Raw genomic sequence first — 72,089 nt, 5'->3', positions numbered from 1 at the left:
TCGGCTCCTACATCTGGCCCCAAGACATTAACCATACATTCATATAATCACCTAGACACTACTACTCCATTCAAACATTTACTCAGCCAGTAGCTATGTACTCATGTATTCACTGAGACACTACTGATACACTTATGCAATGGTCCAAGCTTTAACATAATACTCATAATTTCTAAGAGGTATTTCACATACATTCATAAATTCATCCAGGTAGTACCCCTGCAGTGATAGAATCACGCAAGCAGTATGCGTGCACTCATGCATTATCTCTAGCTATACTGATACCCTCATGCAATAAACCTTGCTTTCTGCTTGTACTTATAGTTTCTCTCAGGTATTTTTCATGCACTGATGCAATCACCCAGGCAGTATCGCTGAAATCATTCAATTATCCAAGCACTACTCTAGCACTGAACTATTGACTTAGGCAGTAGCTATTTGGTGATCCATTTAGTTAGGCACTACATATGCACTGATCCAATGATATCGCCATTACTCTTACATTCATCCTTTTACTCAGGTACTTCCATGTAGTCAAACAGTTAAGGCGAAACTACCTATACTCATACCACCCCTTTTCCCTCTTTCAGCACCTCTCTTGCCTCTTTCTACACTTCTCTTGTCTCTTTCTACAACTTTCTTGCTTTTTATGCACTTCTCTTGCCTCTTTATGCACCTCTGTTGCTACTTTCTGCACTTCTCTTGCCTGTTTCTGCACCCCTTTTGCTCTTTCTGCACCTCGGTTGCCTCTTTCTGCACCTCACTTGCTTCTTTCTGCACCCCTCTTCCATCTTTCAGCACCTCAGCTGCCTGTTTCTTCAACTCTCTTGCCTCTTTCTGCAGTTCTCTTGCCTCTTTGTACATCTCTGTTGTTTCTTTCTACACTTCTCTGGCTTCTTTCTGCACCCTTCTAACCTCCTTTTGCACCCCTCTTGCCTCTTTCTGCACCCCTGTTCCCTTTTTCTGCACCTCTCCTGGCTGTTTCTGCACCCTCTTGCCTCTTTCTGCAGTTCTCTTACCTCTTTCTGCACCTCTGTTGCTTCTTTCTGCACCTCTCTTGCCTCTTTTTGTACCTCGCTTGCTTCTTTCTGCACTTCTTTTGCTTCTTTCTGCACTCCTTTTCCCTCTTTCTGCACTCCTTTTCCATTTTTCTTGCCTCTTTCTACACTTCTGTTGCTTCTTTCTGCACTTTTCTTTCTGCAGCCCTATTGCATGTTTTTGCACCTTACTTGCCTCTTTCTGCCCCTACCTTTCTTCAACTGTCTTGCCTCTTTCTGCACCTTACTTGCCTCTTTCTGCACCTCTCTTGCCTCTTTCTGGACCTCTCCTGCCTCTTTCGGTACCTCTCTTGCTTCTTTCTGCAGTTCTCTTGCCTCTTTCTACATCCCTGGTCCCTCTTTCTGCATCTCTCCTGTCTGTTCCTGCACCTCTCTTGCTTCTTTCTGTACTTCTGTTGCCTTTTTATGTACTTCTCTTGCCTCTCTCTGCACCCCTCTTGTCTCATTGTGCACGTCTTTTGCTTCTTTCTGCAATTTTCTTGCTTCTTTCTGCACTTCCCTTGCTTCTTTCTGCTCCTCTCTTGCCTCTTTCCGAACCTCTCTTGCCTCTTTCTGCATTCCTTTTCCCTCTTTCTGTACCTCTCTAATCTCTTTCTGCACCTCTCTTGCCTCTTTCTGCACCTGTCTTGCCTTTTCTGTACTTCTTATGCCTGTTTCTGCATTTTCTTTGCTTCTTTCTGCGTTTCTCTAGTTTCATTCTGCACTACTCTTGCCCATTTCTGCAGTTCTCTTGCCTCTTTCTATATTTCTCTTGCTTCTTTCTGGACTGGTCTTGTCTCTTTCTGCAACCATCTTGCCTCTTTCTGCATCTTTGTTGCTTCTTTCTGTATCTTTGCTGCTTCTTTCTGCTCCTCTCTTGCCTCTTTCCGAACCTCTCTTGCCTCTTTCTGCATTCCTTTTTCCTCTTTCTGTACCTCTATACCCTCTTTCTGCACCTCTCTTGCCTCTTTCTGCACCTGTCTTGCCTTTTCTGTACTTCTTATGTCTCTTTCTGCATTTCATTTGCTTCTTTCGGCATTTCTCTTGTTTCTCTCTGCACTTCTCTTGCCCGTTTTCTGCAGTTCTCTTGCCTCTTTCTATATTTCTCTTGCTTCTTTCTGGACTTCTCTTGTCTCTTTCTGCAACCATCTTGCCTCTTTCTGCATCTTTGTTGCTTCTTTCTGTACTTCTCTTGCTTCTTTCTGTTCCTCTCTTGCACTTTTCTATTCCCCTGTTGCTTCTTTCTGTACCCATCTTCCCTGTTTCTGCACCTCTTTTGTCTCTTTGTGCACCTCTGATTTCTCTTTCTGTACCTCTTTGACTCTCCCTGCACTTCTCTTGCCTCTTTCTGCACCTCTGCACCTCTGTTGCTTCTTTCTGCACTTCTCTTCCTTCTTTCAGTACCTCGCTTACTTCATTTTATCTCATTTTGCCTCTTTCTGCACCCCTTTTATTTGATTCTGTACCTTATCTGCGTTTTTTCTACAATATTTTCCTCCTTCTGTACTTCTTTAGCTATTTTCTGTACTTCTCTTGCCTGTTTCTGCACCCCTGTTCCCTTTTTCTGCACCTCTCCTGGCTGTTTCTGCACCTCTCTTGCCTCTTTTTGTACCTCTGTTGCTTCTTTCTGCAATTCTTTTGCTTCTTTCTGCACTCCTTTTCCCTCTTTCCGCACTCCTTTTCCATCTTTCTTACCTCTTTCTACACTTCTGTTGCTTCTTTATGCACTTATCTTTCCTCTTTCTGCAATCCTATTGCATGTTTCTGCCCCTATCTTTATTCAACTGTCTTGCCTCTTTATGCACCTTACTTGCCTCTTTCTGCACCTCTCTTGCCTCTTTCTGGACCTCTCCTGCCTCTTTCTGTACCTCTCTTGCTTCTTTCTGCAGTTCTCTTGCCTCTTTCTGCAACCCTGGCCCTCTTTCTGCACCTCCTCTCCTGTCTGTTTCTGTACCTCTCTTGCTTCTTTCTGTACTTCTGTTGCCTTTTTATGTACTTCTGCACCCCTCTTGTCTCATTGTGCACGTCTGTTGCTTCTTACTGTAATGTTCTTGTTTCTTTCTGCATCTCCCTTGCTTCTTTCTGCTCCACTCTTGCCTCTTTCCGATCCTCTCTTGCCTCTTTCTGCATTCCTTTCCCCTCTTTCTGTACCTCTCTACCCTCTTTCTGCACCTCTCTACCCTCTTTCTGCACCTCTCTTTCTGCACCTGTCTTGCCTTTTCTGTACTTCTTATGCCTATTTCTGCATTTCTTTTGCCTCTTTCTGCATTTCTCTTGTTTCTTTCTGCACTTCTCTTGCCCATTTCTGCAGTTCTCTTGCCTCTTTCTATATTTCTCGTGCTTCTTTCTGGACTGTTCTTGTCTCTTTCTGCAACCATCTTGCCTCTTTCTGCATCTTTGTTGCTTCTTTCTGTACTTCACTTGCTTCTTTCTGTTCCTCTCTTGCAGTGTTCTATACCCCTGTTGCTTCTTTCTGTACCCATCTTCCCTGTTTCTGCACCTCTTTTGTCTCTTTGTGCACCTCTGTTTTCTCTTCTGTACCTCTTTGACTCTCCCTGCACTTCTCTTGCCTCTTTCTGCACCTCCGCACCTCTGTTGCTTCTTTCTGCACTTCTCTTCCTTTTTTCAGTACCTCGCTTACTTCTTTTTCATCTCATTTTGCCTCTTTCTGCACCCCTTTTATTAGTTTCTGTAGCTTACCTGCATTTTGTTCTACAACATTTTCCTCTTTCTGTACTTCCTTAGCTACTTTCTGCACTTCACTTGCCTGTTTCTGCACCCCTCTTGCTCTTTCTGCACCTCGGTTGCCTCTTTCTGCACCTCACTTGCTTCTTTCTGCACCCCTCTTCCATCTTTCAGCACCTCAGTTGCTTGTTTCTTCAAATCTCTTGCCTCTTTCTGCAGTTCTCTTGCCTCTTTTTCCATCTCTGTTGTTTATTTCTACACTTCTCCTGCTTCTTTCTGCACATTATTCCCTCCTTCTGCACCCCTCTTGCCTCTTTCTGCCTCCCTGTTCCCTTTTTCTGCACCTCTACTGGCTGTTTCTGCACCTCTCTTGCCTCTTTTGTACCTCTGTTGCTTCTTTCTGCACTTCTTTTGTGTCTTTCTGCACTCCTTTTCCCTCTTTCCGAACTCCTTTTCCATCTTTCTTACCTCTTTCTACACTTCTGTTGCTTCTTTCTGCACTTATCTTGCCTCTTTATGCAACCCTATTGCATGTTTTTACACCTTACTTGCCTCTTTCTGCCCCTATCTTTCTTCAACTGTCTTGCCTCTTTCTGCACCTCTCTTGCCTCTTTCTGGACCACTCCTGCCTCTTTCTGTACCTCTCCTGCTTCTTTCTGCAGTTCTCTTGCCTCTTTCTGCACCCCTGGCTCCTCTTTCTGCACCTCTCCTGTCTGTTTCTGCACCTCTCTTGCTTCCTCTGTACTTCTGTTGCCTTTTTATGTACTTCGGTGCCCCTCTTGTCTCATTGTGCACGTCTGTTGCTTCTTTCTGCAATTTTCTTGTTTCTTTCTGCATCTCCCTTGCTTCTTTCTGCTCCGCTCTTGCCTCTTTCCAATTCTCTCTTGCCTCTTTCTGCATTCCTTTTCCCTCTTTCTGTACCTCTCTACCCTCTTTCTGCACCTCTCTTTCCTCTTTCTGCACCTGTCTTGCCTTTTCTGTACTTCTTATGCCTCTTTCTGCATTTCTTTAGCCTCTTTCTGCATTTCTCTTGTTTCTTTCTGCACTTCTCTTGCCCATTTCTGGAATTCTCTTGCCTCTTTCTATATTTCTCTTGCTTCTTTCTGGACTGCTCTTGTCTCTTTCTGCAACCATCTTGCCTGTTTCTCCATCTTTGTTGCTTCTTTCTGTACTTCTCTTCCTTCTTTATGCTCATCTCTTGCACTTTTCTATACCCCTGTTGCTTCTTTCTGTACCCATCTTCCCTGTTTCTGCACCTCTTTTGTCTCTTTGTGCACCTCTCTTTTCTCTTTCTGTACCTCGTTGACTCTCCCTGCACTTCTATTGCCTCTTTCTGCACCTCTGCACCTCTGTTGCTTCTTTCTGCACTTCTCTTCCTTCTTTCAGTACCTCTCTTACTACTTTTTCATCTCATTTTGCCTCTTTCTGCACCCCTTTCATTTGTTTCTGTACCTTACCTGCATCTTTTCTACAACATTTTCATCTTTCTGTACTTCTTTTGCCTCTTTCTGCACCTCTCTTGCCTCTTTCTGTACATCTGTTGCTTCTTTCTGCATTTCTTACATTTTATGTAGCTATGTTGTTTGAGTATTTCATGTTGCTGTTTGTAAACGTTTTGATTTGTTTTCCTTTCTCCTTTTGGCTGTGTGACCACCTTTTTTCTGTTTTTGCAGTTGTTTTGCTCGCTTTTTATACTTTTCTCTTTTTATGTTTTATAAATGCAATAGGAATATAATTGTAATTTTGTGCTTAGTTGTTATTTTCTAAATTGAAATGTTATTGTTGTTATTTTACAATTGTAATTGATGTACCAAAATAATTAAACTATTATTTGTTTTTCAGGAAGATATTATAAATAAATGATGGCAAGAAAACATGAAAAGAGAAGAGAACAAAGGAAACAGAAGCACTTAATAAAAACTAAGAAGAGTGGAGAAGAAAAACACCAAAAGGATGCTGAGGATAAAGTGGCTTCTGGTAAGAGAATTAAACAATGTATTAAAAAAGTTGTGGAGAGATTAAATGATCAATATACTAATCAAAGGAGGGAAGAAAATGTTAGTACAAAGGAGAAACAAATGAAGAAACACAATGGAAAAGAAACACGTGACAAAAAGACAGAAACAATTTAAAGACATACCTGTACATATGTTTCGTAATAGAGTAATTCAAAATGTATTAAAAGAATTGTAAAAAGTATAAATAAATTCTGCAGTATATACAAAGACGCAACTGATTGAAAGCGTTGTAGATACTGCTTTTGAATTGAAACTACAATTATTTATATTGGTATTGAAGAGAATGAAAACATTGAATAAAACAATGTACTTTATGAATGAAAAAAGAAAAAGAAAAAGACTGTTTAATAGATTAAACTTTTGCAAAACATTTTCTGGTGAATGGAAGCACACTTCTAGTACTGAGCCTTTCTTTAATGAAGAAAGCTTTTTTCAACAAAATACATTAGTTCATGCAGTTGATACCAGTGGTCGTTGTTATGAGATAAAAGGTGGTTGTCCAATTGAAAAAGTAAAGATGGTTCCTAGAAATGTGGAAGAAGTAATAGCTGAAGAAGTTCAAGGGAGATATACACAAGCTCCAATGTATAAGTGGGATTGCAGTAGTATTTAACAGGAATATATCGGTATATTATGAATGTTCTTAAAAGTATATGCCCAAAAAAGTGTTAAACTGATTATTAAGATGTTGAAAGGTCTAGATCCTTATAAAGTGAGAAAATATACTAAGTTGCAGGGCCATTCTCTGGCTTGTCTTTTTAGAAAAGTGTGTCAAAGTACTTTTCATCATTTAGGAATTTTAGCAGTACATCACTCAGAAATGGGAAGTTAGTAAGGAGATTGCACTACGTAAAAAGTCCTGCATTATCTTTAAGTGAAATGAACACAGCTCTTTTGCATGGTTCAGTATTGGATGTAAAAAAAGTCTGTTATGATATTCAGTTTCATTAATTTGGTTCACAAGAGGAGTGTAGAGAAAGTGAGAGCTTGATAGGTGTAGGTGTTCAATAACAGGTGGAATATAGTAGTACTGATAAGTTTGCAGAAGAAATTACAAAGTTTAAGAGACTTTCAGGGGAAAAACCAAACTATGTCTGTATTTGTTGTCTGCCTACTCACTATAGTAGTCAAACAAAGAATATTGATATGTATTTAAAAAGTGAAAAGGAAAACAATAATAAGTGAGAACAATTTAGTACTTATTTGTTGGTGGAAGGTTGTTTTGAGTTGGGTAGTGATCAACGTATTTGTAAATATTGTTACAACAAATTAGAAGAGAACAAAATGCCAGCAAGAACACTACATAACAACTTAGAATTGATAGCTATTCCTCCGGAACTGGCAGATTTAAATACAAATGAGTCCATTCTTATTCAATCTGTGCACCCGTTTCGGGCTATAGTGCTTATGGAGCCAAAAACAGGTAAGCTGCCTTCAACAGATTTACAAAGAGCTCTGAAAGGAAGAGTTATGTACTTACCTTTAGATTTTAAGAAACATATTGAAACTGTTGGTATAGAGAGAGGAAAGTGAACCTGTAGGTATTCTAGTTAAGGGTGTACCAATAAAGAGTTGGAAAATATGGCAAAAGTTAGTAGATGTCACCAAACTTCAAAAGGCTACATCAAATCTTGTACAGAACAATATTTATTATAAAACTGTAAATGTGGACAAACAGGAAATATGTTGAGAAGATGATACAGAAATTTCAACTAGCCAAATAGAAAAAGTGGACAAGTCCAAAGTGAAGAGATTTATGAACATTGCAGTATACATCCTCTACATTCAAAAGAAGTGATTGGAAACACTATTGAATTATTTCAAATAAAGAAAGCAAAGGGAACTCACATGAGTGTAGAGTTAAAAAGTTTAGAAGCTTGTTGTTTTCCACAGCTGCTACCCACTGGAGATGGTGGACGATATGATGAACGAACAGTACAGATTCCAGCTTCAGAATACCGCTCAACAAGATTGTACTCAGAAGATTCAAGATTTCGACAGTGCATTCCATGTATATTTAATTTCTATCTGAAAGTGACATGTCTGGACTTTCATATGCAGTGCATTAAAAACAGGAGTTCATCTTACACATGTTTTTGCAAAGGAATTTATGGACAAAGTTCAACAAAGAGATGATAATTTGGAATCTTGGTTAATTAATTTGATGGTGAGTCAATGTGGTACTAATGAGTATTGGTATTGTTGTCACGGCAAACTTAAATATTGGTTAAGAAACTTAGGTACCACTACGTGGTTTCTAACACTTAGCTGTGCTTAATATGCATGGGACGATTTACTTGGATTTCTACGACAAGCAAGTTCAAATCTAAAAAACATTGAATTGAACACAGCTGGAGAACTGTGTTCCTTGGATCCTGTGAGTGTGTGCAGATATTTTAATCATAGGTTTCAAGCTATGATGTCTTTTATCTACAAAAAAAATAATCCGCTTCTTGGAGAAGTTTTTGATTTCTTTTGGAGAAAGGAGTATCAAGCAAGAGGTGCTCCTCCTATACATACACTATTATGGATCAAGTTGTACCACAATTTGGAACTTATACTTATGAAAGTGTTTTTTCTTTTAATCGAAGAGTATGTTACCTGTGCCATTCCAAAATAAGGAGGCAAAAAGAGCTTTAGACAACAAGATTTATGTTTTCAAAGTCATCAATGTGGAAAATATTTTTGACGAAAATACAAGGTAAAGGTAAAGTTTCATACAAAATGTTGTTTTGGATTCCCACATCCTATAATTTCAAAAGGCAGAGTCAATAGTTTTACGTCAGCAGTAAGACATACTAAAACTAGAAAATCTCCAAAGAATACATACCACATAAAAAACAACTGAAGATTCAAAGTATATTAATGACTACAGTCCAGTGATTTTGACAATGTGGAATGCAAACACGGATATCCAATATGTTGCAGATAATTCAATCGCTGTTGCTCGCTATGTTACGTCATATATAACCAAATTTGAAAAGACAGAGTTGAAAGAAATGTGGGAAGACATTTCACAAGAGAAAAGTCTTAGTAACAAATTGTACAGCTTTAGCTTGAAAATGCTTTCCCATTGAGATATTGGATCCTATGAATGTTCGGATCGTTTGAGCTCTGCCAGTTTATATTCAAAGTCAAGAGGAATCATTTTGGTAAGTTTAGGTCCTGCCTCCACATGAAATGGAGTATTCAAATCTCTACAAGAATTTGACTACTCAGCATTGAATGAACTAGAAAGGACAGATAATGTTAAAACTAATATGTTGGATATGTACTATCCCAAAAGGAGTCCACATCTGGAAGACCTATGTCTCCATGAAGTAATGCAACATTTTAGATTTAAGAGAAATTTTACAGAAAATATAAATGAAGAAAATATGCAGTAATTGGATGTGATGGATGTTTTGTAAAACATGCCAAAGAAATCTTATTGACCACAGAAAACTCCTCAGTTGCAAAACGCCAGATAAAAGGGAATTTTTCTATTTAGCACTTCTGCAACTCTTCAAGCCTTGGCATAGTGAAATGGAATTACTTGGAGATTTTGACTGCTATGATGATTATTTTAATGCATATAAAGATAGCATTCAATGCATACTTTCCCCTACTTATCTACAAATGTTAAATGAAGAGAATAAACAAAAAACTACTATTGCAGTTGAAATAGCTAGAGACAGTTCTCAAGATAGTCAAAGGTCTGCTCCACTAAGTCAAGATCCAGGACATCCAATTATTGAAAATGAAGCAGCAATAGCCATGAATGAAGTAGACACAGCAATGCAACAAGCACTACAGGATATTATTGTGTTGGGAAGCTTGGAAGAAGAACTAAATATTGAACAAACAGAAATATATCAGCTAGTGACAGGACAGATACAGCATGGTTTGATTCATGAAAAAAAAAGAATACTAATGGACATCATTTAAACCTATTCGAATATACAACAGTGGTCAAACAAGAAAACGTTTCCTAATTAAAGTTTTGACCAGTTATCTACATAAAACTACTGAATCACATTTATCTTGTGTTGTAACAGCTCAAACTGGATTAGCAGCACACAACATTAAAGAGATTACTTTACATAGATTACTCATGCTACCAGTTGAACATGAAAAGAAATTGGAATATCAGAAGTTATCTAGAGAAGCTTGTTGTGAAGTTTCAAGAGTACTGAAGAAAATGAAACTTCTAATCATTGATGAGGTGAGCATGGTCTCAAACTGAATGCTTGCCTTTGTACATTTAAGAATGCAACATATTTTAAAAACATGTTATGATGTACTGTGTGGAGGAAAACATGTATTTGTATTTGGCGATATACTACAACTTACTCCTGTGTAAGGGCAACCAGTTTTTAAAACACTTTTCCATGAAGACATGAGGAAATCTTTGGGACGTATTGGAATCGTGAACATTTGGTCACATTTTGAATATAAAGAACGTATTAAGAATATGGGACAAGCAAGTGATGAACATTATGGAAACATTCGCCAAGATATAAGAATTGGCGTTTTGACCAAACATTGTAAAGAAGCTTTACAAATTCGGCTAATAAGGAACTTGTTTATGAACAAAAACAGAGCACCTGAAATAATGTACAAAAGAATTGGAGAAAAGAAGTCTATAGTTTGCCTAGTGCCTACACTGCAAGAGTGTTCTACATTCAATCAAGAACTTTTAAAATTGGTAAAACAACCAATAGTGAAAATGGAAGCTATTGATAAAATGGAAGACAAAGGAGTTACTGTATCTAAGACTGCAGGTTTAGAAAAGACTTTATATGTTTGTGTAAACTGTTGATAATTTTATGGCATCATTTGAATGTAGAAGTAGGTTTAGTAAATGGAACAATGGGAAAAGTTGTTGATTTTGTAAATTTTCAGAAGGGAGGAAATTGAATTTTTGAAGATTAAATTTGATCAGATTAAAGAGGAAAAACAGTTTGGTCGTTGTGCTATACATTTTTTGCTTGTAAAAGACTTATGTTTGTAGAAAACAGTTTGCTCTTTCTTTTGCATATGCCGTAACCATTCTTAAATTTCAAGATTTAAGTGTAGACAGAGCTTTGGTAAATATTGGAAGTACAGTGTTTAAAGAGGGCATGGCATACATTGTATTGTCTCGAGTAAGAACATTATCTAGTTTGTCTTTGATTGATTTTGATGAGAAAAAGATTAGTGCTGATACAAATTTTGTGAGAGAGTACAACCGATTAGGATTAAGAATCATGAAGGTGCAAAGAAAATGAAAATGGATACTGTTGATGATATTGTAGGATACCAGTTAGAAAATAGGGCATGTATCAACTGCAACGCTAATGTAATTATGAATGTTCTGTTTTATCTAGAAGGTCTTCATCATGAAATTATGGAAACTCAAGAACAAATATTCTGTTCTTTACTGCATTTTATTTTTCAAAAGTTGGTAACTGACAGAAGTAAAATCCATATTGCTTCTGGCATTCAACATCTTTTGGATTCATGTAATGGTTCATTGAAATTTACACTCAATATACAACAAGATGCACAATAATGTCTTATGTTTATGCTTTGAGTATTGGAAGATGAAGGAATAGAAATTGAAAATGTATTTGGACTAAGTTACAGATGGGATCATTCGGCTACACAATATCTATCATCCCTCTGGTGACCCTATTTCTTTTGTAGATGAAATGTCTGACCTACTTTCCCAAGCCTCGATTTCCTACTCCAATAACATTTTCCTCGGAGACTTCAATATTCACTGGAACAATAATAATGACACCTCTGTTTTTAACCCTCTATTAACTCCTTGATGTTACTGACTTGATCCAACTTTGCCACTCTCCTACACACGGCAAAGCAGCTACGCTAGATGCCATCATCACTAGCAAAGATTTAGCCTCCCTCTCGCTCATTGTTCCCATTGATTGGTCGGACAATCGCCTCATCCTTTTCACGATCAACAGCTTTACTCCTCCCCCTCCCCCCATAACCCTTAAACTTAAAAAATGAACCAGAAAACGTAACCTTATTCCCCCAGGCGTACTAAAGTCTAAACTTAAAGCTAAACTTCGACTTCCTCCTCCCTCACAAAATGCTAACGATATTACTGAACACTACAACAAAACAATCACCGAGGTCCTTAACCAAATTGCACCAGCCAAATTAAAACTGCAAAAAAACATCCCTTCCAAATCCTGGTTTAATGCTGAACTCAACAATGAGAGATGTGCAATCAGAATGTCTGAGTGCTCTTGGAGACAAAACAACTCTCCCACTAACCTCGCCCTTCTCAGATCCTCAAGGAATAATTACAAAAAACACATTCTTAGTGAAAAGGCCTCCTTCTTCCGCGCTCAACTTGATCGAGCCAAGAATAGACCCAGGGAATTATTCAACATTATCAAAAAACAATCAGCTTCTGCCACCCCCAAGTTGACCGCTACCACTGAAAATTGTGAAGAAATTGCTAATTTCTTTTCAGAAAAAATTGCCAAGATTGACGCATCCTTTGCCTCAACTCCCCCCGCAATGTGTCTGACCCCTCATTGTCCTCTCAACCTTGCCACCTTTCTCTCCTCCGCCCCCTCTTGATCCTCTTCTCCCTCCTGATCCTGCTCATCGTCCGCTCACGGACACCCCCATGATCTCTTCCCCCCTAGCACACAACCTAATAACAATGCATCCTGGCTTCATTTTAGCCCAGTTACAGAGCTAGTAGTATTCAACATCATCTCCAAGCTCAAACCATCCGCCCATACCCTGGCCCCACTCCCTGCCAACATCGTTCAAGACTTAAAGCATATCATCACTCCTTATTGGACTACCATCATCATCTCCTCCCTGGCTACGGGTTGTGTCCGTGTTTCCCTCCAGCTGGGCCAAATCTCACCCATCCTCAAAAATGCTACAGATTACCCTAACAACCTTAGCAATCTACGCCCCATCTCTAATCTACCTCTTCTTTCCAAAGCCCTCGAAAAACGCATCCTGCTCCAACTAGACAAACACATTGACTCATTTTGCCTTCTGGATGTATTACAGTCAGGTTTCCGAACGGGTTGTAGCACTGAAACTGCAATGCTCAACATTGTTGATGACAGCCATCAGTGCCTCGACAAGGGTGAGGCTTCCCTTCTCATCCTTCTTGACCTTTCTGCTGCTTTCGATACTGTCAACCACTCTGCCCTACTCAATACCCTCAAAGTTCGGTTTTGCCTCAATGGCCCTGTTCTTGAATGGTTCACTTCCTTCTTCCAGCACAGATCCCAACAAATCAAAATCAGCAGTTGCCTCTCTAAACCTATGCCTGTCTCCCTGGGTGTTCCCCAGGGGTCTATTCTCTCTCCTTCTCTATTTAACCTCTTCATGAAGCCCCTCAACCTCATTCTAAAGAAAGCAGGTATCAATTACCACCTCTATGCAGACTATACCCAAAATTACTGTAAAATTAAATCCCATTCAGACATTCTACACCTCAACGTCACCCTGACTAAGATCCAACAATGGTTCCATCACAATCACTTGAAACTCAACCCTAAAAAACCTGAAGTCATTCTCTTTGCCCCTAAAAATATCCGGCTCCCCGTACAACCCTGGCTCTCTGACCTTAATGCTCTCAACTGCTCCCTTTCCATCTCTACCTCAGTCAAATCTCTCGGAATTAGCACTGACCAAAACATCAGCCTTTCCCCTCAAATAAAAGATGCTGCCAAAGGAGCTCTCTTTTCGCTTCTACAACTCAAAAAAATCAAACCCGTCATCCCTGTTGATGACTTTAAATCTGTTGTTCAATCATTAGTACTCTCCAGACTAGACTATGGCAACGCTTTGCTCTTAGGTACACCTAAAGTCCACCTAGCCCCAATCAAGTCAGTCCTTAACCTCGCGGCCAGGCTTATCTCTGATTCTAAGAGTTGGAAAAACATCTCTCCCATCCTCAAAGATCTCCAATGGCTTCCCCTGGATGGCAGATCCATCTACAAGAACGCCTGCATTACACATAAAGCCTTGCATCCCCAAACCCCACTGTATCTCTCCCAAAAACTTCACAAAGCTGGCTGCTCCAGAGAATTGAGAAGCACCAATGCCCTCATGCTGGTCTCTTCCTTGGTTAAAAAGAAATCTACCCAAGCACGCTCTTTCTCCTGTAATGCACCCACAATTTGGAACTCTCTCTCCAAAGATCTATGTTGCAAACCCCCATACTTCAGCTTCAAAAAAGATCTCAAACGACACCTTCTCCTCAAATATTGGGGTCCTTAATCCTGTTACTTCCCAGGTGTTTCATAACCTGTCCCTTATGTTACCATGTTTCCTCTCTGCTTTTTACCCGACCTGCCACCCCAGCTTATCTCCCCACATCTACCTCTATCCTCCTCCCTCCTGTGCACTTGTACTCATCTCATTCCCCTTCATGTTATATTCTCTCCTTTCTCCCTCCCTAGCCCCACCGTTCCCCTATTCCTTCTCCCCTCTATTCTGGCCTATCACACTTACACAGTCATCCAATTCCCAGGTTGGTTCTTAATGTTACTGTCTATACCTTTGATTTTATATTTATTGTTCATTACTTTTTGCTCTCATATTTTTCCTTTCCTTTTTGTTTGAACTTAATATTGTATTATTCGATATTGTCCTTTTCCTGTAAAGCGCTCTGATACCCTTGGGTCTTGCCAGCGCTATATAAAACTGTTTAAATAAATAAATAAATACAATAAAAATAAAGAAATCATAAACGTAAAGAGTGTTAATTTTATTCTAACACTGAAATAGACCCTTAACATTATCCACCACCACCAGTAACAGGTTGCCCGAAGAAGCTGGAACAAGATCACAGCCGACCAGCTCACCGCTTCCCTGAGCCAGCACCCTCCTGCCGGCTCAGCGAACCCCAGCCAGGCCGCCAACAACCTCACGAAGTGGATCAGCAACTGCACGGACGAACTCGCCCCTCTGAGGACCCCGCCCAGCAGACCCGGCAGCAGAAAAGCCCCATGGTTCACCGACAAACTCAAGAGCTCCAAGAAGAACTGCCGAGCCCTCGAGAAAGTATGGAGAAGGGAACCTACAATGGACAACATGACCACCCTCAAGCTCGCCACACGGAAACACCACCAACTGATCCGCGCCACCAAGAAAAATGCATACAAGGACCGGCTGGACAACAACGCACACAACTGCAAGGAACTCTTCAACATCGTGAAAGAGCTCTCCAACCCCAACGCCGGAAACAACAACATCACCCCATCGCAAGACCTCTGCAACTCCCTCGCCTCCTACTTCCACAACAAGATCGCGGACATACACAACAGCTTCAGCATCCAACCGACGCACGCCACAACCGCAGCAACGCCACCCACCACCACCCTCCGCGCCTGGACTCCGATCAGCACCGAGGACACCGTCCGCACAATGAAATCCGTCCACTCCAGATCTCCGACCGACCCCTGCCCTCACCACGTCTTCAACAAGGCCGACGTTGTCATCGCACCCCACCTGCGGGACATTATCAACACCTCCTTCAACACCGCCACCTTCCCTGAGAGCTGGAAGCACGCCGAACTCAGCGCTCTACTCAAGAAACCTACAGCGGACCCCACCGATCTCAAGAATTACCGTCCCATCTCGCTCCTCCCGTTCCCGGCCAAAGTCATCGAAAAGACCGTCAACAAACAGCTGGCCGCCTTCCTCGAGACAAATGGATCCCTCGACCCCTCACAGTCTGGCTTCCGAGCCAACCACAGCACCGAGACCGCCCTCATCGCTGCCACCGATGACATCCGAGCCCTGATGGACAACGGAGAAACAGCGGCCCTCATCCTCCTGGACCTCTCCGCGGCATTCAACACTGTCTGCCACCGCACCCTAGTGCAGCGCCTCGGCAACATCGGAATCCAGGAGAAGGCACTGGAATGGATCACCTCCTTCCTCGACGGAAGAACACAGAGAGTCCGCCTACCACCGTACAAGTCAGAGGCCACCGAAGTCATCTGCGGCGTCCCTCAAGGATCCTCGCTGAGTCCCACCCTCTTCAACATCTACATGAGCCCCCTCGCGGCCATCGCACGCCAACACAACCTCAACATAATCTCCTACGCCGACGACACCCAGCTGATCCTCTCCCTGACCAACGACCCCGCCGCCGCCAGAGCCAACCTGCACAAAGGGATGAAAGATGTAGCCGAGTGGATGACGACCAGCCGCCTGAAACTGAACTCAGACAAGACGGAGGTCCTCATCCTGGGCTCCTCGCCCTCCGCCTGGGACGACTCCTGGTGGCCCCCCGCCCTGGGCACCGCACCCAAACCGACGGACCACGCACGCAACCTGGGCTTCATCCTGGACTCCTCCCTCTCCATGAACAGACAAGTCAACGCCGTCTCCTCGTCATGCTTCAACATCCTGCGCATGCTACGGAAGATCTTCTGGTGGATCCCCACCGAGACCAGGAAGACTGTCACCCAGGCCCTCGTCACCAGCCGACTGGACTACGGCAACGCCCTCTACGCCGGAACCACCGCCAAGCTCCAGAAGAGACTCCAGCGGATCCAGAACGCCTCAGCCAGACTCATCCTCGACATCCCACGAAACAGTCACATCTCCGGACATCTGAGAGACCTGCACTGGCTCCCCGTCAACAAAAGAATCACCTTCCGTCTCCTCACCCACGCACACAAAGCCCTACACGACCAAGGCCCGAGCTACCTCAACAACCGAATCAACTTCTACGCTCCCAAGCGCCACCTCAGATCAACCAGCCACGCCCTCGCCGCCGTCCCCCGCATCCGAAGAGCGACAACAGGAGGAAGGTCCTTCTCCTACCTGGCCGCCAAGACCTGGAACTCCCTCCCGTCCGACCTGCGCCTGACCCAAGACCACCTCTCCTTCAGGAAGAAGCTCAAGACCTGGCTGTTCGAGCAGTAACGGCACCCCCCCCTCCTAGCGCCTTGAGACCCTACGGGTGAGTAGTGCGCTCTATAAATGTCTTGATTGATTAACAATAGATATACTTGACGATACCAGATTGCAATCATTATCTTTTAACACATTAGTAAAAACAGCTAATCAAAATATGAAATGTTATCACAGAAAACTTTGGAAAATATGTAATTTTAATGCTAAAATGTGGTAGAGCAAATGGAAGAAAATTGGAAACCAAAATAAAAATGTCTGTGGCACGTCGAGTATCAATTTCAGGAAGAATTTTTAAAGCAGTGGGTATTATTTTCCATGATGGACCTACTACAACATCTGGACACTATACTGTCTATTTAAAGTGCAATAAAAGATGGACACATTGCAATGATGTCCATTTGGAATTCAAATGTAGGTTGCCTTACGACTTACCAAATTCATATCTGATATTTTTTATGCCAAAGTTTTGCAAATATCATTCGGCCTATTGGAAAGATGTGAACACAAAACCACAAGTTTATTTTGGATATTTTCAATGCAAAAGTTTTGGAAACATTATTTGGCTTATTGGGAAGATGTGACCAATTAGTGTATGGATTAATGTTTGTGCTAATTCATATTACATTCGGAAAATTGTGTTTAGAAACAAGTAGTTTATATATTTGTTTTCTATATTATACAGGATGTAAATGAGAGTGTACATTTTACAAAATGTAGTTGAGAGAAATAAAAGACTTAATGTAGTTGAAGAATGTAATTAAGAAACTGTAGATAGGAAAACACCTAGTTACACATGTTCTATATAAGGCTCAACGCTCATTTTTTTTTACAATCTTGTTGAATGTTTTTTTCCCTGGTGTTGTATGATGATACTACATTGAAATCACTTTGTATGCTGAAATTCAGTAGAATCTGAGAACAGCAAAAAAGGGAAACTGAAAATGTTATGTAATTCTAAACTTATACTGTGTTCTTAAAAGTATAATATATTCAATAACAGTTTTTCTTTTTTTTGCAGAAGGTAGTGGTGAAGTTTGAAAAGATTTTAAATTCAGTTTACAACAAAACTACTGTAAAATAATTTCACTGAGTTTTTATCTACATTAGTAAAAAAAGTGAAATAGTAATATGCATGATAATATGAAATAGTGTTTAGAGCCACTTTTACTGCACTCATCCATTCCCTCAAACACTACCCATGCACTCATATATGCATTCAGGCATTATTCCCACACTAATTCAATTTACCCAGGCACTACCCATGTACTGGTACCATCACCCATGCACTACCCATGCACTCATGCAATGTCTCACACTGTATCCATGTACTTATCCATGTACTCAGGTACTACCTCTGCACTCATGCAGTCACCCAGGCACTACCCATGCACGTATCCATGCACTCAGGCACTACTCTTGCATTCTTGCTTTTACTCAGGAATTACACATGCACTCCTCCAATCACCCAGTCAATAGGTATGCACTCATGCAATCACCCAGGCCCTACCCATGCACTCATCCATTCTGTCAAATAATACACATGCACTCATGCATGTCCTGAGGTGCTACCCTTGTACTCATACAATCACACAGGCACTACCCATGCACTCCTTCAATTGCCCACGCATTAGCCATGTAGTCATGCAATCACCCAAACACTACTCATGCACTTGTGGAATCACCTGGGCACTCATCCATGCACTCAGGTACTATGTATGCACTCATGCAATCTCACAGGCACCACTCATGCACTTCTCGAATCACTCAGGCAGTACACATGCACTCCCCCAACACCCAGGCACTACCCATGCACACATATAACCTCTCAGGGACTTCTCATGCATTCATCCATGCACTTAGGTGCTACCCCTGCACTCATGCAATCACAGAAACTACCCATACACTCTTTCAAATGCCCAAGCACTACCCACGCACTCATGCAATCACCCAGACACTACCCATGCACTCATCTATGTACTTAGGCACTACCCTTGCACTCTTGCATTCATTCAGGCAGTGCACATGCACTCCTCCAATCACCCAGGCATTATCCATGCACTCATATAATCACCCAAGCACTACCCATGAACTCATCCATTCGGTCAAATACTATCCATGCACTCATCCATACCCTTAGTGCTGTGGCTGCACTGATGCAATCACACAGACACTACCCATGCAGTCCTTCAATCACTCAGATACTACCCATACAGTCATGCAATCACCCAGGCACTACACATGCACTTATCTGTGCACTCAGGCACTACCCTTGCACTTGTGCATTCACTCAGGCAGTACACAGGCACTCATTCAATCACCCAAGCAGTAGCCATGCACTCATACCATCACCCAAGCACTACCCATGCACTCATCCATTCTGTCAAATACTGCCCATGCACTCATCCATGTCCTCATACACTATCCCTGCACTCAGGCAATCTTACAGGCACTACCCAGTCACTCCTTCAATTGCTCAAGCACTAGCCATGCAGTCATGCAATCACCCAGGCACTACCCATGCACTCATCCATGCAATCAGGCACTACCCTTGCACTCTTGTATTCACTCAAGCAGTACACTTGCACTCCTCCAATCACCTAGGCATTACCCCTGGACACATGCAATCACACAGGAACTACCATTGCTCATCCATTCTGTCACATACTACCCATGCACTCAGGTGCTACCCCTGTACTCGTGCAATCAGACAGGCACTACTCATGCACTCCTTCAATCACCCAGGCACTACCCATGCACTCATGCAATCACCCAGGCACTACCCATGCACTCATCTGTGCACTCAGGCACTACCCTTGCACTCTTGCATTCACTCAGGCAATACACATGCCCTCCTCCAATCACCCCGGTAGTAGCCTTGCACTCATGCAATCACCCAGGCACTACCCATGCACTCATCCATTCTCTCAAATACTACCCATGCACTATCCATACCTTGAGGTGCTTCCCTGCACTTATCCAATCACACAGGCACCACCTATGCACTCCTTCAATTGCCCAGACACTACACATGCCCACCTTCAATTACCTAAGCACTTGCCATGCCTTCCTCCAATCAACCAGGTACTACACATGCACTCATGAAAACAGCCAGACACTACCTATGCACTCTTCCATGCACTGAGGCAATACCCCTGCCCTCATGTAATAACTCAGGCAGTACACATGCACTCATCCATTCTCTCAAACACAACTAATGCACTCATTCATGCCCTCAGGTACTACCCCTGTACTCATGCACTCATACACACACTACCCATGTACTCCTTCAATTACTCAGGCACTACCCATGCACTCATGCAATCTCTCAGGCTCTATCCATGCATTCATCTATGCACTCAGACACTACACCTGCATTCTTGCAATCAGTCAGACAATACACATGCACTCCTCCAATCACCCAGGCAGTAACCATGTACTCCTGCAGTCAACCAAGCACTACCCATGCAATCATGCAAACAACCAGGCACTATACAAGTACTCCTGCAATTACTCAGGTGGTATCCTTGTACTATTTTTAACCAGTATATCTGGATACATAGGAACCATTTTTAAAAAACAATTTTTAATTTTGTCGGTGTTTTTGAATTTTTTTAAAACCAAACTAAATTGAAGAGCCCATTATAACTATTTGAAAAACAAGGAAAAGAAGATTTGGGAGCGGATAAAAAAAATTAACATGTGTGTTTTAATTGCATTGATTACAACATCGATGCATTGCTCCCCAATGCAGAGTTTTGCATCACACTTTTTACAGTTAATTGTGGCATCCAGAAGCTCAGGGAAAATGTGTGGCTGAGTTGAAGGTGGAACTCCTGCTGATGAAGTAGCTGAAGCATTTGGGTCAACCTGCACAGCTTGTTCATTTCTCTCTCTCTGTGAGATTTATTTAGCCAAATGCACTAGGTGAATGATTTCCAAGTGCTTCTTCATGGAGGATGTTCTGCAGGAGTACTTTTTATCTGATAATCTCGATAGTACTCTTTTGCATAACTTGCAAGTAACCTTCCTTGCATTCACCTTATTCTCACCCTCTGGCACTGTAAAGAAAGCCCAAACCACATTCGCTTTTCTTTTCTTCACAGGCTCCTCCACATCGTCTACCTCTTCCAGGCGATCTTCTTCTGGATGACTGGATGACATTTTTACCCAAAGAAAAGTCAAGAAACACACGCAAAAAATTAATTGCAAGAAGCAACAATAAACAGGTCTTGCCAGATAATAAGAGAAATACAATAGGTGTTAGATCCTCCCTCTAACAGAATGATAAGGTTTTAAACCAATCAGAAGCTTTCTTTTCCGGCCACATGGAGTCACGTAGGGTGTGCACACCAGTCGCGCACAAATCATGCACCCGTAAAATTTTGTATACATAATTATAAAGTATAAATAGGAGTTTATAAAATATTTTTTAAAGTATATTAGTGAAAGTGCTAAATAAAACTGATATTTAAACTTTGTACAGTGATAATTCCCACTTTGAAAATGATGCCAGATTTGCGAACCCTGCGTGACCTCTGAAATACGTGCCGGAGTACGGTCACACACCCTATGCACATATGTCACGCACTCGTGAAATTTCATACAGTTAATGATAAAGTATAAATTCCTGTATATAAATTGTTTTCCAAATTATTTTAGTGAAAGCCTTTAACTAAAACTGATTTTTAAAATGTCCACAATGATATTTCATACTTTTGAAATTACGCCGGAGTCGCAACTCCAGAGCGACTCCGGAAATACGTGCACCCTGAATCCGCGCACCCATCATGTAGGTTCGCATAGGGTGTGCGACTCCTTTGTAAAAATGTAAATAAAAAAGAAAGCATAACAATACAATAACGAAGTTTCACAGTATTAAAAGCATTATTTCAAGTAAATATGAATTTAAGTTGTACACTAAATAACAGAGTATATTTTTAGCAGTGAATGATATATGTATTTTAAAAGAGTGATTTTAATTGTTGAAGAAGATTTTAGATACTAAGAATAATTTAAAAAAGAAAATTTAAAAAATATACTTCCAATCATTTTTAAATAAAAGGAATTCTATAAAACACTTACTGAATAAAAATGTTATAGTTAAGATTTAGCATTTAAAAAATCTTAGAAATTCACTGAAAATACCATAAATTTCAGGGATGGTATAGTTAGAAATGAGCATTGGAAAAACCTTTGAAATTCACTGAAAAAGAGGTTCCAGGAACATTATAGTTAGAAATTAGAATTGAAAAACCTTTGAAATTCACTGAAAAAGCAATAGGTTTCAGCGCCGTTATAGTTAGAAATTAGCATTTAAAAAAACCTTAGAAATTCACTGAAAAAAACACAGGTTTCTGGGATGTTATAGTTAGGCTGACATTTCACCCAGACTAAACCAGAGAAATTCGGCCATTACTGAGAACTGATTGGCTGCCACCACTTCAACCAGGAAGTGGTGGCAGCCATCTTGGGACTCGAGACTTGGCTGGATTATCAAAATAACACCACAAAACACACAAGGGGGCAGAGTGGGAATACCCTGACTCCTTGGGCCCGGTGGATAGGTTCCACAGCAAACCTGCCCGGGGTCCTGGCTGATATTGAGAAGGGGAGGGGAGCAGCTTGATCCCTGTCCCTGGTCCGATGTCAGCCCCCGGGGGCCCAATCCCCCAAGTCCCCTACTTATAAATACTGGGAAGGGGCATGCAACCCCTCCCCAGGCTGATTCTGACCCAGAGGTCCCATACCTCAGGACCAGCATTTATAATGAATTGGCCCTGATGGAGCGAGATAGAAAACAGAATTTTGTTTAAACTCGTGAAGTCACATTTCCATAACATGAATAATAAAATTAAGGATTTGTAATGTGATGTGCTAATATAATCTAGATTAAACTTTACACATGGGGGGACTAACATGTGTGCTCATAAACGTGCATAAGTGTTGCATCTTTTTGTTCGTGCAAAATAATAAAATAATTTGTTGTTTTCGTTTTTGTCATTACTAACTGCAGCAAACCTAAAAGAGGCATGTGCTTATTTTGCTTTTCCTTGTCTATGTGGTGTCATTTCTACTATTCTAGGTGCAAATAAGGTTTCATGGATTCATGAAGACTAGTAGATATAAACGCTGCTTTATATGTTTGCATTTGCTAGGTAACATTAGACTAATCGGGAGGGTTAATTAATTAGTAAACCTAGGGTGGATACAGAATCAACATTATTTCTTACATTAATACTTTTCTTGTGTTTGTTTATTACTAGAAAACATAAGTTGCCTGCTTTTGGGCCTAGTTTGCTCGAGTATGCTAAAGCTGAATTTTACTTCTGCAAAAGTCACGAGATGCCCATTCTGAAAAAGTGTTCGTCAAAGCTGCATTCACTAAGCAAATCTGACATGCTGTCATCATTCTGTCGGACGTGGCCAAGGTCGGAAACCGGTGATAAAGGACAATTTTGTCAGCTCTAACTTGGCACCCGTGGAAGTGAAATGAACGCTGCGAGAACATTAATTTACAATTGTTGCAAACCAAGGAAGCTCCTGGTCATGTTTGGAAAAGACAATGGTCTTTAAGAACTGTGACTTAATGGAAGTTTTGAAATGTGGGTGACATGTCACTTGTCACTCTCAACCAATGGGACATCGTGGAATTATGAAAACTTTCCTTCGCTTAGATTAGCTAGCATAGAAAGGTATAAAAAGTCATGCCCTTAGGGATGGGCTGGCTGCTGCTTTCTGACTTTCCGATGAGGGTGAAGTGCTGCTGGACTTTGCGTGGAGCACGTAAGAATCCTCAAAGAACTTTACTTTATTTTCCATTTATTTAGCTTAGCTAGGGACTTAGACTTTAGAAATGCTAAACTATAAAAACTTTATTTAAACTTTGAATTTCTTACTTAAACTGTATTTTTCTCATGAAGCTTTTCAAACATGCTTACTTTAATGCTAATAAAATTACATTTATAAAATTACATTTTGAAATACCATAATTTAGTAAATAAAATTCTTACTTTTGACAAACAAGCTGGTCTTGATTATTCAGAAGTATAGGTTACTATTAGCTAGATCCCATTGCCAATGGTGGTCGTTTAAATAGTTAGGAATTGTTATAATGACAATATTCCTTCCGCAGATGTATAAAATTGTATATAGTTTGTAAATAAGGTGTATATAGATTTAATTTGACCACCTGATTCAGTAGGCCCAAATATGTCATGTTTATAAATGGGTCCATAAGTTAGTGTAGAATTTTGTTTATAGGTTATGAAGTTGGGTAGCGTTGTTTATGATATATTTTCTATAGGCCGCTGGATCAATTCTCTGGTAGCAGAAATTGATGGTTGCTAAGGGTAACCAAGGTAATATGTTGGTTGCTAAGGGTTACTAAAGTGTTATGGTATGGAAATAGGATCGATGTTTTAACACATGTTGAGTTTGTTTTTCGTGCTATCTGTAAGCTATACCGGTATAGATTGTGTGGCGAGAAATTAGTCACGCAAGTCATCTGTTCTGTTTGCAGTGATATCGCCGAGTATCACAAGTGGTATCGCCGTGTACCATAGTGTTGTCGCCGTGCAGCACAGTGTTAGGGCTAGGTGTGAATCTTGTATAGTGAGGGTTTTCTAAGAAATTAGAGCAGCATGAGAATAGGGACAAAGCGCCTTCCATAAAACTCACTGTGACAAGAGTATTAGTTATATCCGAGCTTGAGTGAAGGGCAGAGTAGCGTCGGTGCATGATTATCTATAAACAGGTTAGAGTCCTGTAGGGATACATGTTTTATATCTATAAACAGGTGAGAGTCCTGTACGGATAACGTCGTTATTTTGCTAACGGTGCATGATTTCTATAAACAGGTGAGAGTCCTGTACGGATTTCATGCGTGTTTGAATTTAGGAAATTTTCCGTGTGAAAGTGCGAGTTTGATTTGTAATTTATGTTCAAGTGGAACTCTTAGAACTGTCACTTCGCGGTGCGTTCAGAGGAAAACGAGTTCATAATTTTACGTGTTAGAAGGGTGGGGTAAGAGTTACTCTACTGACAATTGAGAATTATCCTTAGTGTGAATAGCGCCGACTATTCCGAAGTGTGGATACTTGAATGTATGTAAACTATCCTAAATAGTGAAACAAACAGATGAGTCCTTATTGTCATTGTTTAAGAATTAATTTACACTGAAAAGTGTTCTTAAAATGGCGTTGTGAAAAAGATTTTTGTGAAGGAGGGGTAAGCGCTAGGAGTGAGAAACGAGAAACCGCAGCTGCTGTGTACGTCACAGAGCCGCGCTGGGATTGGGTGACCTACGTCACAAGCTATACTCTGATTGGCTCTCGAGTCTCTGACGACCTGTAAGCTGATTGGTCCTTCAGAAAAACTCCATTTTTATTTGTTGAGCAGAAAAGTGACGTAGCTCAACTGTCATTGGCTTGTTGGTGTGTTTCGCGCACGGATTGGTTGCTTTGCGGAACATCCCGGAAATATTTTACGAACGATTTTGTGAATTAGATTTAACTCTTAACAATGAGTTATCATTTTAAGCATGTTGAGAAAAAGCCAACATTATTTCAGAAGTTTAAAAATTTATTTTCACCTGACAAGAAAATCGAAACGCGAGGTGGTAAATTACTTCATAAGTATAAAACGCCTGCAGCGTACATGGAAGGTGAATATGGATATCGTACTGTTTTATGGTTTGATAGCTGGAAACGCTATACAAAGAACGACGGTGTTTTAACTTGGCCTGATGATGGTTCATTTAATGTAAAAGTCTTGAGAAATTTACGAGAGAAAATGAATGCTCTTATTCCAAAACCGAGACCAACTCAATTTGAAGCTTTAGTTGAGTGGGAAGATGAGATGTACCAGTTACAAAGAGAAGCTAGTGGAATTAAAAGACCTACTAAACCTCCAGCTTGGAGAAGAGATACTCATGAAGACAGGTTGAGAATGTGGAGACAGGGAAACATGAGTGAAGGATTATATTTAATTCAGGAAATGGTTATGGGTACTCCTGCTGGAAAATCTATAGAAAGTGAATCTGAAGATGCAGTTATGGAAGAAATATACACTACAGCTAGAAAGAATCAACCTTTGAGACCTCCTAGATCATGGTCTACTCCGGTGGTTTCTACTGAAACTTCACCGAGTGCACCTCCAATTAATGAAACTCCTAAACTTTATCCAAATAATTGTGAAATTATTGAAATTCCTAGAAGACCAGAATTTGATAATGCTCGAAATGAAGGTAGACATTTTGCAATGACTCCAAGAGCAAGGGAAGCTCCAAAAGACTATGCAAGAGAAACAAGAAATATTGAGACAACTGATTCTGCTGAATATTTAAAATCTAATGAAGAATTAATTAGACGAATGACAAAAAGCATGGAAGCTGTGACAGTTCCAGTAACAATTGGTCCTGTTCAGCCTGTATTTGACCAAAGAGAATCAAACAAGACAGGGTTAACTATTCCTTTAAATGCAGAAATTCAAAAGGTTGCTGAAAAATTTTACTCAGACATATCTGAAATAAACTCTTCGAGATCGAGAATGCCAGATTTAACCTTTAATGAGGATTTATCTCCAAAAACACCAATGGGTGCTATTTCAGATGTAGGGAGTCCTGAAGTTAGGGTGACCACTCCGAAACTTGATGTGGCTAAATTAAAAGCAAATATTGAAGAATTAATAATTGGAACAATTGGTCCAGATAGTTTGAATTATTATCGAGATGATGAACTACTGTTCATTTGTAAAAGTATTCAGTGGAAAACTAAAAATAAATATGATCAGTTAGAAGAACTAGCAGCGGAACTTGAAATTGATGTGAGTAAACAAAAGAATTTTGCAAAGCATTACAGACTAGACTTTTCAGAAAGTGACATTGAGAGTTTGAACTCAATGGGAAGAATACTGCATATAAAAGATTTGATTGTTTACATCAAAAAGCTGGGAGAACTCAATAAGTGGAGAGTAAAATGGACGAAAAAGAAGGAAGATGAAAGATTGGAAAAATTGTCAAAACAATTTCCAATGAGAGAGATTGCAGGTGGAGGATATGTTCATGTCCCTTGGTCAAGACAGGACATACTGCTATTCACAAATGACTTTCCAAAATTGAGGGAGAAACCAGTAGAGTGGTATAGACAAGTGGATAGGTTTATCAAAGTGTCAAAAGTTCTGTGGATTGATTTAGATGGATTTTTCGACATTGTCGTTCCATCAGATCTTTGGACAGAATGTAAAATATCAATAAGTTGGCCAAAAACAGAACCTGAGCGTATTAAAGAAACAGGTGCTCCAAATCCTCTAGTAATGGATTTTTACAAAAAGTGATCGTATGGATGAAAAACAAAATTCCACCCAAAGAAGTTGATTGGGTTAAAATAGAAAGGACAAATCAGGAAACAAAAGAATCAGTTCATTCTTTTTATGAGAGGTTACTGTTCATTTTTAAACAATACAGTGGCTATGAAAAATTGGATGAAAAAGATATGAGTCATTTTGTCTATAGATTCGTTTATGGACTAAAACCTGAAATTGCAGACATGATCAGGAATAGCATTGTAGGATGGCAATCACTTTCTGTGGATGATATTCTGAGAAAAGCTAAGTATTGCAGTGATGAGTTAGAGGTGAGACAGAAAAAGCTCAAGGAGAAAGCCATGTGGGCACAGGTAAAAGTGGCTGAGCAACAAATTGCCAGCATGGGCAATAAGAACACAAATTTTGTTCAAACTGGAAACACGAACCAGATACAAGGAAAGCTTAAAGGTAATATTTTTCCGAGAAAATTTAGTCCAAAAATTGAGGAGATGAAACAAAGATTACCTTGTTTTAATTGTGGCGAATATGGACATTGGAGAGACGAGTGTCCTAAACCTCCTAAAAACTTAAAGAATCCCTTATTAAATCCACAGATGCAGAATGGTGTTGACCTGCAGCAACAGCTACAGATGCAACAGGGGTTAAACGAGTTAAACATTCAGCGACAGCAACAGCAACAGGTGAATAACCGTCAGGATCAATTGCCACAACCACCATTTCCGAATTGTGGGGGAGTTCAAAAATATAATTCAAGTGTGGGATTTCAGGGAAATGAACAAGTAATAAAACCACAAAAACAGCAAAAACAACAAAGGGTGCAAATGCAAAATGCTTCACAACAATTTTTATTAACAGAAAGCCAAGACAGTGATTCTGATGATTATTGCTGACGGTGCCCGAGAGAGGAGGAAGAGTGTGTTGTTGGAGCCACTCTTGAGGTTGACCAGTCTGGTCCATTTGTAAACGGGAAAGTTAACGATGTAGACATCACTTTTCTAGTGGACACTGGTGCTACCCGTTCTACTGTTAGATCAGTGGAAATTGAAAACCTACCTCTCTCTGGGGATACCATCCAAGTTGTTGGAGTAAGCAATCAACAAATTAAAACTGATTTAACTGATCCAGTTCCAGTTGAAATTGGAAATTATAGAGACAAACACAGATTTGTGGTTTGTAATAGTAGTCCAGTAAATTTATTAGGCAGAGACATTCTGTGTAAAATGAATTGCAGAATATATTGTTCTCCTGATGGAGTTGAGTTACAAACAATGGAGGAAGATGGTTTGTACAGAATGACAATGATGATGATGGAAGCAGAAGAAACAAAATTGTTTCCTGCATTTGAAAAGGAAGATTTGCCTGAAGAGCTCAAAGAAACAGTGAAATCTGATATATGGGATTTTACTGGGAATGAGATGGGTCTGATGAAAAACGTAGATCCAGTACAAATTACATTGAAACAGGGAATAGAATTTCCTAACATTCCACAGTATAAAATGAAAGCAGAAACAATTGAAGGTATTATGCCTATAATTGAAAAATTAATCAAACAAGGTGTATTAAAAGAAATGGAGAGTAGTCCTTGTAATTCACCAATTATGGGAGTTAAAAAGTCAAATGGAACATTTAGGATCGTACAAGATTTGAGAAAGGTTAATCAAATCGTTGTTCCATGTTGTCCTGTGGTTCCAAATCCAGCAGTAATTCTGTACCAGATTCCACATGATGCCGAATGGTACACTGTCATTGATCTTTGCAATGCATTCTTTACTGTTCCTTTACATCCAGACAGTTATGAAATCTTTGCTTTCAGATTCCAAGGTAGGACCCTCGGATGGTCTAGAATCCCTCAGGGCTATACAGAGAGTCCTTCAATATTTAATGAATTATTAAAAAGGTCTTTGGAAAACCTGGACTTACCTGGTAGGTCTACGTTGGTGCAGTATATTGACGACTTGTTGATAGCTGCAAAGACAAGAGAAAACTGTGTGACAGACACAATAATACTGTTGAATCGCCTTGCAGAAGAGGGACATAAAGTGTCTCCAGAAAAATTACAGTTTTGCAAGCAAGAAGTAAAATATCTTGGTCACAGAATTGCAAAGGGAAAAAGGCAAGTGACAATTGAGAGAATAAAAATGATTCAAGCGATGCAACCTCCAAGGACACAAAGGCAAGTCAGAATGTTCTTGGGAATGGTTGGTTACTGTCGACAATGGATAAGTGGATTTTCAGTAATTGCAAAACCACTACAAAGACTAACAAAATCTGATGTAAAAGATCCGATTATTCTCAATGAAGTTGAGATGGAATCTTTTGAGAATTTGAAAAAGAGCTTATGCCAAGCTCCTGCTTTAGGTATGCCGAATTATGAGAAAGATTTTGAACTGTACTGTAGTGAGAGAGAAGGATGTGCATTGTCTGTATTGATTCAGAGACATGGGAATTTAAAGAAACCTATTGCATACTTCTCTGCAGTACTTGATCCCATTGCAAAAGCATTACCAGGTTGCTTGAAAGCAGTTGCAGCTACAAGTGTTAGTCTTGAACAGAGTGAAGGAATCATTATGGGATTTCCTGTGAAAGTTTTTGTGCCTCATTCAGTTGAAATATTGCTGACAAGAGGTAAAACTCAGCATTTGACAAGCAGCAGATTGACAAAGTATGAGAAAATCATACTAGGAGCAGATAATGTTTCGATTTCAAGATGTTTGAATCTGAATCCTTCTACATTACTGCCTGATTCTGAGATCATCGATGACATTGAAACAGAACATGAATGTTTAGATGTTATGGAATTCTGCACGAAACCAAGACATGATATCAAAGATAGACCTTTAACTGAATCAGATTTTGTCTACTTTGTAGATGGCTCATGTTTGAGATCTGAAGGAGGTGTCTTGAAAGCCTCATATTCAGTCTGTACAGTTGCAGATGTTGAAGAAGCATCATGTCTTGAAGGAGTTCGATCAGCACAAGTGGCTGAATTGATTGCTTTGATTCGTGCTTGTGAAATATCAAAGGATATAAGAGTTACCATCATTACTGATAGTCAGTATGGATATTGAGTTGTACATGATTATGGACAACTCTGGTCTCAGAGAGGCTATATGACATCAGCAGGGTCACCGATTAAAAACGCAGTTTTCATTAGGAGATTAATTGAAGCAATACAATTGCCGAAAGAAATCGCAATTGTTAAGTGTGCAGCGCACACTAAAGGAATTGATTATATCTCAAAAGGCAATGCCTTTGCAGATGAAACGGCAAAATATTGTGCAAGAAAAGGTTGTGCATACAATCGGGAAAAGAGTAAAGAATCTGATTCAAATTCATTAATGCTAACAACGGTTGTAGAAACATGGCATGAGATTAGAGACTTACAAAATGAAGCAGATGATGAGGAAAAAGATCTGTGGTTAAGATCAGATTGTAGACCACGTGATGAAGATGGAGTGTGGGTTTACAAAGATGGCAGAGTGGTCTTACCAAATTGTTTGATTGCTGATATGGCCAGATTATATCATGGTCCGGCACATCTTGGAAGAGATTCTATGATCAGACTTTTCCGAGAGACTTGGTTCAATACTAAATTCAGAACAATTGCAGAATCTTTTTGTCAAAGGTGTTTATCATGCCAACAAATGAATCCAAACAGAAAATCATTGGTGGGAACAGGAATAATCGGTCGAGAGGGTGGTCCTTTTACCAGGTTACAGATGGATTTCATTGAAATGCCCTTACACAATTGTTTAAAATATGTTCTTGTGATTGTTTGTTTATTTTCAAGATGGGTAGAAGCATTTCCTACACGACATTGTGATTCAATTACAGTAGCAAAACTACTGCTCAGAGAAATTATCCCAAGGTACGGTTTTCCAGTCACTATTGAGAGTGATGGAGGAAGCCATTTCGATAACAAACTGATGAAGTTAATTTGTGAAGCTTTGAGCATTGAGCAGAAGATACACTGTGCATACAGACCAGAGGCATCTGGGGTAGTTCAACAGATTAATGGAACAATTAAAAACAGAATTGGAAAAATGTGTCTCGAAACAGGTGTAAAGTGGACAGATGCTCTTCCACTTGTTTTAATGTCATTAAGAAGTACACCAGATAAAAAGACAGGTTTGAGTCCTCATTAAATTTTAATGGGAAGAGTTATGAGGCAAGCTTTTGTACCTGTAGGTAAATTGTTGAGCATAAATGACAGTGCTATTTTGGATTACTGTAAAAGGTTATCTGATATAGTGACTTCTGTGTCTAATCAGGTGGGAACTGAAGCACAATCAAATGAAAAAGTTTTGACACATGACCTGAGGCCTGGTGATTGGGTCAGAACAAAAGTACATCGAAGAAGAAATTGTCTGGCTCCTAGGTGGCAGAAGCCTAGACAAATAATTCTGATCACTACTAATGCAGTAAAATGCAAAGGATTGAAACGTTGGATTCATCCTAGTCATACTATTCCAGTACCAACTCCTGAAAGTTCTGATGTTGAAAGTGATACTACAGATGATTCTGATTCTGAAGCAGAAGGTGAAATAAATCCAGATTCTGAAGATCGACAAGAAGGTCGACATCTGGAACCTGTACCTGTGAATGGTAATTTGACAAGAAAAGACTTAGAAATTATTGAAATAGATTCTGAAGGTGAAGAGAATCTGTTAAAAGGAAAGATAACTGAGGATTCAGTTGTTTATGTTGAAAACAGAAAAGCAAAACAAAAAGAAGTTTCAGACCAGGAGAGTATCGAAAAGCAGAAAACAAGCTCTGAAGTAAGGAACAGAAATCCAAAGTCTGGGAAATTGGAGGTAATTGAAGAAAAAGAAGAAGACGAATTACCAAGTACCAGTATTGGAAATCAGAGAGGTGTTCCTGAAGGAGTAAAACTGCCGAATAAAGAAGTTCCAGAGTCAATTGAAATTTCAGACTACGAAACTGAAGAAAGTGACGTGGATGGTGAAAGTGAAAACAGAAAGAAAAGGGCTTGGAAGTCAGAATCAAATGCTTCTGAACCAAAGAAGAAATATGTGAGAAAAGCAGACTACTGGCCTGGTGGAAGATTGAGAGTCAGGTTGATCAAGAAACCTAAAGAGCAAGTTGAAGAAATCAGTAGTCAAAAGAGTCCTGGAAAAGAAGTCGGAGTTGGAAGAAAAATTGAAGTGGTGTCGAGAAAAGGAAAAAGAATAGTAAGACCAAACCAGAAATACAAGTCTCCTGAGTGGACTTATTTAGTAATTCCACCTGTTATTGACATTTATGGTAGTAGTGAAGAAGAAAACGAAATAGAGGAAATTAGTGACAATGATTGAAGTACAGAAAATTTAATTTGGCAAAAGGCTGAAGAAATTTTGTTAGCTGACATAAGGTCGAAGAAAAACTGTTTAGTTGAAGAAATCTTATGTATGACATAAGGTCGAAGAAAACTTGTTTAGGGCTTTAAAAATAAAATTATTTTAAAAGGGGGGTATAAATAAAATAGAGTTTATTTCTTAGAAATTTTAAAATAAATTTTGTTTTTATTTTTGAGACAAAACTAACCAAAAATGCCTTATGTTAAGGAGAGCACTTCAAGGTGTTCTGTTTTTAAGAGATGCTGTAAGATGACTCTGGTGTGTCTGCTCATATTAATTCTGCTCTGGTTAGTTTTAGCTGTGATCATCCCATTAGAGATGAATAGAGAATTACACAAAGTTAACATGACAAGCAAAGCTTTGGTTAGTCAAACTAAACATAGTGCATCTGCAAAAGTTATTGATCATCAACCTAACATTCATCAAGATAAATCTATTAGTGATTTTTCAAGTAATACATTCACAAAGCTTTTGAGTGAATATGTCAAGGTAATGGATGCAAAAGACTGCTATGTCTGCGTCAAGTTACCTGCTTCTGTTTCTGAGGGAGTGACATACAATATGCTTCCTCTTACATATGGTGTAACATGTAGTGTGTTAACTAGCTTATTTTATCAGACTGGACGCTTAGAATATTACTATTCAGATTTTGACGAGATTTTTGCGAATATAAAGATTGAGGGTGCTTTAAATAAGCATAAGAAAGCCAAACAAATGAGAGAATTTTTCCTTGTTACTAATGAACTCACTTACGAGTATGCTTACAAGAATAATCTAACCTGCAAATTGAGTGCTGAGGGAAAGAAATTTTTGAATATGGTTGAGGAGAGGAGAGCAATTTACAAAAGGAATGAATTAGTCAAACAGACTAAGTCAAAATTTTGGCAAAAAGAGGATGAGAAGTTAAATGGCAAAATGCTTGAAAATGTTGCAATTCACATAGACAAACCAGTTAGTGGAAAGCTTTGCATTAGAAGAGATAATACACTTTTTGATAATTATTTTGTAGGTGCAAGTAACTGTGAAGATACTTATCAGATTTTGGGAGGTTGGGGATTCAAAGGTGGAAAAGATCCAATCTTCCCTGGGATTTATTTTGTTTGTGGTGACAAAGCCTACTACAACCTTCCAGACCATTGGTATGGAACTTGTTATGTGGGAATTGTTTTTCCTAAAGTGTTTCATGTTGACAGAGATTCAGAAGGATTGTTCAAAATTCATAATTATGTAAATAGAGTCAAAAGAGAAACTTTTACAGAAGTTCTGGGAGATATTTTTCAAGCAGTGATACCTTTTGTTGGTATAACCCTAAATGCAGGGAGAATTAGAAAATTGTCCACAATTGTTGACAGATTGTCAACAGACACAGCTGATGGATTCCAATTAGTGAATGTCGAGGTAATTGCAATCAGATCCATGGTGATTCAAGATCGCCTTGCTTTAGACATACTCCTAGCAAAAGAGGGAGGAGTCTGTGGCATTTTACATGTACAACATTGTTGCACATATATACCTGATGAAAGTAAGAATATTGAGATGTACATTAAAAACATTACACAAATGCATTCAGAGATAATTCCTTTAGAAGAAGATGATTTTACAGGGAAACTTTCAAAAAGATTCCAAGCAATTAAAAATTGGTTTCATAACATTGGTAGTTCAATTCTTGGCAAGATTTTGGCACCTTTGATTATAATAGTATTCATTTTTATTTTAACTAAAATAGGTTGTTTGTTGCATAAAAGAAAGAAGTAGTTGAAAGAAAAGAAAAGGATCTATAAACTTAGAAAAGAAGAAGAAAGGGAGATTGAGTTACAGGAGTTACACAGAGAACGTTATGCAAATTCCGAGGATTATGCAGATACAGGTTTTTAGGATTACTGACACAAATGAATTTGAATCATTTTCTCGGAAGTTTAAATTACCAAATTTTGGGTGGTGGTGTGGTGATTTGTTAATCACCAGATGAGGGAGTTGATGGAGCGAGATAGAAAACAGAATTTTGTTTAAACTCGTGAAGTCACATTTCCATAACATGAATAATAAAATTAATGATTTGTAATGTGATGTGCTAATATAATCTAGATTAAACTTTACACATGGGGGGACTAACATGTGTGCTCATAAACGTGCATAAGTGTTGCATATTTTTGTTCGTGCAAAATAATAAAATAATTTGTTGTTTTCGTTTTTGTCATTACTAACTGCAGCAAACCTAAAAGAGGCATGTGCTTATTTTGCTTTTCCTTGTCTATGTGGTGTCATTTCTACTATTCTAGGTGCAAATAAGGTTTCATGGATTCATGAAGACTGGTAGATATAAACGCTGCTTTATATGTTTGCATTTGCTAGGTAACATTAGACTAATCGGGAGGGTTAATTAATTAGTAAACCTAGGGTGGATACAGAATCAACATTATTTCTTACATCAATACTTTTCTTGTGTTTGTTTATTACTAGAAAACATAAGTTGCCTGCTTTTGGGCCTAGTTTGCTCGAGTATGCTAAAGCTGAATTTTACTTCTGCAAAAGTCACGAGATGCCCATTCTGAAAAAGTGTTCGTCAAAGCTGCATTCACTAAGCAAATCTGACATGCTGTCATCATTCTGTCGGACGTGGCCAAGGTCGGAAACCGGTGATAAAGGACAATTTTGTCAGCTCTAACTTGGCACCCGTGGAAGTGAAATGAACGCTGCGAGAACATTAATTTACAATTGTTGCAAACCAAGGAAGCTCCTGGTCATGTTTGGAAAAGACAATGGTCTTTAAGAACTGTGACTTAATGGAAGTTTTGAAATGTGGGTGACATGTCACTTGTCACTCTCAACCAATGGGACATCGTGGAATTATGAAAACTTTCCTTCGCTTAGATTACCTAGCATAGAAAGGTATAAAAAGTCATGCCCTTAGGGATGGGCTGGCTGCTGCTTTCTGACTTTCCGATGAGGGTGAAGTGCTGCTGGACTTTGAGTGGAGCACGTAAGAATCCTCAAAGAACTTTACTTTATTTTCCATTTATTTAGCTTAGCTAGGGACTTAGACTTTAGAAATGCTAAACTATAAAAACTTTATTTAAACTTTGAATTTCTTACTTAAACTGTATTTTTCTCATGAAGCTTTTCAAACATGCTTACTTTAATGCTAATAAAATTACATTTATAAAATTACATTTTGAAATACCATAATTTAGTAAATAAAATACTTACTTTTGACAAACAAGCTGGTCTTGATTATTCAGAAGTATAGGTTACTATTAGCTAGATCCCATTGCCAATGGTGGTCGTTTAAATAGTTAGGAATTGTTATAATGACAATATTCCTTCCGCAGATGTATAAAATTGTATATAGTTTGTAAATAAGGTGTATATAGATTTAATTTGACCACCTGATTCAGTAGGCCCAAATATGTCATGTTTATAAATGGGTCCATAAGTTAGTGTAGAATTTTGTTTATAGGTTATGAAGTTGGGTAGCGTTGTTTATGATATATTTTCTATAGGCCGCTGGATCAGCCCCACTCCCCCTTTAGAATATGGCATGACCCAGGAAGAAGGGGATCTTAGTGCCAAAATTGACCTGGGGAGGGGGTGCTGCATGTCATCTCTACCATAAATATAGAGTTGACCCATTAGGGACAGGTTCCGTGGCCCCCACTGGCCTGGGGGGCATGTACCCCTTCTCTAAAATAAAGTGTTGTGCCCTGAGGGATTGGGTACCCAGGGTCAAAATTGGCCCAGGGTGAGGGACACTTTATGACTATGACTTATAGTAATTTGAAGTGGGTGCATTCATTATATAGATTATCAATTTAAATGATAACGTTAGAATTTCTAATGTTTCTGTACTTTAAGTTGTGATGGTATAGAAAGAATAAAATAAATGTTTCTAACTATAGCCTATCCTTAACCTTGGGTTTTTAAATTGAAAAACATACATATATATGCACTTTACATTGGCTAACTAGTGGATAAGTGCTAGTGGTCTCCCTTCTAAACAAAGTAAAATTGGCCTACACTTGAATGGTACATTTATTTTGCTTGTCAGACCCAATATATGATACTGCATTTGCCAGAGGCCTGTAAATTGAATACTACTAGTGGGCTACAGCACTCATTGTTCAATCCACTTAAATAGCACTGGAAAACCTATACGCTATCATATTTTAGGTTTAAACCTATAATAAGTGATAAAGCTCTATCGAAAGGGTAGCAGCCACCATCAGACTAAACATATAAACACTGAAAAACACCTGTCCAACTACAAACGAAAATGCCATTCAAAGAAATGAAAGTGAGGGAGAATTAGTATTATTTGCATTTATTTCTGAAAGGGCCAACTCAGTGTAATGTTGTTATACAAGGTAGAAGTAAGAAAAACGGATCTAAAATTATTGTATCTGAGATTTGTTATTTAAGGATGTCACTAAAATGTTGTTTCTTCTTCCTTTTGTTTCCTCCATTTTTGTGTGCTTGGATTAATGGTGCATGGTTTAGATTCATGTGTTAGGTATGATCTAATTATTTTATACCCTGTATAGAATCTGGGAATATTAACATTATAATTGAACTGTTGACATTGCTTAATTATTTCACTGATTGGTGAAATGGCTAGCTAATAGAAATCTTCTCCAAGAAGTACTATCATATTTAACTTCAGACACAACATGGAGAAACCCTTTGATACACCCATCTTCTTTTCTAGAAAGTCAGTATTGATATTAGGTCACCTGCCAAATACCCCAAGCTGTAAACCTTCATTGTAAGCTGTAGTGGCATGTATCTGAGAAAAGAATGCTGTCACAATGCTCATGAGGTCCTCGTGGAAACATGATCAAGACTTTCCACATGCCAGCAAAATTCATAGCTGCAAGTTGTCCCATTGAGAAATGCCTTCAGCTAATCTTAGCTTTTTACCCAATTGTACTTTACTGCTGGGGTTTTCGAGCAAATAGTTACAAGGGCACCCTTCTACTACCTAATAACACAGTATGGGGATTATTTACAAACCCCTTGCGCCGCCGGTGCATCAATTTTTAAAATGGAAAAAAGTAACGTACCAGCGGCGCAAGGGGCTTGTAAATAAGCCCCTGTGTGTTTAGGATGCAAAATTTCACTTATACAATGTACTACTTCGATTGGGTTTACAAGGGCTTTGTGATTGTTCTGTCATCTGTGTTTTTCATAGAAGAGTAGGAACTTGGGACAGTGTCTCCTTCCTTCGCCAAATGTTGGACAACAATAAAAGGTTCTCTTTACTAAGCCACTGACATCACCTCCTACAATTGTTGTTCAGAGGTAAGATTCCATTTAGACCAATAAATGTAGCACTGAAATTCAGGGCACCTATTTTACTCAGCACTCCCTGCTGTGTGCTTTAATGACAATCAGCATGAGTACTAGTTTCTCATATTGAATGTAAGCCCATGTTTGACTTTTGCAAATGCGTCTTCTAGGGATAACATTTATGACCTTTATGAAGGTCGATGCTACAATAGAGCCACTGCAGGGCCTGCTGCATCAGCTCTCTTTATGTCACTATCACACATGGCCACAAGAGGGTGTAAGATCACAACAACTGGCCTTTATCAAGGCTTTGTTGATAGGGGAAAGAGAACACACAGGCATCAATATGTAATTTTGCTTAACGCTCAGACAATCCTTACGCTACTGCTGACCCTTATTCTGCCACTTGCAACCCTGTGGGTGTCTGTGCAACTCCTTAATCAGCGATAACATCTGTTATTCAGCGCATAGATACCCTTCTGGGTGAACGAGCACTTTAAAAATACACATGTTATGCTATGATATGCTAACCATGTAATGGTAAACATGCCTCTAGATAATACATTTTCTTTTAGCTAGTTTATAGAAAATTATTCAACCACAAATTTTCCATAATGACTCTGCTTGGGACCACTATTGGGGGGATCATACCCTGAATCTTAGCGTCAAAGGGCAATTATCTGGGCTCACTTAGGGCATGATTTATACATTTACATATTGGTGGAGAGGGTACTCCATCACAACAGCAACAGTGTCCCCTCTCCACCAATATAGTGGTCCGCCCGCCAAATTTAATTGTGGGTGGACCTTAAGTTTGGCCACAGCAGGGACTACTTTGTCTGTGCCATGGCCAAACCTCTCTGACAGCCCTGGGAAATAAGGGCCATTAGAGAAATCGCCACATGTCTGCCCACCCAGTTTAGTTGGTTGGACATGCTGTCATTTTATACTGATCCTTACCACCAGAAAAAAACTGGAGGTAAGGAACAGTAACGCTATTCTAATGCTCTGGTCCCCATGAAAAAAGCCTCCCGTGTCAAAGGGAGCATTAACTTACTTTTTTTCAGAAAGAAAATCAGATTTGGGGATTTTCTTTTTGAAGGGAATAAAGGAATACTGTTTGCTGAAGGGCTTTGTCTTTCTGATGCAGCCCTGCATCAAACAGTAAAATGCGTTGACAGGAACCGCTGTGACGGCAGTTCCTGAAAATGCCTTTACAAATGACCGCCAGCTTGACAGCCATTTATAAGTTAGGTGGGTTGTCTCTCCACCATGGAGACAGAGTCATTTACTCCATCCCCATGGTGGAATGGCAGACCACCCGCCTAAATATAAATCAGGCAGTTTATACCTATATTGGATGACAACACTAATGTAAAATACAACTTAAGATCTACCTACCAGAAAGCTCAATCACACAGCAAAACAGGGGGTGTGGCTGAGCCAGCGACCAAGATGGCCACCTGACTCAGGAGCTCCAGAGCACTCAGACGGCAAACCTCACCACACACGAATAACCGTGGTGTTCTCAGCCTGAATGCCGTGGCGCTGATGCAGCAAACGCCGGTGAGCAGAATGATCCGCTGATCCCCTATACAGTCGGTGCTAATGTTGAGATCTGCCCCGTGACTTCCCCGTGCCTGACACGGCCCTCGGAGGCTCCGAGTTGGCAGGGTACTCGGGTGAGCCTGAGGGCGGGGCCTGGGACACAAGCGCCACGGCCGACCGCAACAGCCAGCATGCTCAAGCGGGAGACCGGTGCAACATCTTCTAGATGCTAGGGAGACACCCCCCCACGGTACTGTACTGCTGCATTGCTTGCGCCGCTGCCTGTCATGGCTCGAATTGGGAGGCGGTGAAGCCCTGATCCATAGTGCATTGCTCCTTTTGACCAACCAGCGCTGAGCACATTTCTGGGCTGTAGCTGTGCTGCCTGGGGCCCCACACACGCAGAGCTCTCGCGCCCTGCCACAGATCATGGTTTCCAGTGATTACCTCGCATGCCATTGAGGGAGTCCAAACTCTCCTTCCCATCTAGGCCTACCATTCTTTGCCTGAAGGCCCTCTGACCCAACCGCCCTGGCCGAGGTGAGGCTTTGTGCACTGATTGGCCAGCTGACATATCACCAGAGGCTCCCCATCCCTTCCTGAAGACGCGGGGCCGATACCTCCTCCACGCTTCCAGGCTTCACTGGGTCTGATTATCAGCCTATCACGCAGGAGGCGCCCCCCCCTCCATTTACTCTACAATGGGTCGTAGTGATCCTAAGCAGTGCCAGCTGAATTTTGACACAGGAAAGACCCTTACGAGGGAGGATACCAAAAATGCCACTCGTGAGGACCAGGCTCAGTTGGACTGGGTTGCCGCCATAATGGCTGAACTTCAGGCGAGCTTTCAGTCCATCGATACTGGCCTGGACGCATTAAATAACCAACTAGATTACATCAATGACTGCCTAGGGACACAAGACACATGGATAAGCGGGCGGAGCAGCATATCTTCGATCTAGAGGATGCACATTCCCCCCTCTTCAGAAACGCCTCGCCTCGCCAACTCCCTCCTTAAGCAACTCGCTGCCAAGGCCAGAGATTTAGAGGCGCGTTCACGCAGAAGCAATATCTGTGTCACAGGAATTGTGGAGTCAACCAACACGGGCCAAATTGCTAAATTTGTAGAATACGTCTTGGTGGCACTATTTATTTATTTATTTAATTAATTATTTATTTGTGTATTTTATAAAGCGCGCAGCTGCCCCAACGGGGCGTCCCGGCGCTGAAAACTCTGCAAACAGGAGGTACAGGATCGAGGTGCCAGATTAAGAGGAAAAGAGATGGGTTTTCAGGGACTTACGGAATGCTGTTTCTGTTTGGCAGGTGCGTAGAGCTACCGGGAGCTTGTTCCAGCGCTGAGTGGCACAGACCTCAAAGGTTTTTCCAGCTGCACGGGATCGTTCAAATCGTGGAGTTTCCAGGAAAAGTAGGGAATTGGAGCGTAATGCCCTGGATTTGACGTACGGACGCAGGGTGTTTTTCAGATGGGCCGACCCGTTGCCTTTAGATGCACGGAAGGCCAGCGTCATTGCTTTGAAAACGCATCTTTTAGCAATGGGTAGCCAGTGCAGTTTACGGAGATGTGGAGAGATATGATGTCTGGCAGGGATTCTCTCCACCAGCCGAGCGGCGGCATTTTGGACCGTCTGTAGTTTGTGACACAGTCCAGCTGTGATGCCAAGGTAAAGGGCATTGGCATAATCGAGGTGGGATGTGATTAATGCCTGGATCACAGTCTTACGGCAGTCCTCCGGCAGATAATTAATGAGCCGTTTAATAGTTCTGATTTTGGCGAAACAGGAGGCTGCTACTGTTTGTACCTGGGTGTTGAAACTGAGGTGGTTGTCCCAACGCACTACTAGGTTTCTCACCGAGTCTTTGGGCGTGGGGGCTTGGCTCAGGTCTTCCGGCCACCACAGACTAGAATCAAGGGGAGAAGGTGAGTTGAAAAACAAGATCTCCGTTTTGCCTGCATTGAGACGGAGGGAGTTGGTATCCATCCAACTAGAGATGTCTCTAAGGCAGGATTTCAGCGGGTCGAAGGCAGAAGCAGAGGGGGTATCGAACGTAAAGAGTAGCTGAATGTCGTCAGCATAGGAAGTGGATTTAATCCCAGTCTGAGCAATCAGCTTGGCCAGGGGGGTGAAATAAACATTAAACAAAAGCGGGCTTAGGGAAGAACCTTGTGGGACTCCCCATTTAAGTGGTCTGGCAGAGGAAGTGAAGGGAGGGGTGAAAACTTGCTGTGTGCGGTCGGAAAGGTAAGATGACAGCCATTTCAACACAGAGCCGCCCAAACCTATTTGGAAGGAAGGCCTTTTTTACAAAATTCACGGTGGAGCGAGCCCACCGGACTCTTGGCTCTCCCCCAGCACCTGGGACCCCCAAGAGTTATAGTTGCCAAGATCCTTAATTATAGTGACCGGGACATAGCACTCTGTCTGGCTAGAGAGCGTGGCGTCCTAAACGTCCAGGGTTCCCCTATTTCCCTTTTTCCAGAATTTACACCTCTCATACAGGAAGCGCTGCAAAAATATACTGTTTTGAAATGCGCCTCCAGAAGGTAAACATAAAATATGCCATGCTTTACCCAGCCAGGCTCCACATCCAACTAGGTGGCAAGACTAACGTTTTTGACTCTTCCGCAGAAGCTGAGCGCTTTTGGAAACAACATAAATCATCTTTGGCAAAGCAGCTACAGGAAGACGGCACCAGTTCTGGATCTTGACTCTCTGATGATGTACCGCCTAGCATTCCCTGTCTGTAATAGAAGTGCCCTCTCGCCACTTATATTTTGATTTTATTGGCAACTATCTGCAACATCCCACAGTTGTACTGTATATGTATTTCAGGTTCAGGTTCGAATAACTTTATTCGATTTAGTTGAATCAAAAAAGTTTGCATACATACATTACAAAAAGCAAGACAAAATATACATAGGGAAATTTTGTGAAAATTAAATATACAGTACATCTATTTCCTATTCTTAGGTCAGAACTGAATCTAGAAGTTTAGAGAAAAACCTACTAACGTTCTACAACATATTTATGCAAGATATTAAAAAAAAACTCAACTCACTGACATTTACATTCATACATTAAAAACATTAAAAAAATGACTTAATATGCATTGGAAAAAAAATGTGTGCAAAGATTAAATATGCGGTACACCTATTTTCTTCTCCTAGATCATCTTATCCCAGCACAGATTCTAAGAGTTTGAAGGAAGCCTCCTACCGTTCTACAACATATTTATATAAGATCTTAAAAACCCCTAAAACCACTAAAAATGTAAGTTCATTTACGATTCATAACGTTTCCTGATTAAAAGTGCAGTTCTAATGAAGTTGAGCACAGCACTGCAGATGACTGCAGTAGATAATGACCGCAAATAATTCAAACCCTCCTGATAGGAGCAGGGATGGATTTCCTTTAAAATGGGTTTGACAAAACGTGCCCTTGGGTCTTTATAACGTGTGCAAAACAACATAAAGTGCATTGTGCTCTGCTGGGTTAAATTATTACAAGGACAGGGAGTTAGTCTTTCACACCACCCTGCCGATTGGGGAAAGCCACAAGAAAGTGCCATGTGCAGAGACGGAATCTGGTCATTAGGAAACGTGATTGAACATGCATGGTAAAGGACATGTAAAATTGAGGTTGGCTTGGAGACGTACAATCTAGTAATCCATGATTTTGGTTAGACATACATATTTCAGTACGAAAAGCTTTGTTTATTACCTGTTTCATGTTTTGTTGGATTCCCTCGGGGTTATCATAGTAATTTTCCAAGCCAATTTTATTAAAGGTATCTTTGATATAACGTAGCCAAGGGATTGACATTGTTATTAAGATTCATACAATCTCTTAGAATACTTCTTGAAAACAATAAGTCCTCTGAGATCCAGATTTTTCCCCATAGAATCAATGAGGCTATGTTTATCCTATCTTTTGCATAATCCAGACCCACTTCAGAGTGATAGAAAAATGTTGAAGAACTGCTAGGAGTTATCAGTAACCTTTTTAAAAATGTGTTCTCTAGAATGTGGATCTGGGAACTTTTATGGTAGCTCCATACTCTTGCGCCAAAAGTGGCTACTGACAGACATTTTGATTTATATAATGTTAATATTTCTTGTACAGGCTTACGTCCGAGTTTACCAGCAAAGCAAAAAAGCCCCTCTATTATTTTGCTAGTATATTGACTCTTAGCCTCAATTAGATTATCCCAATTTAATTTATTATTAAAAAATTCCCCAAGTAGGTAAAATTTGGCACCTTATCAATAGTGTTTTCCTTTACAGTAAATGTCCTTGTTTTTGTCGAATTGGGACTGCATACCATAATAAATGATTTACTAAAATGTACCTTTAAATCCAATTCCATCATAAATTCAGTAAATGCTTTCAAACACTTTTGGAGGCTATTGGCCTTTAAAGACATCAACACTGTATTGTCTGCATTAAACAGCAATGGAACCCGTTTACCTTTCTATGCTTGGGAAGTCCAATTGCTCTTTTAACAGAAATAATTCCAATCCATTGGTACATATTAGGAATAAAAAGGGGCCAGAATGCATCCCTGGCGCACCCCCTCTGTAGAAGCAATTGGCCTAGTCTTCTCTCCTCCAGGGCCAAAGCGAATGTCTACAGTAGTAGACACATGTAGCCAACGCAACAAGGTAATGAGGGATTCTTCAAAACCCATATTTTCCATCAGTGTTCATAACTTCCCATGGCTCACTGTGTCAAAAGCACTGGACAAGTCCATGAGGGCCAGGTGGATCTACCCCCCACCTGGCCTTCATGTACTTGCCCATGAACATGGACAAGTAGAGGCACTGTTCATTTGTTCCCATCCCCTGACTGAAGTCATATTGGATAATCAATATAAGACCAGAGGCATTGGCCCGTGACTCCAAACGTGCAAGGATTACCCTCCCCATTACCTTGCACATGGCATCAATTAAAGAGATCGGCCTAGAGCATGTGGGGTCATTCCTGTTACCTTTTTAAAAAATCAGGACTACCACTGCACTTCTCCATGATAATGGGATACGGGCCACTATGACCGCTTTAAAAAGATTTAGCATCAGGGGACCCCATAGTTGAGGAACATTTTTTAATAAGTCCAAGGGCACCCCATCTGGTCCTGGGGCTTTCGCGGAGATGCCCTTTGCTAGGGCGTCCTCAACCTCATTTAGGGACAGAGATGAACTTCTTTGACATGCCGTTTGTAAATTCATGGCTATTTCATTCCTTCGCTCTTGTAAAGAGACACCTTTTGGGTTAAATATACACAGAAAGTGAGACTTTCAGGCTACCCCCGTTATAGTAGAATCCATACTCCTGGTGTCGTTGGAGAAGAGAGGGCGATTTATGACCTCCCATAAACTCTTGGAGTCCTTGGGAGTGCTAGCTCTCTCTAGGTCTTCCCAGGCCTGTCTTTTCAGCTCATCCTTTCTATTCTTAATAGTGCTTCTATAGGTCTGTCTAACTGTCTTCATCAGAGCCCTATTGCGGGGGATTGCATGCAAAGCTTTCTTCAGGTCTTTACACAGTTTTGAGCATTCAGCATTTAAGCATCTTGTTTCTGGTAAATCCCGTCTCCTCATTGTTTTGGTTAAGTTTTTAGCCACGTCTTCACAAATAGATTCAAAACATTGGATTATAGCATCTGGATAGGAGTCATACGCTAAGCATGTAATGATTTTACGTAAATTTGTTTTTATAATGATCTCCTCAAATTTAGCAGGATTTATTGTACTCCACTTTAATTTAACCCCCTGATTGCAATTATGTTTCAATTGGTAAGCATTACCCCTCCCCTTCTGTGCGATGACATGCATCGAAGCAGTAAGGGGATTATGATCGATAGCAGGGTTTGGTTCTACCGCAAAGCTATCTATGAGGCAGCATACTTATTAGAAATTAGCATAAAATCAATTGTGCTAGCTCTACCACCGCCCTGATAAGTTGGAAACTGGGCAGAAGAAGTACTGACCAAAGTATCAATCTTGCATAAATCATTTACAACAATAATAGTATTTAAGGCTTCACCCTGTGGGGTATGCTTAAAGTGAGACAAAAGTTGATCTGCGGTATCTACAATCCCACATATTTTATGCATTTAATGCTGACACATTGAACAATTAAAATCACCAACCCAAAGTATGCATAGTGGGAAGAATCTCCCTGCATATATGTATTTCACTACTGGTCAATCTCTTATACCTTTGAAATAAGCGGAACTGACGAGACTGCGTTTTTGTTTGTCCTCATTCACCTCAGAAAAGGAGTCCATTATTCTCCCCTTATTTTCGGGAGAGATGCTGACTGCTGACGGGCATACTACAATGGACACCCGCCTTTCTGCGGCTGTCCCTCTCGCACGGTGTGAACACTGGTACTACTTAATTTTTCAAAGTGTATAGGGGCCTTATAGCAGTCCAGGAGTGTTAGCCGGTGTAATCATTGAACATATTTATGATTTTATATCAACATTATCCTTCGAAATTTACAACAACCCTTCCGGGCTCTCAAACCATACTGATAACATGTTCCAGAAAGCTTTCTTCTTAGACTTTTTCTGGATAAATCCATCTTAAACATATATATGAGGGATGCCAACCATTCCGAATTTGGTGGGGGTATGTCACTAAACCATTTACAACCTATTTATCGTCTGGCTAGTAGTATTGCATTAAACAGCAAGTCTCTAACACTGCTCACAAGTTCATCAGCCACCCCAAAGATAACCAATGAAAGGCTTACCTGTATTTGCTGATCCAAAATACCTGACATTGTTGTTTCCACTTTGTTCCAGAACTCGCTTATTGTGGGGCATTGACCGAACATATGTAGATCTGTTGTTTTTTCCATCCCACATTTAGCACAGCTGGTTCAGCTTCCTTTTCCCATCTTAGATAGTTTTTTGGGTGATAGGTGCACCCTGTGAAGTGCAAAAAGGTAGTTCTCCTTAAAAAAGCAGGGTTGAAAAATGAGGTAAAGTGTGCGCATAGATACTTGCCAAATATTCTGCAACTGCTCCCTCGGCAAATAGTTTCCCCACAGCTCCTCAGCCAAAGTGAACTCTCCATCCATGATATCTTGAAGGTGCCAGTACCAGAGTGCTACTTCCTTATTTCCTGATGATTTGGTTATCAATTGATGTACTAGGATATTGCCTACGCCCAGTTGTAGATGTTTAAATTTTGAAAAGGTACCCTTCATCAGCCCATTTAGATCGCACCAGGGTAATAGGATTTATTCTCTGGTCAAATCTCCCCAAACCTTTAGGTCTCTATCTTTGAATGGTATTGACAACTTGCTATTGAGACATTCTGTGGTTCCTGCTGAATCCCAAATCAGGGCAAAGTGGGAACCATAGTCGAATTTCGAAAGGCGCCTAATGTGATACCACATTATTGCCATCAACTGTAGCACCTTCAGTTTAACTTTCTTAAAAAATGTAGGATCTCCAAATTTGAAGAGAAAACCATCTGTATCTATTGTACTCTCTTTTAACATTGTTGAGTACATAAGACCTATTATAGGTCCATCAGGTGTCTTTGTGAGCATTCTGGAATGTTTTAATTCGAAAGTCCAATCGTAATATTGTATGTCTGGCAAGGATAGGCCTCCCTTCTCCCTCCTCCTTCATAACGTATTCCATGAGATCCTAACCCCTTTGTTAGCCCAAATAAATAAATAAATGTATTGCTTGCTGTATTTTGTGTATGGTAGTTTTATCGAAGTGTAGTGGTAAGGAATGAAATATAAAAGTAATCTTTGGCAGAATAGTCATCTTGACCAAACTAACTCTCCCTAAGATTGTTAACGGGAGGTGTACCCAGCTCTTCATTAGTTTGACGATCTCTTTAAACACCCTACTTAAATTAATTTCTGCGATTACGTTGATATCTTTAACTAGTCTTAAACTAAGGTATTGCATCTCCCTTTTAATTAGTGGATTACTGCTTACTTGATTCCATATCATCACTTCTGTCTTGTACTCATTTACTGACTACACCAACACTTCTCCAAATTCCGTTGCTATACGTAAGATTGCTGGTAGAGCAGCGTCCAAGTCTGATGAATATAACATAAGGTCGTCTGCATATAGCGCAACTTTCCTAACCCAATCTCTCTGATAAAAGGGTGGAATGTCAATTGCATGTCTAATTCTAAAGGCCAAGGGCTCCATGTAAAAATTAAACAAAAGGGGGAGAGAGGACAACCCTGTCTTGTTCCCCTAAGAATTGTAAAGGGTGAGGATAATTTTCCGTTCACCAGGACTCTTGCTACAGTTTCTTGATATATTAACTTTATAGCTCCACAAAAATGTTCTCCTAGATTGTATCTCTTTAGTACTGAAAATAGATAGGACCATCTCATCTTATCAAATGCTTTAGAGGCATCCAATGTTGTTACAGCTAAAGGGGTGTCAAAGGTTGTAGCGAGATCGATAGCCCTGAAAAGCTCATAGGAAAGCTTGTGTGAAGATTTCATAATCTGAGTTTAAAAGAGATATTGATCTATATGACTCACATAATGCTGGATCTTCGTTTCATGATGAGGGTTACCGTGGCCCCGTTCCATGATTTTGGTAGTTGTGTTCCATGACCTAATACCTCATTCATCACTAATGTCAAAAGAGTGGATACCACCTCTGCCAAAATTGTATACAGCTCCATTGGTATGCTGTCAGGCCTATCTGCTTTATCCCCTTTGATAGTTTGAATGGCCTTCACTACTTACTCCTTGGTAAACTCTTGATTTAGAATCTTTTGTTGATTGGCATCCGTAGGTTGAATGGATTCAGCAAGCTAGCCCTCTAACTCGGTGTCTACCATTTCTTCCTTCTCTTCTATGCATAAAGTACTGAAGACATCCTTAAAGGCTCTTTTATCTTGGACTCACTACTCAGGATATTTCCAGACTTGTCTTCCTTGATTCCCTTAATCCTGTTCTTATTCCATTCTGTCTTAACTTTCCAGGCTTGGAGTTTACCTACTCCCTCTCTATACTCAAAATGCGCTAGCTTGCTAGCATCCCACCTTTTTCTCATTCCTATTTGGAGGGTCCCTGATAGTTGATTCCTCATTAGTAACTGCTGCTTTTCTAATTCTACTTTATTCTCCTACGAGTCAGATTTTTTTATTTCCATATCTATTCTCTTCATCTCATCCTCTAGTCGTAAAATGTCTCCTCTGTATAGCTTATTCCTATGGCAGGTTACACTGGTGATCCTACCTCTAATAAAAGCCTTTAGAGTATCTCACACTATTCCATTTGCGGCTGAGCCACTGTTGACCTAAAAAAACTCTCTAACCTCTTCTTTAATGTTTTCCATTGCTTCACTGTCTGACAGTATAGTCCGGCCCAGAGTCCACCTATTCTCTTCACACCTAATGCTTTTATTGAGTGTTGAAAGAACTGCCGAATGATCTGATAGGTGGGCCGCCTTATAGTCGATGTCCATAATGTCTTCTCTAAGGTTTCAATCTACTAAAAAGTAGTCAATTCTAAACCTGCTCCCATATTTCTTGTTGTGAAAAGATGTACCCTGTATAGTTCCCGCTCTTTCTCTCCAGAGGTCAAACAGTGTGTGCTGGGCCATCATGGTTTTTAGTAATGCTCGTGAATTGGGTGTCAGTGTTGTTCTAGTTCTACTTGATTTATCTAATTTTAGATCAAATACAACATGGAAATCCCCTCCCATGATTATTGGACCAGGGAAATCTAAGAGATTGGCAAACTGATTTGTTAATGGTTGGCAATCATCATGTTTTGGGCCATGATATCCTACTAGTGTAAAAGGCCCATCATTTACTTTAGCATCCGCTATAATCCTCCTACCCCCTTTGTCTGCCTTCGTTTGTGTCTCCCATATTTTTGCCTGTTTTTTCACAATTATTGCAACCCCTCTAACATTCACACTCTGATCTGTACAAAAAACTTGTTGACCCATCTTTGTTTTTCAAAGAGATCAACACATTCCTTTTCCAGCAAGTGTGTCTCCTGTAGAATCAATATTTGTACAGGGGAATCTGTAAGGTATTGAAATAACCTATCCCGACTGCCCTTCACACGTAACCCATTAACATTCCAAGTTAAGATCTATATGGACATGTCTTTATTATGATAATTCTACTTACTATTACTGAGGTATTTGACATTTTTTTCCCCAAATGCTCCCCACCCTGTGACACCCTTCTACCACCCCCCTCTCATCTTACCCTGGAGAACCCACCCCTTCTTCTTCTTCTTTGAAATGATGTTGGTCCAAAGTAGTCTTTTGCTCCGTTAACTCCCAGCCACACTAAAAAAATCCTATAAAATTCTGTGTACGTGTCAAGTGAATATCAGCTTATTATCTTACAACAACGACTTCCTTAACTACCCCCTCCACCTTCCTTGATACTTTCTTGTAGATTATCCACTTCCTTTGAGTTCCTGACCATATGCCTTTTATTGTACATTATTAGCAGTGATGCAGGAAATTTAAGTTGTACAGTTGCTCCAGCTTTTTTAAAGTCATTAATGAACTGACCCAGCTCCCACTGTCTATCTAGAGTGGCTCGTGATAAGTCTGATCTTATTTCGTAGGAAAAGTCCAGGCCTTTCAGGGTTTTTAGTTTTAGTGCAGAAACAATCATTTTTTTCTTTAAGCGCATAAGTCTGAAAATGAATGACAATCTTTCTTGGTTTTGTTCTACCTGGGTTTTTTCTGTCACAAAACCTGTGGATTTCGCGCTGATTTGCCTCTGATACTGAGAAACAATTCCTGATGTCTGCATATAGATTTCCCATAATTTCCTCTAGGGGATTGACCAGTGGTCTGCCCGGATTCCTATTGTGAGGGGTTATTATATTTGTATCTGATGTATGCCCACCACAATCATTATCTCCTTTGTCCTGGGTGCTAGCCATGATTTTTTATTACATCAGGAGTAACAGGAGTGACAATTTTAGAGCTTTTTTTCGGCAGTGTCCTGACCGGATTGTTCTCTCCATAGCTGGGGCTATGGTATCTGCAATAGCTATAAGCCCCCGGGTGGTTCTAGGTGTCAGGTCTACTCCGCGGGATCCAGTCGCTGCAAGTATGGTTCCACCTCCAAATGTCACCAACACCCTGAAGTGTAAACACAGGGTGCTCGAGCCATTAGGCGAGGGAGAAAAATAACAAACTAAAATAAAAAATCGTGGGATGGGAAAGGTGGGGTCAGCAGGGAAAGGACGCCTGTAAATAAAGACAAGACAGGCATCAGTTAAGTACTTACTAGCATGCAATACTACTCTCATATAGTCTCACTAGATGAACAAGAAAATTTGTAAGTACCTGAGCAAAAAGAAAACCCGACCTTGGATAGGAAATAACTACGGCCCTTCTGCCACAATCTGTGAGGATGGCCTAAGTAAGACATAGATATTAAGTTAAAGAAAACAGTCCTGTCACACCAGACACACACACGCAGTACTGAGAGACCCACACCACATACAACATACCACAGACGAGTCAGAGGACTCAATGTACATGGGGGGTCCAAAGGAATCCAAAGGAAGAAGGTTTTGCTCCAACACAAAGCAAGAAGGAAACGGTGGTGTGTAGGAAGCAAAAACTACAACACTCCGCTCTCTAAATAATGACCCAACAGAGAACAATTGTACAATGCATAACAGAAAAACGTAGTTGCGACCACCACTGAAGTCTGTTAACCCTTGGATGGCAGCACAATGAGAACTGGTTTAACATGCAGTTCCATCACTACATGCCCAGTTCGTTTGTTCCTCGTAAATACACAGTATGTAACGGAGACGCGTAGTTGGCCTCACTACAGCTCCCCGCTCTCCTTATTGCTCAACAATACCAGGGTGTACGGTAACACGTGGTTTCGACCGCCACTGTGTTCCGCCACACCCGAAATAGCCAAGACAGTATCAGCAAAGATCGGTAACATACACAAAGAACTCCGTGCTTCCAGAGCACTCTAACGTAGGAGAAGCAAACAGCTGACCGCAAATGCGGTCGGGGAAGACAGAACGGCACTACCTGCTTGCGCAATGGTCAGGCGACCGCAGGAACGGAATGCAGAGGATCTCCCCCCCCCCGAAGTCTTGGAGGAGGAAGGCAACCGGAAAATACCAAAGGGTAGACGTGCAGAGCAGCCGCTCTCACGCCGGGTGCTGTTAGGAATCAGAATAACGCGCAACCGGAAGCGCTTCTGGTCCCGAGAAGTACTTCCTGCAGGGCTCCGCCGACTCATGGGAATTGTAGTTTCCCAGTGTAGTAGGCGCGATAGGGCGGCGAATCCTGACACTAGGACCCTCTAATTCGGCTTGCGGTGGTCTTTTTAGTGCAAGCACTGATGGTTGCACTTTGAAAAAAGAACGCAGAGATGGTGTAATCTTAGGCTTAGTCTCTGCAAACTCTCCTTATTTCTTTTGTTTTTTTACCTTTGTTTTTTACTTTTTGCCTCGGTTTATCTCTGAGCAGACCCTTCTTAGAATTTGTTGGGGAAGCTGAACCGGACCGAGCAGCTAAGTCATAAGAGAGAGTCTGGTTTTCTAATCCCACAGTTTTTACCTCTTTTTCAGCTTGGGGACCCTCTACAATCTGTCCTTTTGGCCCGCAAAGAAAGGCCCCCACAATGACCCCCCTACCTCTCAAATCCTGGTGTTCTTCGTCGCTAATGGTGGCTGGCTTCTTTGATTGAATTGCAACTTTCTAACAACCCGAGCATGAGGCCGCAGCGTATATGCTGATGCTGGCACCATTTGCCCAAAGGTAGCTTCACGCTGCTGTCCTGTAGCTCTTCCTCCAGGGCGGCTGTGACACAGCGCGGACCGATGTCCAAATTCGAGCAATGGATTTGGCAACCAGGAGTCGGCAGTACCCGAATGATCTTGGCAATGATACACATCGAAAAGTAAAACGAAAAAGCCTTTCAGTTAATATGAGCAGCGTTTTTTAGGGGGTAACACTAGGGGCCAGATGTAGGAATCTGTAAGGCATAGGGACTCTTCAGAGTCCCTATGCCTTACAGATTCGGTATTTTACCACCCAATCCAATTGGGTGGTAAAATACCGAATCCAGGTGTGCATGCACATGTGTGCCTGCACACCTAGGCCATGTGACAGACAGACATGCCCTTAGGGCATGTCTGTCTGCCACATGGCACGCATACCAGTATTTGGGGTGCTAGAGGGTGTCAAAGTGACAAGTGTCAAGTGCTGGAATCGGTATTTACCGAATCGGTAAATACCGATTTGGTAATGCCCATTGATTCCTATGGGCTGCAATGCCCATAGGAATCAATGGGCATTACCGAATCGGTATTTACCGGTTCGGTAAATACCGATTGTTACAGAATCGGTAATTCAATTACCGATTTTTCCCACATCTCCCCCCTTCTATTTTACCGATTCGGTAAATCTGAGTAAAATAGAATTACCTACATCTGCCCCTAGATGCGATATATACACTTACATCGGCTGGGAGCCTCCGGAGCTTGCGACCTGTGTGCTACGCGGCCGCTATGTTCTTCCCCCTGACTTGACACTGCATGCTAATCGTTGGTGAGGCGAACATTCCGGATATATGATCTCCTTCAATCCGAGGCTCCAATGGAGTCTTGCTATCCCCCGCAGGATGATTCCCTACTTTTTTCCCTTCCCTATTTACTTTATTTTCCCTGTTGTGTTGAGTGCTGTTTTGTATGACGAGATTCACCGGGTGCCTTGTTTGTGTGTATCCGATGGGGAGGGGGGCGGTGGGGGGAAGAGGGGGTTTCTTGGTTTTAATAGTTTTAGATGCTATTTCATAATGGTTGGATCATCATTGGCATTCGCAGTGCAGGATGTGTGCATTATTGACCTCTGGTTACCAATATTATACCCATGGAAGGTCTCATGACTGCTAATAGAGCCAATAGCTCCGGGCTGCATCTGAGATGTATGAGGATTAAGTAATCCACAAAAGAGTAGGCATGTATTAGCATATTTGTTCAGTCACAATATACAAATTTCTTTTCTGCAGGATAAGCATTTTTGGCCTCTCTATGTGCACAAGTTTGCGTCCACTTGGGGCTTGAACCGTTTTTTCTCCTGTTACAGCTCATATTCACGGGGTGTAAGCATTTTGATACATCGCTCTATCCCCTTCTGAGCGGTTGAAGTTATTGCAGACCCCGATGGAAGATATATCTTAGTTAAGGGACTACTCGAGGGAATCAGCATACTGTTCATAAATGTGTATGCCCCAAACATTGACTCTGACGTTGTATTTCCCATGCTGCATGCTGCCATTGACAGATTGAATGTGGACAGTATACTTATGGTGGGTAACTTAAACCTCACACTTGACCTGCCATGATACTACCAGCTCAGGACGTGTAACAAAGCCCCATTCCACTCAAGGCCTTTTAAATCTTTTACAGCACTCACTACTAACTGATCCTTGGCACACACACCACCCAGGAATTCATAGTTACTCCTTTCACTCCGCTCCACATAATTCATGGCCCTTATAGCTCATTGGTATCTCACACCACAACTCCTACTGGATGTAAGTAATATTGAGCATTTACCTCCTCACACTGTTGGACCATTCCCAGTCCTACTTGAACTAGACTATTCCTTGCTCCCCAAACAGCGCCCATTATGGAGATTCCCTGCCTCTGCCCTTATGGATCCGGTGTTCCGAAGTGAGGTGGGAGATGCTATACAGGACTAGTTTGACTTAAATGATGGCACAGTCGAGTCGCAGTTGATGTTATGGTATGCAATCAAGGTGGTTATACGTGGGGTATGCACCTTCAAGCATGCTGGTGTACTTTGTTCTATTCGTAATGAACTCAGTAAACTTGAGCAGAAACTTAAAGAATCGGACGCCGCAACGCTCACGGACCCATTGTCGATGACCTTCTGCGCTCGAGCCACCCTAATGGTGGGATATAATGATGCAGCCGCAAGAGAGACCAAATACCTGGGTAAATACGGCCTGGGAGGACACTCGCCAGGCTCCTTCGCCCACAATACCAATTGACGTATATTACACAATTAGAGACTGATACTGTTAGCCTACTACAACTACACACCTTTATATGAAACCTGGGATCCTCCTGGACGGCCAGCTTTGAGGGGCTATTTACAAGAAATAGCCAAGGTGTGGCTAGAAGATGGGTAGCGTGAATTACTAGCATCACCAAGAGGATGCTGATGAAGTCAAGCAGGCAATAGAGGCTCTTGCTAGCAATCAAGCCCCTGGATACGATAGCCTTACCAAGGATTTTTATAAAGCATACCAAGATATACTTGCTCCGTGCCTGCTCGAGGTCTTTGTTGAGGCTCTAGAGAATGGCTCCCTGTCACCGACAATGAGAGAGGCCAAATTAACATTATTACTTAAACCGGGTAAACCCCCCACTCAGTGCCAGTCATACAGACCGTTGTCACTACTTAATCATGACTATAAAATCTTGGCTAAAATACTGGGCACTCATTTAGCGATGCTCGTCAATACTTCGTTATGTCCTTTTTCAGGCGGGGTTCATACCTTGCAGGTCAACTGCACTCAATTTACGTACGGTATTCTCAGTATTGAATCAGATGGAAACATTACTCCAAGTGGCAGTTGTTCTAATAGATACTGAAAGGCGTTTGATTCGTTGGATTGGTCTTTTTTGTACACAACGATGCAAAAATTGGGACTTCCCATCGGATATTTTACTTGGGTCCGACTGCTATATTCTAAACCCAATGCCCGACTCCGAGTAAACGGGACAGTTAAAACACAATTTCCACTAACCCGAGGCACTCGGCAGTGGTGCCCACTGCCCCCCATATTATTTATTGTCACAATGGATCCCCTTGCCTGTCATATTCAGGAACGTCATCTCCATAGGGGTTTGCAACTCAACACAGGACCACTTGCTTCCTCCTTCTATGCAGATGATATTATGCTGTTCGTTCGACACCCGGCAGAGAATTTACCCCCGCTTTTGAGGAGTGGTTCATTTTGGGGTGCACTCAGGGTTAGTCATAAATTGGGCAAAGTCAGAAATATATCCACTTACCTCTGCTACTACCCAAGTGGACATAGAATTCCCACTGACATGGTGTTTCGACCCTCCAAAATATTTGGGCATCTATTTACACTGCAGCGCTGCAGAGGTCATTCGCCTTAACTATGGGCCTGCAATTAACCGGCTAATGGAGCAGATTGATAGATGGATTAAACTCCCTCTCTCTATAGCTGGGAGGATCACTATCATTAAAATGTTTGTTTTGCCATGGTTACTTTATTTATTTCTAAACATTCCAATTGCCTTGACCACAGCCTTTTTTAATACCCTACGCTCCCTGCTGATTCGATGGATCTGGGCGGGTAAACCACCCAGACACTCGTATACAATACCTTACACCCGAGCGCTCCCAGATATATCCCCATTCACTAACGGTTCTACCACTGGGCCTCCCTCGTCACTCCGGTGAGATAGAAACAATGGCAACGACATGCTGGGCATGGACTAAGCTGCGACGATACTTGCACCATGACTTCCTATATTCCCCCCACATTCGCTTAGTTGACAACCTATGGCTGCCTCCTATCACTCAAACACTCATTAACACCTTGGGTGCTAAGGATATTTCTCCTCCTGCGCTGAGATTTGAATTTTACCATTGTTTGTGACAAGGTCAACTCGTCATAAGCACAGCGCAGGTAACACCCATGATGAGCTGACCTTGTCACAAGCATCGAAGGGGTTAAAAAATGCTTGACAAATATAGGCTGTCCACTGCTGGGGATTTGTTCCATATCTCTTGTCCGCGCACGATTGCTGAACAGACATTGGGTGGGGGCGCGACATATATGGACAGCTTCCTCCTCCGTAGAGTGTGAGGTGTTCTGTTGAGCACCTTGCCGGAAACAGCAACAGATCCATAGGACTTTGGTCATTAACTCCCTGGATTGTACTCACCTGGTTTCACGCCTATATCACTTATCGCAAACATTAAGGCCTGTAGTAGGCCTTAAGGCTAGAGCAGCTTGAGAACAGGACCTGGGGGTTCCGCTTTCGGATGCGGTCTGGGCATATTGCTGCTCACAGACGCGATATATCTTATCCAACTATAGACATAAACTTCTACATTTTAAATACCTTCATAGAATATCTATCACCACAAAATTAATATCTACGATACACCCCAATGCTTCTAGTGCATGTGCCAAGTGCGCGATATTGGATGCTGACTTTTTACATTTAGCATGGAATTGTGTAACCATTCAGTCATAATGGGGAGAGGTATTTCAACACCCATCACTCATGGTCAAGCAAATACTGTCTCCCTCACTGCTTATGGCATTGTTGGGATATGTCAAGCCCATTAAAAGGTACATTAAATGGTTCACCACTATAGTCCTACTCTTAGCTAAGCGTCAAGATTCCTTGCACTGGGGTAGAGCACACTCCACAACAAGAAAGGAATGGCTTTGAGATCTTATATATTGTAACACAACAAGCAACCATTATGCCACACTGCTGCCTCTGACCTTTAGGTCTCAGGACATATGACAGCTGCTTAAAGATTACCTACAACTTCATCCATTTGCTGAGGCGCCTGAGTGAGCTGCACAAAAACAAATAGAGATGTGGCGTCTTGCTTTGTTTTTTTCCTTGGACAAATGTTCCTACTAGATGATGTCCGGATGATGCCCACAATGTGATGAACAATTACTACCCTAGTGCTGTCATTCCACATGCTACATAGTCGCAAGAGCACTGTGACTTTTATTGTATGGTCAATTTGTTATGCTCCTATGTTGTTGTTGTTTTGTTAATGATACACGATTGCTGCATACTCCACCAAATGGGTCATTATTATATATGGCATTTGTTGATTGCTCTATTATATATACAACTGTTTGTTGGATATTTATACAATAAAAATACATTTTAAAAATCACACAGCAAAACAGTTTTAAATTATGCCTACTTAACATTTTATTCTGTTCTTTACCTCCTTCGTCCCGCTTGTAGGTCTCCCCTGCTGACAGAGCATACGCTGTCACTGCGTAGCGCACTTTGTAGTGTTTTTGTCTTGGAACCCATCCATTTGTAGTGCAGTTCCTCTATTCCCAATAGGCTCTGCACATTGGAATAATATATCCTATAGATCTGACGTAGGACTTATGTCTACTAGGTCTCTATCAAATATATTAGACCTAATTGTGAGTGTCAGCTAGCTCAGAGGTCACTAGAAACTTTCTCGAGTTCACAAGAAGGGATTTAGTTTCTGACAACCGCATAAACATAACAACTTTGTTTCTCCAAGATAAAACTGATCTTCAGAGTCGTGGAAACAATAGATAGATATTTCACTCAGTCAATCGTGCATGCTTCATTTCACCAGAGGTGCCGAGAAATAGATAGACGGGCGTTTTCAATAAAAGGATTTATTGAACAGTCTTCTTTCTCAAGCATAAGAAATGAACTGCTACAATCGTAAAACTGGTTGCAAAATACAATGCATACAGTAGAAAGAGTAGAATAAAATAATACTGTAAGATCATTGTATGGTTCCTAAACCATAGATAAATACATACATAAATAACAGATGCTAAAAGTACTCAACTGGTGCTTCTAAAATACTCTTCTAAAATACGCCTAACCAGGTGTACCTAACCTAAGCTTAATACAAGGGAAGAAGTAAGTGAGGTGTAGCATAAATTTAGTATTCTTTGACAAGAATCTGTCTAAGATTTCTCTTAAGGTCTAATCAGCTCCGTACCTTGATTTGGAATGAAGAAGGTCATGCTCAGGACTCGATTTCCCAACAACCCGCAAGGGTAGCTTGGAAACACTGGAGCTGGATTTCTCAGCAAGAGAAAAGACAGCGTCTCTCTCAGTGCGTCTGCTGGAGGGTTAGCTTCCTTCGGCACTTGCAGTAGCTGGGCACGTTGGGCAAGTAGATAGTCGAACTGCTCCAAACCACCGTGTGTTTGCTATGGCAAGTGTGGGCATATTTATACCTTGAAGGTTCCGAGATTGACGTAAAGGTGGACATAATAACGTCATTAAAGAGTCTCAGTTCTTTGAAAACTCCAGTCCCTAGCTGCTTAAGCCAAGTTTTCCAAGAAATCGTTGTAGATTTTCAGAACTAGTGGAATTAGCCCTGCCGTATTTGGACTGCATGAGCTATGTCTAAATATGGTTATGATTCTTCTGCCTATATAAGGATATAGTGATTTATACTTATATAAGGGCATGAATCGGGAAAATTACAATAGGGTCCTAAAACGTTACACAACACCCACTTCACCTTATCATGTTCATCTAAGTTCAAGCAATAAAATATATAAACTAGAGCATGTGTTTACAATCCCACCCAAAAATACATAAGATGCATTCGAAAATGGTTGTACATAAAAAATTAGCATTTGTTCAGTACGCACTTGAAAACAACGATTTCATTGTAAGCATATGATATGATATTAGCAATGCTAACCGAATGAAACACAAAAATTATATTTATGAAATGGCTCTTAGTTACAGAACAAAAATCAAGACCATTCCCAAAGCAGAATATACAACCTGTTTTGGTTTTGGTATGTGTATTAGGTAATATTGTTGCTAGGAAGTATTCAAAGAATTCTTGTTCTCTAAGAATAGTTCTACTTTAAGCAGATTGCTTTGTGCCAAAGTTCATTGTGTTTTGGAAAAAAGTCAAATCAAATTGTAGAAGAAAAAAAATAGAGTTCAGAAGTTTTTTGTTTTGAAAAAGTGAAGGCCGAACTTCAGATTTCAAAGAACGCTGTATGCTAACTTGAAAAGTTATTTTCGTTGTCCGGAGAAAACATTAAGTCGTCAAGGCTGGCAGAGAAATTGTCTACCACAGTAGATGAAAATTAAACTACTTCCTTGAGAAGATCATTTGTACACAGATGTGAAACATCGCCGTCAGCGTCAGTCACATTAGCAATGTTCGCAGTAGATGGTACCTGGGTGCCTGTTGGTTCGCGTATCTCACCTTAAGCTGGAATTGCCGATGAGATCTCAATGAATGCCGTCATCAGGATTGGTAGCCGTTGGGGGCAACACAATACATGAGCCGTTACCGGACTCAGTAAAGCTTCAACATCCGTTGGCTTTGCTGATGGAAGTGTTAGACAGATATCTAACACGCATTCCTCTCCACAAAGAAGGCATCGTAGAACTGGTAAGAGGCAATCTTGCCAGATTGGTCTGAATGACAGGAACCATGTGGTATTCAAATCTCTCAAACAAGCCAAGCCAAGGATCTGTGTTATTCTTTCACGAAACTGCATGGCCAGGAGAGCATTCTCCATGGTAGTTTGGGTATCGCTGGTGGCCGGACTTGCCATAACAGGGAAAGAGGAATAAAAACAGCATCCCTGCTATGAGTCCCAAGATGAGAGGCAGGCTGCTGAACACAGAGTGCACAAAGTTAGGAAAAATGCCCAGGACTGCTTCAAATGGTGTTAACAGTCCCAAAAAAATAGTCTTAAATACATGTACAATACCGCTGGTATCAGACATGTTTAAGATACGACCTAACATTTCTGCGAAATGTATTGGGCAGTTTGTTGATAATAATGCATGTATCTCTGCAGAGGACCTTGCAACTTGCAGATCATACGTCTCTCTGTACGAGGGCAGTGGCACAGTTTTGTTTAAAAGAATGGCTTTCATTCTGCTTAAAGTATCAATTCATATGGAAGAGATGTTCAGTGAAGGCCATAGTGGCGACTCCCCGTCTGTCTTAGTTTTTGGAAACAATACTTGCATACAACAAGTGACCCTGGCTGACACACTAATGAGATAGGCTATTCCTGGCATCATTCCACAACAGCTGTGATCATTCAGCATTATGTAGCTTCCATTGGAAAGCTGCCTAAAAAGTGGATCTATCACTGCTGCCGGGGAACCCTGCAGGTGGCATGAAAAGTTGTTTGAAGAACCTTCACAGGCTCCAGGTAAATTAATGCCTTGACACAGAACTTTACCACTTAATGTGGTTTTACAATTTCTCCCACTAAGAAATACCTCCATTCCTCCACTCCAACATTTGTGTGTGCATGGCAAATCCCTGGTCGATTTAATGTATTCTTTACCCAACCTTTCATACAGGCCTGCTGGTATGTGTTTTAATGTAAAACAGAAAAGTTTCCTTGGTTAAATTCAAACTCATTCTATCCACTTCTAAATCGACTACAAATTCTCATGCACTCAAATAGCTCATGATCAAAAACCTTCCCTCGATCATACTGCATATTGCTCAAAGCCCCATGTATAAGTAGAACCACAAAGGCACTTTACAATCTAGAAATTATTCAACATTACGATGCCAAGGTGTATATTACATTCAGTATTTATTAAAAATATATATTCTTAGTTGAAATAATTTAAAAACCCCTGCATATACCAATCAATTGTACATATACTACTTCTAATGGTATAAGCTCATGTTACAATATACAATTCAGTATATAGAAAATCAGAATATCAAAAAAAATATTCAAAAGATGATTTTAATTAAAACCACAGAGGTTTGTTTTGTCGATGCGTTTCGGTAGATCCTGCTTTCGCACCACCTTCCTCAGGACAATTAAAAACACAGTAATCCTATAATAGGGTATTTCGGAGTGTTTAATCCCTTGTCACTCCCCAGTCATATTGTTAATCAGCACATTTATCATCACTTGTTGTTTTGCTCTAAAGGACGGTCACACCCGTTTATACACGGTGTAGTTACTTTACTTTTAATGTTTATGCACGGTTGCTTCCTTCGCCTCAGTGTTGGAATTAATCAATTGCCCCAGGATAGTGATTCTCACGCATCCGGCCTCGCTGTACTTCTCACCGAAATGATGGGGTATGTGTTTTAAGCAATATTGAAACTGGAAAATCATCACTGGTATCGTGATGGTGCCATGTATTATCCAATCAACTGATGGTTTCTCAGAAACGGTCAATGGTAATCTCTTCAGTTTTTCTATGCTCAGCACCGTATAGTCTGCTCCCCTCTGTGCCAAAGAGATTTGTTTATCTGTATGGTTAAATACAGTAAACAGTGACGTGGTGTTGATTAGACGCCAAGGCACATAGCCAGAACGAAGGTTTTGTAACATCCAGCCTAACAGCATTATAGAACGTAACTGAGACTGGCCATGTTGTATTATTAGCAAGTCCTATTCCATTATGTCTATGGCAGAGGATGCAATGCTGTCCAAAGAATACATTTTGGACGACAGAGTTTTTAACCCATTGTCAATTCCAGATAGTGCTTTCTCTAAATTAATACGATCAATTTCTGGTATCCGTTCTGCAGTTTTCATTTGTGTGATTTTCCAAGCTTCATTGTAAGCAGCGTAAATATCGGCGTATATGAAACATTTTTGACGTGGTTTGCGAGGTCCAAGTAAGAATTCTCATAAATCAACGCATCTTTAAGTAAAGTTAAGTGTTGTTTTATATCTGGGAGTGTCGATGTTTGTAGCCATTAAAGGCACATTTTTCCTACACTGTAAGTTGTTATTATCCCCGGATGTTGTCTCTGGACATATCTTGGATCTGGCCGAGTTACTGTAAACCCTTGTGTCTTGTTCAGGAATCTATCTTGACAGATATTCTTGTCTGTGGGCCATTGTAGCTGTTTACCGGAGACCCTGGTTGTTTGTTTGCCTGCTGCCTGCTGCCGTTTTCCAGCGGACCTTGCCGGATTATTAACAGTCCATTAACAGCCCTTCACGACTTGCGGAACCCGCTTCGCGGGTCCCGCTGCGCCCCAGAGACCGTGGGCAAATCTTTCTACAGCTGCGTGGGAGACCAGGGCTGCGAGCGTGCGGGGCAGGACTTCCAATCCCAGAAGCCCCTGCACACCGCGCCTCTGACCATCGGGCCGCTCTCCCTGGCCACCCCGCCCCGCCTGGAACCCTTTAAGGGCGGTAGTTGAGTTTGTAACGCGGGAGACCCTGGTTGTTTGTTTGCCTGCTGGATAATCTCTGGGGAGTACCATCTCTTAACTTAAAACCTGTGAAACAATGGACCAAGGAGATTTTATTGCTAAATGGAATCTGTTTGGAACATGGACTTAGAGCTCTTAATGGCAGGACACCTGGTGACATGGAGGGCAGCTACACTTTTGATAATGGTATTAATAGGAGTCGAATTGACTATATATTGTGTAGCCTCCAGTTGTGGAGTGGGGTTGTTGACATGGCTGTTAGGCCTCGGGTTGAAAGTGACCACAACCCCCTATGTGTGTCCCACAGGTGGTGGAATACCAGTCCAGGAAACCCATTTGAGACACACGATGAAACCCCTTTTTTAAGTAACGATGAGCGTAGGTTAAAATGGCCCAGGGTACTAGCGAATGAGGCCACTATGATATATATCACCAATAAGGTTGATTGTGCAATTTCCGCGATTGAAGCAGCCGCCCAAGTAGTTCCAGGGGATAACGGTATCACTGAAATTCATAATAAGTTAAGACCATGCTTTTTCATTAAGAAAAGAAAAGGGAAGAAAACTAAGGAAGTGGGCAGGTGGTTTGATAACCACTGCAGAAAAGCACGTTTAGACCTGGGACATGCAATAAGGAACAGGGACCGTGCCGCAGTGGTAAAGAATAGGAAACTGTACAAATTGGCCATTTATCGTGCCAAAAAGAAATGGGACGAAGACCATTGGGCCCAATTACAAGAAGCCTCCGATAATAAAGACTCAATGTTGTTTTGGAAAATCATTAAGTGGGGTAGTGGTGCGGGCCCAGTAAAACCTGACAGCAATGTACCAGTGGAAGCCTGGGTTGATTATTTCGGGCCACAGTACGCGGAAAGTAACAAATCCGTGGAAGCAGATAATATAATACCGGTTTATGCAACTAAAGATTTATTTTCCCTTAGTGAAGCAGAAATTGCCATTTGTTCGGCGAAGTGTGGGAGGGCGCCTGGTCCAGACGGTATCCCACCCGATATTTTCAAACATGATGTGACTAGATGGGCTAGATACATCCATCTTGTAGTAAATTCCCTAGCAAAGGGGGCAGTGGTCCCAGACATTTGGAAGGGTGCAACCATCATCCCCATTCACAAGAAAGGCGATCGCTCATTGCCTGCTAATTACAGGCCTATAAGTTTAATAGCCACCATGCAGAAAATTGTTGGGCGAATGGTAACAAATCAGCTAATGGACTGGGTAGAAGATAATAGCGCCCTCTCCCCATACCAAGCGGGATTTAGGCAAGCAACTAGTACCATTGACCAGGTCTTCCGCTTCACTATATTGCGGTGGAAGACCGTTGAGTTGGGAAGGGGTAGCCTGTACGTCGCGTTTGTCGACCTACGGGCGGCGTTTGATTTAGTCCCCCGGTATAAGCTATGGTCGGTCCTCCAAAAGCTAGGTATCCCTCCTGAACTGTTAACATTAATCATGCGATTACATGAATCCAACTCTGCTAGAGTCCAATGGGGTGGAAGTAGGGAAACAACATTGGACTTCCCTGTGGAAAGGGGGGTTAGGCAAGGCTGTTCCATGGCCCCTCTACTTTTCTCGTTATTCATTAATGGGATAGTAGAGAGAATGCTGAAGGCTAGTGTAGATGCCCCATCGTTAGCGGACACCAGGGTTCCAATCCTGATGTTCGCTGACGACACTCTTATTTTGTCTAAGACCCCCATGGGGTTGCAGCGTGCATTAAGCATTTTCGATGCTTTCTGCTTGGAGCACGGGTTGGAGGTAAATGTAGGAAAAACCAAATTAATGGTTTTTTCTGCAGGACGTAGGAGTAATCCAAAGATAACCCTAAATAATAGCAGGCTTGATATAGTTAAGGAATGTACGTATCTGGGAGTGCAGATCGCGGGGGGGAATGGCTGGACGCATCATGTGAATAAAGTAGTCCTAAAGCACCAGCAGCTTTCAGGTGCCCTAAGGGGGGAACATCGTAAATCAAAAACAAAACCTATAAAACCTGCAATGACAGTTTACGATGCGAAGGTTCTGGGTGCTACTTTATATGGCGCGGAACTGTGGGCTTGGAATAGTCTGGTGGCTCTCCAGACTTCCGAGAACAAGTTCATGCGCGGGATTACTGGACTTCCACAGAGTACCCCCCTAATCCCATTGTTCTTGGAGCTAGGCAGACGTACGATTGTCGACAGAGCCCGATTGCGACCAGTTCTTTACTGGAGACGCCTCTGGACGACTCCAGAAATAAGACAGTACGCGGAGGGCTTTCTGTGGATAATCAAGGAAGATATCTTCCACAAGATAAAATGGTTAAAACACTTGAAAACCATGTTGGTAAACTTAGGGTTTTCGAAACTTTGGAATAACCCCGAGGGAGAAACCTTCCCAAGTAAAGAAGCCATCAAGGAGCAATATTGGGATTGGGTGGGAGGTAAGATGCTGAATGACACCAGGGCAGATTCTATGTCTGGTCGCTTCCTGGAGACTTAAATTTTACCTGTCCTAGAAAAATACTGGGTCAATATTACTGTACCTATGGACAGGAAACTTGTCTTTCAGCTAAGGGCAGGATCTATCCCCCTTAAGAAATTGACATCTGGCTGGCACAGTCCTACTAATAACCTATGTCCCGTCTGTGAGAACGCCGAGGAGAGCATAGGCCATTTTCTCTTCGCATGTCAAGCTTATGTAAATCCGAGGAGAAAATGGCTCTCGCCGGTATGCAGAAATTTGGGGACACGAGATAGTGCAGTGGCCCTAAGAATCCTGTGCACAACAAACCAGGATTCGATAGTTATGGGGGTAGCTAAATATATGGGTTGGGCTTGGGCGATAAGACGACGGTCTTTGGGGGGCAGCTGGTAACCAGGGACTCTCTTTTTTACAGATTTTTATGTAAATGGTACAAATTGTTTTATGTATAACGTTGTATGAGCTCCACTGTGTTTAATGACTTTTTATTCTGACTATGTATTTCTGTGTAATTGTTCTGCTTTTATGTGTTTTTATGAGAATTCTCTCGACTTTTTATTCAGACTATGTATATCTGTGTAATTGTTCTGATTTTATGTGCTTTTATGAGAATTCTCTCGAATAAAGCTTATACAACGTATATCTTTTATGGTGGTAAACCTACCGAAATAAAGATTTATGAATGAATGGTATTAACAGTCTCAAAGTCCCAATCATCAGAAAAAGTACTAAGTGAAACAAAATCACTCAAGGATACCTTAAATTGTTGTAGAATCTTCAGCAGCTCGACAGAGCCATAAATGTCATAATCAGTTCTATCCCATGCTATTCCATCAGGTAGAGGAACGGCTGTGATGTTCACTGATGACAGGTCTCGTTGTTCACGATGAGATGATTGGTGTGGTTTCAGGAGAAAGTTGATGTTCTTACTTGCTGTGTCCATTTTAATATGTTTTCCATCTATCAGCTTTCCCAAACTCAAAACAAGAATGAGCCATTGTAGGCGATAAAATACACCTAACCCAATCCAAAATTCAACCCATGGTGAAACCAGATATGTATTTGCAAGCTGGTGACCAAGTTCCGTTAATTGTTCCTTGAAAGTTTTGTTTGTTGGCATTGTTTCTGGTTCACTTGGATCCTCAGAAAAGGTATAGAAGTTGATGAAATAACGAGAGGCAGTTCTGTCAATAGTTGGTTTTGCATCCGGATTATTTGAAATGGCTGGAGCTGCTTGTTCCCTTGACATGTTTGTATAGTCAGATGCTACATCCTTGTAGATGGGAGTGTCTTGACGAACTGTTATTTGAGTTTCAAGAGGCGCAAGTTCCATGGCTTTATTGCATAGTCCTTCTTTTCTCACTGCAGAATCTTCAAAGGTGATGAGTCTTTCAGTTTGAACCTCTTGGATAGTAGCAAGATTTGGTTGTCTGCTACATATTGGGAGTCCACTGGGCCTACTACTTATTACCGGCCACACGATGTGGTTTTACCAGGTCAATTGATACAGACCGGTTCTCCTTTCTTCCAGCAAGGGGCGGCAGTAACACTGTTCTCGAACCGTGGACTGCTAGTACAGGCCCTGGTTTTCCTTCTTATCCGCTATTTTCTCTCTGACCAGATCCCCAATCTTTGGAATCAAGTCAGGTCTTGCTGGGACAGATGGTTTTTCTTCAGTGGTCGTTGGCTTTTTGATAGTGTTGCTTAGGCTTCTTCTTGTTTCATTTAAGTCCTGTAAAACAGGCAAACGATCACACCACCACTGAAGTATGACGATTGAGGTCTTCAACCAACATTCTAGTACCAAAAAGGATTTCATATGGAGTGATTCCACCCAGAGAATTTCTTGGCAGGTTATTAAGACTACGTTGGACATTTATTAGATGTTTGACTCACGAATCACCCGAACCTAATACCCTGGCTGTTATAGATTGCTTTATGTCACGTTTTTTTCTTTCCACAACCAAATTTCCCTCAGGATGGAATGGACTTGAGTACCTCAATGCAACGCCAAGATGACCATGCTCTCCTTGTAAGCCCGAGAGCTAAAAGCAGGACCCTGGTCAGAATGTAGCATTCCGATTGTGTATGTGCCGATAAAGACTCGCAAATCTTTTATAACAGTTCGGGCGTCAGCCGAGCGCTGAGGCCACATTTCATTGAATATTGAGCATGAATCCACTGCGACCATGATATATTTATAGTTACCATCCCTCTGCAAGGGACCACAGTGGTCCAGATAAACACATGCTAATGGTTTATGAGAAATTAGAAGGGGCGTCTGCGCCGGGCGTTTCACTGTTGAAACTTTCATTTTCTGGCAGTTTTCACATTCCAAAACATAGTTTCTGGTTTGTTTCCTCATCTGTGGCCACCAGTATCTCTGTTTTATTAATGAAACTGTAGTGGAACCACCTGCATGCGCAGAGGCAAGCCCTTCAAGTGCTGCTAGGATTAGTCCTAACCTGTGTTCCATGTTTGGGATTACTCGATCCCCCACTCCAGGGATTCGAGCAAACAGAACATTATTTGCATCAGTTATATATGAGTACTTGAGTGGAATGCCTTTTGGTAAGGTTTTACCACTGTCTTTTATTGAAGCAGTGACAGCTTGCATTATTTGACTGTCTATTTTTGTTTTTGAACGTGTGATTGCAGCTAGAGAAGCCGTTTGCACAGCTGCCTTCGCGGCTTCATGAGCCAATGAATTCCCTTAAACGTGAACGCCATCAAGCTGATAACTCAGTGTATGAATCACGTGAGTCTTTTGTAGTTCTTTCTGTAAAAGAACTACTTGTTCCCAAAGCATTTTATGCTTGATTGTGCCACCTTTTGTGTCTTTAAAACCATTTTGAACCGAGTTCTGCAGATATTCATTGTAAGACTGGACGCAGTAATACAAATCGCACACTATGAGTGTGGGGAATTCGCGATCAGTATTTTCCAGCACCATCTTGAAAGCCTGTAGTTCAACTCGCTGAACTGTACAGTCTCTGAGAGATTGAGTTTTTGTGACCATGGGTCTGAATTTACCATCGCGCCAGTGACCTTTAACAATCGCGCACACAGCACTATAAGCTTGTTTTCCCCCAATTGCGGGCTATGCTGATCCGTCTGTATATATTATACAGCCGTAATGTTCTAGAGGCAGAATTTCAGTGGGCAGAGGAAATTCTTGTTCGTATTGGAGAAATTCTTGTGTCTTCAAGTAAGTTCAAAAACGTATTCAACGTCTGTCGCAGCAAGAGAATTAACCCATTGTATCCATCTTGGATGTCAAGCTTTTGCATTTGGAATGCTTGCCTTTGCCACTGCCTCTAAGGCAGGTACAGGAGTAATGATTTTTATGCATTTACCTTGCACGAGGGCTCTTCCTTTTGCTTCCTCAGTCTGAACCGCTGTCAGAATTTTTTCTGTTGAAGTGAATTTCATTTCAGCTTGTGTGTACAAGTTTGACTTGTAAGCTATAGGTACCTTTTCACCTTCATTAAAGGTTAGTTATGTGGATCCGCATCTTCCTGGGATGATTCGGATTACAAGGTTGCGTTCATTTAGGCTTGTCTGTAAATGTGTTGTTGCTAAAATATCTGTTTGTACTGATCACCAAATTTCTGTGTGTTTTTGATTCCAATTAGTTGGTTTGAAATCAGGTTTTATTCGTTTGTAGAGAGGTTTAACCCTTTCTGCGTAGTTTAGAATGTAAGTTCTTCCGAAATTCAGGATCCTAAAACTGACTGGAAATTTGTCCGTGTTTTTGCCGGTTGGAGCAGGGCACATTTTTCTAAAAACTTTGCTGCCAGGCTTTTGCCTTCACTTAAAAGTTTGTATCCCAAGAATACAACGTTGAGGTGGGCAAATCTTGATTTTTTTAAAATTGAATTTGTACCCTTCAGAGGCGAAACCAAGTAGTATGGTGTTCACCCTGTTCAAGTGCCTGTCCGAGTCATTATCTGTAAGATAGATTTCATCGACATAAGATAATGCCTCATCATCGTACATTTGTAGTAACTCTGTTACTCAGGCTGAAAATAATCCAGGACTGTTCTTGAATCCCTGGGGGAGACGACTAAAGTGTAGTGTTGTGTCCCCATTATCGAGAAAGCGGTCAAATACCTGCCTTCAAGTGCAATGTTTTGACAGAAGAAACCGTTTGAAATATCTAATGTTGTTTTATATTTTTGGCGCACAATGTTATTCATCAGTGTTGCACTGTGTGCATTTTGTACTGCAAAGGTTTTGCAGCAGGAGTTTAAATGTCTGTAATCCAAGACCAGACGATGTGTATTGTCTGGTTTGGAGACAGGAAACAAAGGATTCTTCATGGACGAGGTGCATGTTTCAATCACCCCTTGGTATTCAAGTTGATCTAAGAATTCCCTGACCTGTTTTTTAGCTTCTTGCTTAACTGGATACTGAATTTGAGTAGTTGTTTGATACTTTAACTAGATTTTGTGTTGAGGAGAATCCTCATCCCATCCCACATGATTTTTATATAATGCTGGAGCCTGGGCCTCGGCCCATTTTCTGGCATAGGTGTATTTTTTCATGAATAGGAATGTGATTTGAGAAGGCTGGCATAATGATCTCTTCACCATGTGGACACTCCCTGACAAATTCAGGTGGCCAGCCTTTTTCAGCCAAAAGGATGTCATAACCCTTTGATAGATTTTCCCAAAAGAGTGCTTTTATTTTCCAAGTTATGTCCCCCTCTATTTGGAGTGTGACTTCATATAACTTGTGTGGTACACTAACCCTGGTATCTGCAGTTTGAATGCATTCATTCAGATCCACTGTCTCCAGATGATCCTTCAGGATCCTGCGAGCTATGGTGACCTCTGCTGCACTGTCCAGCATTGTCTGGGCCCACTTCCCGTTCTTGAGTTGTGTCCTCAAGATCCTCGGCATGTCTGATTTTAATACTTGCTACCTTCTTTTTGGTGAATTGAGTTTTCTTATTTTTTGGAACACGTTGATCGTCTTTGGACTTCACACGTTCTTCTTTGTGTTCTGATCGTCCTCTTCTTTTGGATTTCTGCGAGGAAGTCTGAAAGGTACGAGGGGAGCATGTATTAGTATCCTGATATCTATCAGGTTTTCTTAAATTATCCCTATTTCTAAGGTTATACCTCTTTTCAGAGTTCTCCTTTTGAGGAGATCTACCTCTGGACTGAGAACGCTTCTCTTTAGGAAGTGACTGTCTACTATTTTCCCATTTCTTTCTGGGTGTAGTGAGATTGTTTTTGATATATATATATATATATATTACCTACTGGCGGTCGCCAGTAGGTATATATAGTTAGGATTTTTTCTCTATGGGTTTTTTGAAAATTCTATGTCTAATAACTTTGGCGTTTGTGGACGGAATTGGCTGAAATTTTCAGGAAAATGGCACATTTTGTTTCTGAGCAGCCCTTGAAAATTTGGGGGGGGTTCGTCCAGTGGGGGCCGAGAAAAAAGGGGGGTCCCAAAACGTGTTTTTAACATTGAGTTTTCCATAGGGCGGTTGGCCTCACTTTTAGCCCGAACGGCTGAATGGATTTGCACGAAACTTGGCAAAATTGTAGGGACTGGTAGCCCGATGTGCCTTTTGTAGGTCTCAATATATGTGCTCCAGTGGATTTTGAGAAATTAACGTTTAAAAAAATATATATATCTGTAACAGCGGACCGGGCAGCGCACTGGTTCGCGGACTTTTCGCGCAACGGAGCTTTGTGAAGCGAAGCTGATTGGTTCTCCGGCGTCTGTCAACATTCCAAACAGTCCGTAGCGGCCGCCATCTTGTCTCTCGGTAGGATCGAGAGACAAGAGGAGGTCAAAACAAAGGGGGAAATAACTATAAGGGGGCATAGTAGATCCTCGCTGACCCCCTAGGTTTGATGTGGAGGTTTTAAAAGGGCCCCGCGGGGCAAAAAAAAAAAATAATAATAATAATTGAACGGCTGAATGGATTTGCACGAAACTTGGCAAAATATTAGGGACTGGTAGCCCGATGTGCCTTTGCTAGGTCTCAATATATGTGCTCCAGTGGATTTTGAGAAATTAACGTTCAAAAAAAGATATATATCTGTAACAGCGCTCCGCTTCGCGTAACGGAGGTTTGCGAAGCTGATTGGTCATTCTGTCACTGGGCTATAGTTGGGCTACATCTGGCTGATATTTGGGCTACATTTGTTTTTTTGTGTGTCTGGCGGCCATCTTTGGGCTACATTGGGCTACATTGGGCTTCATTGGGCTACATTCGGCTAATTAGCAAATAGCTCATCGCAAACTAGGAATGGTAAAGAATCGCTATTTATTCCTTAAAGTTCGCTATTTAGGAAATGCAAATAACTTTGATGATACATATGGCGGTTCATCTCTAACAAGATAAGAAGCATAGGGATACATTTATGATGACTGGCGCATCACCAGGGATGTGTTAGTCATTCTGTGCCGCTGTTCCGTCACCTATGGTGTGCTGCATTTACAATGCGGCGCATCATGGGGCAAAAACAGCACAGATGCGTGATGTATCTGTGCCGTAAAGGTGGCGCATTGCTGGAGTTGTATCGCAAGTGTGATGAAGCTCCAGCAAGGGTCGGGGGTGCCCCTGTCGCAGGGTTTCTGTTCTCACACAGAACTGTGGACAGAGGATTGGAACCTCGGCGAATTAGGGTGTCCCAAAACTCACGTTAGTAATCAAAAACTCCTTAGCAAGCTAGGTACAGTGTCACATTGGATATAACAAACTCTCAATGTTTAGACAATCCAGAATATGAACTTATAGTACCTCAGGATACGTGGAACTCATGAACAGTCGGTCTTTATAGATTTCTTAGAAACCAGAACATGGAGTTAAGAAGAACAGATGTGTATTTGAAATGTTTATTTACTAATGCCGTCTTCTCAGGCGTAGTACCTTAGATAATAAAAGTACATATATTATCAGTAGCAAAATTACCAGCATAGTTACTAGTACATAAAAAGTGAATGGTGATAGTATGTTAACATGCTGTAAATGAATAAGAGTTAGCAACACTTATAAGCAGCCGCGGGCCGTGGAGGGAGTTACGGTGAGGCAGGGAGGCGGGGAGGGGGAGAAGCAGGGTGGAGAATACAAGTACACATATTATCAGTAGCAAAATTACCAGCATAGTTACTAGTACATAAAAAGCGAATGGTGACAGTATGTTAACATGCTGTAAATGAATAAGAGTTAGCAACACTTATAAGCAGCCGCGGGCCGTGGAGGGAGTTACGGTGGGGCAGGGAGGCGGGGAGGGGGAGGGGCAAGGTAGAGAGGGCTCCACCCTGCTTCTCCCCCTCCCCGCCTCCCTGCCCCATCGTAACTCCCTCCACGGCCCGCGGCTGCTTATATCTCACCCTCCCTAATACACATATTATATTATTTGCTAAGAAGGTCTCTTTGTGTTGGTTTAGGGCGTGCCCATACTTTAGTGTCTTAGATTTGAAGGAATCACATCAGCAT

The sequence above is a fragment of the Lissotriton helveticus genome, chromosome 5_1 (genome assembly GCF_964261635.1).
Source record: "Lissotriton helveticus chromosome 5_1, aLisHel1.1, whole genome shotgun sequence".
NCBI lineage: Eukaryota > Metazoa > Chordata > Amphibia > Caudata > Salamandridae > Lissotriton > Lissotriton helveticus.
The sequence above is the reverse complement of the archived record's forward strand: the minus strand, read 5'-3'. Positions refer to the sequence as shown.